The sequence below is a fragment of the Phalacrocorax aristotelis genome, chromosome Z, assembly GCF_949628215.1.
Source record: "Phalacrocorax aristotelis chromosome Z, bGulAri2.1, whole genome shotgun sequence".
NCBI lineage: Eukaryota > Metazoa > Chordata > Aves > Suliformes > Phalacrocoracidae > Phalacrocorax > Phalacrocorax aristotelis.
In genome coordinates this window covers 25427848-25499936 of record NC_134311.1, presented here as the reverse complement: position 1 = coordinate 25499936, position 72089 = coordinate 25427848, and the positions used below count along the sequence as shown (strand labels likewise).

The 72089-nt window shown below is 38.8% G+C and overlaps 1 protein-coding gene across 4 annotated transcripts; it reads right to left on the bottom strand.

Annotated features, from left to right (window-relative positions):
• Positions 1–13440: 13440 nt before the first annotated feature.
• CHD1 (chromodomain helicase DNA binding protein 1) lies at positions 13441–70108 on the bottom strand. 4 transcript variants are annotated; one of them, XM_075078154.1, is made up of 38 exons: positions 69771–70108; positions 68590–68681; positions 67599–67803; positions 50321–50525; positions 49198–49302; positions 47818–47885; positions 45500–45649; positions 44945–45216; positions 43227–43452; positions 42286–42386; positions 41852–42030; positions 40036–40163; positions 39241–39457; positions 38548–38637; positions 37511–37701; positions 36202–36390; positions 35769–35931; positions 34084–34236; positions 33523–33594; positions 31602–31751; positions 30868–31016; positions 30503–30599; positions 30322–30417; positions 29183–29359; positions 28818–28978; positions 27461–27502; positions 26620–26750; positions 26047–26185; positions 25167–25317; positions 24030–24152; positions 23522–23659; positions 21017–21280; positions 20453–20593; positions 18022–18200; positions 16097–16193; positions 15805–15862; positions 14683–14893; positions 13441–14484 (listed from the first exon to the last, which is right to left on the bottom strand). In XM_075078154.1, the coding sequence occupies exons 3-38, from the start codon at positions 67649–67651 to the stop codon at positions 14121–14123; spliced, it is 5430 nt and encodes a 1809-aa protein (XP_074934255.1). In that variant the 5' UTR covers positions 67652–67803; positions 68590–68681; positions 69771–70108; the 3' UTR covers positions 13441–14120. The 4 variants fall into 4 exon arrangements, with proteins under 4 accessions (XP_074934255.1, XP_074934254.1, XP_074934256.1 ...); XM_075078153.1 differs by lacking the exon at positions 68590–68681; XM_075078155.1 differs by lacking the exon at positions 68590–68681 and having other exon boundaries at positions 69944–70108.
• Between the last annotated feature and the right edge of the window lie 1981 nt (positions 70109–72089).

Genomic DNA, 72089 nt, shown 5'->3' with positions numbered 1-72089 from the left:
TAAATAGATTTCTTTTCACCACTTAGGTATTAAATTTTCACAGTCATGCAATCCTAAAGCGGGAACCGTGCTGCACGTTTTCCACGGGAAGCGGCTCACCTGCTGTCGAACATCGCTGGAAGTGCAGCTCCCTCTCGTGGCTCAAACCGCTCCGCTGACTGTCTGGTGAGGGGGTACGTTCCCACCCCACCTCCCAGCTTCTACTCAAGATGAAAAACGGAACCCTGATTACAAAAATGTATCTCCATTATATAAGAATATTGAGTAGCAGAATAAAAGAGAAAAGAAAGTATATCGTGTTGGAAGACTACATCATTTAAAGTGAATTTATGAAACAAAATGAAGCTGAGCTTAGTAAACAAGCATCTTGCGCTTCAAGCTGTGCTTTCTGATTAGCAAATAGTGCAATAATTTCTGCTCACTCATAAAAACTTCGCCATATTTTCACTTTCTAAAATAATCTTAAAAGACAAAACCAAGAGCAGTTAGTGTCTTAAAAATGGTTGTAGAAATAATAAAGCACTTGAGAGATCTAAAACGTACAAGCAAGCATTTACAGTAGCTGCCTCAGGGCTGTTTCTTGGTAACATATATGAAGGGAAGAAATAACAATGAAGAAGAAAGTAGGATAACCCATCAGAACATGTCTTTTCAGGCATCCGTCATTTAATCAACTGCATTCAGTAAGTATGGTAAATTGTTCTGTCTAATCATTTTTACTGAAGTGACAGAACAAAGCAATTATTTTTAAAATAATACAGAATATTTGGTGCAAATGGAGAGTATCTCACTATCTCATTGAAATTCTTAATTAATAGGCTAAAAGCTAACAATGCCTAAAACAATGCCTAAAAATCAGCTGTGGCAGATCTTTGCTAATCTGTACCCCTGTGTGGAAGATCTGGAATAACCATGAAAGCACTGGAATTGGCATGGAAAGGACAGACATGAGATCTCTGCACCTGCTGGGAGGCACCAACCTGATGAGAGCTACCCCGGGGAGGGTGTGCTTTTCTGTTTTTCTGTGCTCATTCGCTGCTTTCCTCGGAGGGAAGGAAAGCTGTGTCTACGTTAGCAAGTCATGCAGTGCAATAGGAGTTGGTTTACAGAGAGAAAAAAACCAAGCTGAGGACCCAACATCCACACCCCCAGATCTTTGAGGGGGAGAGGGTTACATCAGTCGAGCTTTAGTCTGCTTCCATGGCCTGGGTGCTGGGGCGGTATTTTCCCCTTTGGCTTCCTTTGAAATTAACCAGCCCTGTGCAGAGGGCAACTGCTCTACGGTGCAAATCAAAGTGCAGACAGTGAAAGGGATCAGGAAATGCACTTCAAAAATCTACTCCTTATTCAGTCTAAAATCCTGCTGTGGATGCATGGGTGTTTGCCAAGTATTTAATATTTTCTGGAAGCTTTTGTACACCCACAACGATAACATCAGGCACCTGGCCCAAAGAGTCTGAGAAAATGAGGAACTCCAACCTTTTGAAGCCAATGTAATAAAAGTGATAAGCCAGAAGTGACAACAGAGGTTTTGAGACAAGAGGATTGGGGTGGCAGGGGCAGGTAGGGGTGGAATCAAGATATATCATCCTTACTAGGCCCCCCAAAAGAATACTTCCACTAATAATCAGAATTACCTTTTACATATGACTAAATGGATATCCTGTTATCTAAAATCTCAATCCATAGAATCTGAAGCCTTCAAATCTAGGTGGTCAAATGGTTATTAAATAAATAATTATAACTGCTGACTGGTGTGTGGTATAGCTATTTATCCACCTCATAGTAATTATGATTCTTAAAGATGTTGCAGTTGAAGAATCAGTTATGACGGTGTGAATACCTTCCTGTAGCACCCACCAGTCTGCTCTTCAGGTTGCAAGGAAAGGATGTTGGTAGACTATGTTTTATGCTTTCTCTAAATAGCTGTGACCACAGAACTCTGCCTAAATTCCCTGTTTCTCCCATGCTCCCAAGAAGCATGAACAGAGGGGCAGGCCATGACTGCCACAGAGCACACACGAGCTCTTTCATCGGCAGCTGTGTGCTAGCATTCCCATGAATGACTACACAGCAATTTCTTTCACAGCTGGCTGAAATTCAGATTTTTTCACTGTCTTTGTGGAACAGCTATTTCAGGGCCAGTCTTCCAGACCTGGTATCTGTCTTGCAGCTAGGTTCAGCATTTGGCAAACATCAAAAGATTTGATGCCTCACAGATTTACTTTGCTGTCGCACTCCTAAAGTAGATGGAAGATATACTGGAGTAGTCATCCACAGTGTTTGGTGAGACAACTAACTACTCTGAGAAAATGCCTTCCACATGTTATGCCAGCTACATAGCCCAAAGGCTGCTTATTCTGTTATTCTGTGGAATTTTGGCATCTGTGAATAGCAGGGTATTTATATGTGGGACACCAACCATGCCTAATTTGTTTAGTTTTAAGATTACATTCAACTACTTCCCATCTCTACAACAGATGGGAACAGAAAGCCAAGGGAGGGTTGCAGCTGTTCCCCATTTGCTCCCTTGCAGAGGTACAGGCAGGAATCTGAGTCTCACTCATGACCCTGATGGGCATATCTGTTCAAAAAACTCCAGAAGAAGCAATTTTGTCAGAACAACGTTGGTGCACGGGAAGTCTGACGTGGAACTTTAAAATATTCATCCAATTTAGCACTCAAGTTTCAAAGTGTGAAAAAGAGAGAAAGAGCATTTCATATGAGTTCCTGCCATAGAGAAACAGGATCACATCTGTACCCAGTTCATTTCCAACATTTGTGAACCAATGCATAACTTGTAACAGGTCTCCCTCAGTATGCCTGCTTTCCTTCCTCATTTTTTTTCTCACATGTGCTGAGTATTTTGTTTTTAAATCAAGAGCCGATGAAAAGACTTGGTTTAGTAATCAGAATTCCCACATGCTATTTTCCAGACAAGCATATGAGCTTGGCTCATCTCCCAGCTTGCCCCAACAGGAATACCTGGCAGCAGCCACAGTTGCCTTTCTGCTACAATTGGAGATCCTTCCTGGATGGCTCAGGAACAAGCTAGGAGAAAAAAATCCTAGGCCAAGAGATCTGAGTCAATCCTGATGGCTGAAAGAAGATATTAAGGGATAAAGAAACACCAAATAAATTGTTGTATTTGGAAGCATTTAGTGAGGATAAAATAAAAACCTCACATTAAAGTATTTTGGTGTTCAAAAGACATTACTCCTGACTGATGTGTCTCATGTTCCCCTTGTCATGCTGGAATAACATCAATTCATCTCATAAAACATACATTTTACAGTGTTAGTGGCACTAAACTGAGTGCATCACTGTACCTGAGAAGAAATTATTAGTTTTCTATTCCATGATCATACAATGAATAATGAAAGAAATACTGAATTTACTTCACACAGTCTCTGCAGTATACACTCACCATGTATTCTCTGCAGTAGATGAAGTAGCCTGGGGCTCTCATTAAAATTGCATCATAAGAATTGCATAGAGGAGTCTGAATTAAGATTCTGCAAGTAAACTTCATTCTGGAATCTCCTAACTTTTAAGTGGTTTGTTTTGCAATTATGCAAATGTCAAACTTACATTTATGGAAAAAAATTGAAAATAGTGACATCTAAAAATATTCTTGCCTCAGTTTTGAAAATTTACAGTGTATTTACTGAAACCATTCTTTTATAAAGTAATGGTAGGCTGTCAGTCCGTCTGTTTATTATGTATGTTATTATACTACAGACTATATTAAGCCTTTAGGTTATGAATGGAAAAGTGATTCACAGTTAATGCAAGCAAATTTTATAATGACAATGCCTTTTTGTAATAGTAGGAACATAGGTTGTGGTTCTAATAATAAGGTCTGTTTTGGGTTCTATGCTTAAATAACAGTGTTCTCCCTATTAAGAATAATTTTCCACCAAATTACAAGAGTGATCCATAAGTATAGATGCAACATCCACAAATTTAAAAGCAAATTATATCATTTACAAGCAAATTTATAAGACACATCATACTTCCTTGTTTTCAGTACTTTAACTTGAAATAATACAAACTCTTTAAATGTCACATATTCTCCCATCGTGTCTCTACAACAAAGCAGCTAAGGTTGGGGGTTTTTTCCACTTGCAGTCATGATTATAGAGTTTCTCTAGAATTTTAAAACTGCAGGGCGGTCGTGTATGAGTGTCTGAGGCTACATCCCTGAACTTCACAAAGGTAACTCTTTCAAATGATGTACATACATGCAGACTGTAATAATTAGGCATACTGTGGCTTTCAGATACTTTCATATTCATTTGTTCTAAGTATTCTGGCCATATTCTTGGCTGAGAGTAAATGTTATTCATCTTATAATGAATTCACTTAATTAAAACAGAATAGGGAAGGCTGCACTATCCAAGATAACATACCAGATAGAATGGAAGTTTATACTTCGAAAACTTGACCAGAATGTGCTGGAATATGGAGGACCCGTGGGGTGAGCTGTTCTGTTAGCTCATGGACATCTCTTCAGTTACTAGCTAGAGGCTGTCACAGTACAATGCATTTGAAGGGAAAAACACAGTTTTACAGCACCAAACTAGAGAATGCAGTGCTTCATGTGTATTTTCTTTCACATTAAAGATCATAACTCTTTCCCGCATGTTTCCCTCAGCATTAAGGTGAATGAATACCTGGATCCTAACTCATCAGATGTATTTATTTGGAATTTTCCATGACTTAGTGAACCCTTAAGATCCTGGGAAGGTAAGGGTAATTTTCCCACCCTGTTTACTTTCACACCAGGAAAAAAAGACTGGATTAGACCTTACCCTTCTAGATTTGATAGTTTTGATAGACTTCAGTGAGGTAGAATTACAATTTGCTGTTTGAGATGTTTTAAAACTGTTCTCCTGCCTATTCTGTTCTGGATAGAGAACCCATCTACAGATTTCATTCCAGGAAGAATATCATCAACATCACCCCTCCCCCCATTCTAGTTTAGTTAAGAAGTTGAAACAGAAAGCTGTCTCTCATATTAACAACTCCTTTTGCAAACAGTACCAAAAAGAGATGGAGCCGTTGGTCCCACACAAAAGAACTGAAAGGCATTTAAGGCCATGGACTTCCAACAGTTTTATTATGGATGCTCAGTGCCATGGTCGTTGTGTGTGTTGCTCAGTCATTGACTGCATTTCACAATTCCAAGATTCATAAGACATTGCACTTAGTTATGGTACTGATAGGCATAAGTGGTTTCACAGAATATATCCTTAAGCATCTCAAACTTCTAATATAAGACTAAACTAAGCTTCACTTAAGGGAATGATGATTTGATATGCTCACAAAAACGAGAGCTTTGAAGTTCTCTTTGCTCCTCTGTTACTAAAAGGAATGATAAAGAAACATTTGTTAATTTTAATTGGTCTATACACTACAGATAGTCCTTTATCAATGCTAGGATTACTGCAAACCAAATGCAGTAGCTTATTTTAAGTGACAAGCAAGAAGATGATTATTTTCCAAATACTCCAGTTACTTCAGCAAAGACTAAATCTATTCCAATTAAAACTCAGTTGAGGTCTTAGAGTACTGCAGTAATAAATGCTCTCTGATTAATTTCTTACATGTGATCAGTGGTATGTGATTTTCTGACATGATTTCCAGGTATTTATTTTCAGAGAAGACAAACTTAAAACTAAGCTTGCTGAAAAAACCTGTGACAAATAAAATATTTTCTTTTAGCAGATAAAACACAATAATGTACCAGTATGTTCTTTGGGCTTCAGCCTTAATGATGAACTCAATCTATGTCTAAATTTAAGCCTTCTAGCGGGACCAAAAGTTTATGGTTTAAAGCCTCTCAAAGTATCGTATCAGCGATTTCTGTAAGTCTTCAATAATTACGTGCTTTCCAGCTAACTTTCAATAAAGCTCATGAAAGGTACTTTGACAGTAGCTGCTCTTAGGATGACAGCTTTTTGATTGTATTATTTCAGCCACCAGTGAACTACTCTGACGGTCTGCAGAACTGTCAAAAACAGGGCTATCACAACGTTAAGCAGCATCCGTATTAAACCTCCGTGCTCTGGAGCACTCTAGTTTTACCAGTTCTAGCAGTTTTGCCAGCTCCTTCTTAACAGCTTAAGAACAGACTTAGAGCATATCTCACCTTCTTGTTCTCACCTTCATTCGTCTACATGATTTTTAGCCTAGCAGTTACTACAGTAGGCCCCCACCTTAGCTTTATGAACTCAGCTGTATGAACTTCAGTCAGAGATGAACTCTTCATTATGCATTTCCCAAGAACACAACATGCTTCACAGAACCCTAGATATCGAACATCGAATAACTTTTCCCCTGGGATGTCTTCCTTTTCCATTCTCTGAAAACTCTCTCAGTTGATTTTGGGGAAGATCAATCTGCCTGGTTACCAAAATCCTTACCAAAAAGAGAACTCAAGCTTTGATTTTACAAGGACGCACAAGCTTTGCTAACTGCAAAAGCCAGCCAAGAGTAAAGGTGGGTGTTGGCTATAGCAATAGAAGCAGCACACTTAAAAATTCAGCTGTAGAGAGGCTGCAGGCTTTGTGCGTGAGTGCACTGAGTTGGATGCCCTGGAGAAAACAAATTGGTTGGAGGATGCAGTTAATTTAGGACATTGGAAGAAAGCTGGAAGAGGATTGGGAAGATGGATTCAGAAGCAAAGCAATGGTGAGGGGCAGAGGAAGGCTGAGAGAAAGGCTTTCCTTCCTCATGTCTAGGGTAGGTTGACAAAAACACCCACTGAGGAACACTGAGGGTGAAGCTGTGGGGTGGAAATTTGGGCTGGGAAAATCAGGGGCATCAGTACCAGGCTGGGCTTGGATACTTCAGGTTTGAATAGTAGGGGTCAGAGGGACTGGCAGTACCCTGGGACGCTATCTCCCCAATGATCACTGGCCGGCACCCAAGAGATAGACACAAAGTGTTGGAAGTGCACCCCATATACAGTGGTAAAACTGTGTTCCTTCCAGCAATGCCTTCCTTTTCGTTGGTGCCAATATGGTTTGGAGAGCAGCTACCTCACATATAATTCAAACATACTATTGTAGCCCATTACATAGCTACATTTTTCCTTACAGCTAGAATAAAAGTACTGTAATGAATCAAACTTGGACAAAGCAGATTGGATTACAGTTAGATCTCGGGTGTTGACTAAACACAGAACTGTAATTCATTGCTTTGAAGTTTCTTCATAAAATCCAGGTAGCATTTACGTATCTCAGAGGACTGTTGCTCGGTTTACTTCCTGTGAACGATTAAGATTCAGGAAGGTAAGTCATATTACACACGGAAGAAAATATATTTGAAATGTCTTGATAATCCTAAATAAATGCATGCAATTTTTCCCTATTTATCAGTTCATATGAATAATGAAGTTTTGGAGTAAACTGAAAATTAAGCACTTGACCAATATTTACCATTTTTCTGTAAAACACCACCGCTTCGCAGTTTTTTCTAATATATATATTTTACAGAACATGAAAAAATACCTAAGATTTAAAAAAAAATTATTCTGCTGCTATAATATCATTGTATATTACATTACACAGAATCACAGATTGGAAGGGACCTCAGGGATCATCTAGTCCAACCTTTCTAGGAAGAGCACAATCTAGACAAGATGGCCCAGCACCCTGTCCAGATAAATCTTGAAGGTGTCCAACGCGGCTGAGTCAACCACTTCCCTGGGGAGATTATTCCAATGGCTGACTGTTCTCACTGTGAAAAATTTTCCTTTTGTGTCCAATAGGAATCTCCCCAAGAGCAACTTGTGTCCATTCCCCCTTGTCCTCTCCATGGGACTTCTCGTAAAAAGGGAGTCTCCGTCTTCTTGTAGCTGCCCTTTAAGTACTGGTACATGGTGATGAGATCCCCTCTAAGCCTCCTTTTCTCAAGGCTGAACAAACCCAGTTCTCCCACCCTATCCTCATACGGCAGGCTTCCCAGTCCTTTGATCATCTTGGTGGCCCTTCTCTGGACCCCTCCCAGCCTGTCCACATCCTTTTTGTATAGCAGGGACCAGAACTGTACACAGGACTCCAGGTGTGGCCTGACAAGTGCTGAGTAGAGTGGGATAATGACTTCTCTCTGCTGGTGATGCCCTTTTTGACGCAACCCAGCACCCTGTTGGCCTTCTTGGCCGCAGCAGCACACTGTTCGCTCATGTTGAGCTTCCTGTCCACCAGGACCCCCAGGTACCTTTCCACAGAGCTGCTCTCCAGCCAGGCGCATCCCAGCCTGTGCTGCACTCCCGGATTATATTTTCCCAGGTGCATGACCTTACACTTGTCCTTGCTGGACTTCATAAGGTTCCTGTTGGCGCACTCTTCCAGCCTATCCAGATCTCCCTGCAGAGCAGCTCTCCCTTCTGGAGTGCCTACTTCCCCACTCAGTTTGGTGTCATCAGCAAACTTCATCAGGCTACACTTGATGCTGGTATCCAGATCACTTATAAAGATGTTGAATAACATCGGGCACAGTATCGATCCCTGGGGGACCCCACTAGTGACAGGTTGCCACTTGGAAAAGGAGCCATTTATCACCACCCTTTGGGTGCGGCCTGTCAGCCAGTTCCCCACCCACTGCACAGACCACTTGTCTAGGCCATAACGCATTAATTTCTCCAGCAGAAGACTGTGGGGGACTGTATCAAAGGCCTTGAAGAAGTCCAGGTAAACAATGTCCACCACCCACCCCATGTCAACCAGGCAAGTCACTTTGTCATAGAAGGCCACCAGGTTTGTCAAGGACGATCTGCCGTTAGTGAAGCCACGTTGGCTTTTCCCAATCACGTGCTTCATTTGACTTGTGATGGCCCCCAGGAGGATTTGTTCCATAACTTTCCCAGGGATTGAAGTAAGACTGATGGGCCTGTAGTTACCCGGGTCCTCCCTCAAGCCCTTCGTGTAGATAGGGGTAACATTTGCCTTCCTCCAGCCCTCTGGGACATCTCCCGTTCTCCATGACTTCTCAAAGATTATGGAGAGCGGCCTTGCGATGATGTCAGCAAGCTCTCTCAACACCCTCGGGTGGATGGCGTCAGGGCCCATGGATTTCTAGGGGTCAAGCTCCTGTAGTAATTCATGTACTAACTGTTCCTTCACTGATGGTGGGTCTGTGTTTGGATCAACTGGCAATTTTGTTCCCAAAGCCTGGGGCCCAACAGTGCTGGTAAAGACGGAGGCAAAGAAGGTGTTGAGGACCTCTGCCTTTTCTGCATCGTTGGTGATTGACTCTCCTTTTCTGTTTAACAGTGGGCCTAGGTTTTCCTTCTGTTTCTGCTTACGGTTGGCATGTCTGAAGAAACCTTTCTTATTTTTGACATCTACGGCCAGTTTCAATTTGAGTTGGGCTTTTGTTTTTCTAACTGCATCTCTGCACGCTCTGGCAATGCCCTTGTAGCTCTCAGTCCCCCAATTCTCCATCTCTGGTGTGCTTCCCTTTTGGATTTGAGTAGACCCAGGAGGTCATGGTTGAGCCAAGGGGGCCTCTTGCTCCGCTTACTTCCCTTTCCTTTGTAGGTGATAAACTGGCTTTGTGCTTCCAATAGAGAGTTCTTGAAGAACTCCCAGCACTCGCTAGCTCCTTTGTCTTCCATGGAAGCAACCCATGGAACCCCTCCCAAGTGAGCTCTGAGCTGAAGTTGGCTCTTGTAAAATCCAGAATCCTTGTCTTAGAGCTGACCTTCAGCACACTCAGCAGGATCCCGAACTCCACAATATTGTGATCACTGCAGCCGAGGCTATCACTAACCGAGATATTACAAAGCAGGTTTTCTCAATCTGTGAACAGCAAGCCCATCAGCGCCTCATTCCTGGTTGGCACATCTAACATTTTTATGAGGAAGCAGTCCTCTACGCATTCCAGGAACTTGGTGGATGACATGTGAGCTGCCGTGTTGTTCTTCCAGCCGATGTCTGGGTAGTTGAAGTCACCCATCAGGATCAGGATCTGTTGGCCAGAAGCTTGCTTTAGTGCCCCAAGGATCGCTTTGTTGGCTTCGTCATCATGGTTAGGAGGTCGGTAGCAGATGCTCGCTGTGAGGTCCTGCTTGGAGACAACCCCTTTGACTTTATCCCAGAGGCATTTGATAGAGCAGCTGCAATCACCAGAGTTGACTTTGATACATTCAAGGTTTTCCTTAATGTAGAGTGCGACTCCTCCACCTCTTCTACCCCACCTGTCCCGACAAAACAGCCTGTAACTGTCCATTGCGATCCCCCAGTCATTTGAATTGTTCCACCATGTTTCAGTTACCCCCACGATGTCATACCCCTCCAAGTGGGCACGGTCCTCCAGTTCTTCCTGTTTGTTTCTTAAACTGTGTGCATTTGTACACATACACTTGAGGTGATTACTCTTCTGTTTCACCTCTTGGGAGACAGCTGAGGAACATTTGTCACCACACTGCTTGGCCTGACTTACTCCCCTGTTGGACGTGCTGGTATGAGCATTTCTGCAATGGATCCCACCCCCCCAGTCCTTCAGTTCAAAGCCCGCCTCACCAAGTTAGCCAGCCTGCTGCTGAAGATTCCCTTACCCCTTCACTCCTTTTGGACAGGTGGACTCCATCCCTCCCTAACATGTTGTAGTCATTGAAGAACACCCCATTGTCATAAAAGCCAAACCCCTCACCGCAGCACTGGCCACGTAGCCAGGAGTTGATATATATTATGCGCCTCTTTCTGGCTGCCCCCTTCCCTCTAACTGGCAAAATGGAGGAGAAGATAACTTGGGCACCAGTATTCTTCACTTGCTCCCCCAGGGCTCTAAAGCCTTCCTTGATTTTACCCAGGTTACGGCTCTCATTCATTCATGCCTACATGAAACAGTAGCAGTGGATAGTAGTCCCTTCTCTTGCTGAGCTGTGGCACCGCCTCGGCCACGCCTCGAACCTTGGCTCCTGGAAGGCAGCACACCTCTCGTGACTCCCTGTCAGGTGCCTCAGTACCCTTCAACTGAGAGTCACCCACCACGAGCACTCGTTGTTTCTTTTTACGATGTCCACTGTATGTTGCTGGTAGTTTCCCCTTGCAGGGGACTTTGCAGACCTTGCTCATGGGTGTCGTCAGTCATTAAGGCTTCATATCTGTTTCTGATTGTGATGGTGGAGGGAGCAGGCTGATGCAGAGTCCTGCTTCTGTGAGTCACCAGGGTCCATAGTGCCTCACTCTCGGCGGTGTCTGCCGCAGGAACATGATTCTGAAGCCACCTGCCCATCTCTGCCCCAGCTCCTCTAATACTGCGCAGCTGCTTAACCGTTCCCTGCAGCTCTGCCACCTGACGTAACAGGTCATCGACCTGTGCACACCTCGTGCAGGTACTTACCTTTTCCTCAGGAGAGGGGTTTGGGCATTTGCTGCAACCCGCTGCCTGTGCTGGTGTTTCCTTTCTTACCAGACCCGTCCGGGTGGATATCATATCATATTGATATGATACAAATTAAAAGCTTAATGCTGACTCACCTGTACATTGTAAAACAAAGTAAGCAGCTTCTGCAATGTGTTTATGAAGATGCTACAAATAATTTGAAGAAGCAGAATTATTTTCTTTGTATCTTAGGTCTAGAAATAAGTTTTCAACAGGACAACAGAAATACTCAACTTTTTTATGCAAATTAACAACCATGATTAAATGTCATTATTTACTCCAAAGCAATTTTTCTCGTTAAAGATTTTGAAAATAAATAAATAATTATCAATAAATTGATAGGGCTATGGCTAGAAACATGCTTTTTTTAGTATTGGCCATATCCAAAGGAAGACCTTTCACTGACCCCATACAGTGTGAGAGTATAAGGATAGGCGGACCATAATGTTCTCCCCATTACTCTTTTGTTCTCGACTTGTATCTTAAGAAGAATAATTTGACTAGAGAGAAAAAGCGTATAGGATAAGAAACAAATAACCAATTCCATGAACTTCTTTCTGCTCCTAGCAGTGCCTCAAACAATTGTATTTCTTAGCTACTGCTTCTGGAGCATTTCACAAATAAAAGCTTCAGCATAAAGTTTTAAGAACAAAGCTTAAACTTCAGGTGCAACCATAGCAGCTTGTTGCAATCACGAAGATACGCAAGTGACAGCACTACATACCTGCCCCAGCACAGTTGAGTAAAACAAACCTTGATCAGTACAAGTGGACGACTCACACCAGGTTTTACCTATTTTAATAGGCTTTACTATTCTCTAATAGAAGAGATTGTCTACATTTATTTCTATAAAGGTAAAAATGAGAGGACCTCATTTCAGCCATAGTACACAAAAAGAAGCTAGGATTTAATTAATTTGCTGTTCAAATAAAACTTGATCGTGGAGAAGCTTGCAATAAAAGGTCTCATCAGGAAGAAAAGCTCTATCAGGATGACGTCCTTTAGTGTCTTCGGTCTTGCCCACCTTCCCAAATAACGATGAGGTAATCTCCTACCAAAAAATGCTGTTGTCACTGAACAGAACACTAAGCCTAACAGCCTCCAGATCCTGGGAAGATCAGTTAAGAAGTGAAGCAGCATTAGTTAACTGAGTCCCAGCCTACATTAAATAAGCTTAAAACTTGTTGTGCAGCAACTATGCCTACAGTGGTATCCTAACAGACACTCTGTAGACAGATTTTGGTTCTATATTTATGCTTTCATATAAACCTGTTTAACTGGAAAAAATGCTCAACATTGCAAGAGCGGAGTAAAACTGGAGCAACAGATACAGCTCCAACCAGATGCCAGGCTAGGCATCTTCCCTAATTATCACATAGTGTATTAAAATTTAGCACTTAAGAGTTTAATGTTCTTATGGGTAAACCTGAGAAAAATTAACGCTGTAGAGAAAAACACAGCAGAAAACTACAAGAGCCCACATATCCTTTTAGTTTAAATTTAATTTGTCAGATAGAAGTTATCTACGTACAATCAGTGTGCATTGTAACAATTCTGTCAGTAAAGTCATTCAAATCTTCTAATATATTAACTGGCTGCATAGCACATTTGACATTATTGCCCATGTTGAAGAGGGAACACAAATGGATTTACAATAAAATTTTGGCTGATTTGGATTCTGAAGTGTTCAGATATTTAACACTCCATCTTGAAAACAAATGCACCTGAAAAAACTTTCCAGAGCACAGTTTAGCTGGATATTTCTTACCATTTCATTACAAACAATCACAACACTGACAGTTTAATAGTGGAAAAAAAAAAACCAACCCCCAACCAAAAACACCCTCAAAAAACCAAAATGTCTATCTAAACTATCCAATAAAAAAGAACTAAATGGAATAAAATGTTCCCTTTCCCCGTTTTACATTCTGAACAGTGATTTCATCAAGATATTTTATTGAAACGTGTAAGTACACTGATTTTGTTTCATACTTGTGACAAGAAAGCCTGAGTTGGTGGGGAAAGGAACAGTCAGAAAAAGCCTGAGAGGGAAAAAAAGCTTATTTAATTATTTTACAATAATTTACAGCCATTTGTTTGTGTATTTTGCTTTGTTTTTATTTTTTTTTCTTTGCTTTGTGAAAAGGCATTATAACTGATCACAAACAGGAGTAGTCCTGGCTACTTAACAGTTACAGGTACAGAATTTAAATATTCAAGCTTGTGATGAAAAGCGGCAAGGTGGTCGCAGTGTACAATGTAAACAAGTAGCTTTGGAAAGTGAACAAAGTCCTTGAGAGTTCTTTACCAAGAAACAAAAGAAAATAAACTCCTCATTCCTTCCTGAAATGTGAGCACAGGTCAGTGTTTAGAAGTTCATTTACAAACATAATTTAAAACGTGTTCAGCCTAAAACCATTGTGACAAGAAGAGTTTTATAGTAAGATCCAGTCTGAAAGGGGCAGTGTTGAGGTCCCTGTAAAAGTAAACAACATCTATTTCTTAAAAAAGAGTGCCACAACATTTGCAGCACAGTGCAGCATAAACTTTAAATAGAAAAATATTTTTCTTCTGTTGGGATAATAGACCTTGCATCTTGGAAAGAAGTAACAATACTGTTACTGATAGAATATCCAGTCCATATCTTTCAAGTCATGTAAGGCAATTACTGTGTTAGTTTACTCTATATGGCTAAAAGAAGGTCCAGAAAATGTCAGTCTTTGTTATGTCTTCCGGCTACTCCATGTATGTTCAGGTGTACTTTTGTGATCTGATGAGTGTTCAAATGGAGATCTGTGTCCCAGGGGAGATCTTGAACCATAAGGAGACCTCTGATCTAATGGTGACCGTGGGCCACTACCTGAAGCTCTGTGGTCCATTTGCCAGTCTGAGTGGTACCTATAATCTCTAGAAGATTTATGATGGCTGTACTCTGAAGTGGAACGCTGATCTGAATGTATCTTGTGGTCTGAATGGGAACGGTGATCTGAATGAGCCCGGCTGTCTTTTAAACTTCCTTCTAGGTTTGACCTGTGGTCTCTGCTCCTGTAGTCATCTAACTTTCTATGTTTACTGTCACTGTAGTATCTAAAAAATAGAAATTATTTTTATTAGTGTTACTGAACACACATTAAGAGCCACAATTACGTCAAATCATCAGAACTGCATTAGAGGGTTATCTTTGCAATTCTGCATTATTCAAAAAAGATGTTTTGTTGCTAGAAGCATTCTAGAAAAACAGGAAGGAAATTCTGAACAGATTTTAAAATTGCTGAAGACACTCACCTGCTGTCTTGTTTGTAGTGATCCCAGTCTCTGTGATCTTTTCCATTGCTGAAGGCTGAATAGGGCCTTTTCCTAGAGTCATTCTTCTTGTAAGTATCTCCCTGATGCCTGTCTTTATGATGATCGTGGTATTGTAAAGAATGTCTATCAGAAGAATAACTGTCCCTGCTACTGTCATCATGGTTTGTATTCTCCTTTAGTCTGTCCACATCTGTTTAACAAAGCAGAGGTTAAAAGGAAGTCTCATGAAGTCTTGTCTTCACCTAATTCAAACAGCACTTCTACCTGTCACATGTAAAGCAGTATGAAAGTGACGTTATAGTTTTGACAGAAAAAACACCTAAATAGTTGAAAGACAAATGCACTAATGTGAGTGAACTGAAAGAAACCCAGAAGTAAGGGGGAAGCAAGTTAGAATGTATATGTATAGGACTCAGAAACGGAATTTTTCAGCCTCTCCAGTCTGTGAAGCTAAGCACGGTCCAAATGAACAGTGAGTAAGAGTACCTTTAGTAGGGCAATTTTTGACAGAATGGTAGCAACTTCCTCTCTAAGGATGACCTTAGCATGAATAAGAGCTTTAAAGATATGCCTTGTTTATGAAAGACTTTTAGTGGTATTCCTAGAATCCAATTATGTTGATTTTAAGTCCATGAAAATATACTCGAAGTGTTACAGAACACAAGATAAAAGCAAGTACTACAAGAAGGCAGGTGAGGGACCATAGAAAAAAATCAGTGTTATTGTCAACAAGACAGCCCATGTAACTAATTACAAACTATGACTTCAAGGAATAGCTTGCTTTCTTACACAGAAGTGACATTACAACAGCTACAAATAAACACAGAATTTCCAAGAAGCTTACTCTCTCCCTCCCCTAAATTAAACTCAAAAAATTCTTCCAAATCTTTTAAAAGAATGGTCAAATAACTTGCTACTAAAACCATTAAGTACCAACTTCAGTCTGCATTCTGGATTTCATCAGCAAACTAGTAAATTTTTTCTAATCAGCCAATTTCTATGACACTTAACAGTGTGGGAGACAGATCAAGGAGACATGTGAAATGAAAGAAACATGAGAACTATGATATCTAACACAAGAATATACTTAAGGTTTCTTACCTGGATTTCTAATTACATGTGTATTCACATTGCTGCTAATATTCTGGTCATTGTGTTGCTAAAAAAGACAAGTACAAAAACTCATTGCTAAATCCCAAAGTTCATCTGAAATATTTAGAAAAATATCCTAACAAAATATCCTAACAAATCATATTGGAATAATATCCTACTTTACTAAAAACACAAATGCTACTTGAAGTGTACTTCTGTCTTATACTCCTTTAAATCTAATAAAAGTTATGATACTTAAAATACATATTTGTATATTTAGAAAGGGTCTGAAAAACTTTACCTGAGACTCTTGGCGTTTTTTGATTGCATGTTTATACAGTTTGTGCAGCTTCCTGGCATCAAATTCTGTAAACTTAGAGACAAAAATCCACAAATTTCTGAGGAAGAAGAAAAGAGAAGTTACAATTCTTCTAAACATTTGTTTTTCTTGTATTATGCAAAAGAATGTAGTTTTAACTGAAATTATTTGAATAGTACTTCAGCAAACCAGAAACACTATGAAATTTACACAGTATTGCCTAGCTGCACGGCAAGCATTACCTAGCTGTATTTCAAACATTTGAAAGATTAATTCCTTTAAAAATTTGTCACTTTATAATATTTATCGTAAGTACTTCAGACTGCAAAGTGCATGGAAAGTAGGACTAATAACAATTGTGTTAATAGAATGATTTGTGAAACTGCTTAAAAATGTAGCCATCAGTTTATGTATGTCTTCTGAAAGTTTGTTTGAATTTTAAGTATCTATCACTCAGTAAATAAAAATTTAAGCAAAAGTAAGTAAAAACAACCTTGAAATCTCTTACAGTGTAGACATTTGACCTACAAGCCTTATTTCATGAAAATATTAGTGAAAGAATTTTTCCACATAAGCCTGGTCAAAGCTTTTGAAACCAACTGAGAACTGTGAAAGAGGATGGAAGTGGTATGACAATAAATTTGTGCCTAATCTGTGCTCGAAGGAATGAAAGAAGCACAAATCAAGTCCTTTACTGTCAAGATACCAAAACTCTGAAGAAAACATTTGCTTCTATAATCACAGATAACAGATCTTCAGTTTAGAATTCTGTTAGTTAGATTTACAGGTGGCATGCTTAAAAGACACTACAGAATACTACTGTTCTGAAGTATCTGAAGCTTGCAAGCTCAGGAAGCAACAGCCTGCTTCTTCACTGTGATTATTTAAACATTATCATTTTAGTCTAGAGGTTTGCAAAAGGAGACAGTTAGTCAATGGTGTGCCTAATGACACCTGTGTAACTTTATAAACAGTTAACAACACTTCTTCTTATCAAAGATAGATAAAATACATTTTTTAATAATCTCCATATAATATTGTAGCATTATTATAATAGCTCTATTATGAGTTTCCACTTAAAGAAATGTAACATTTAGCAAAATGTGTGACATGGATCTCGGTTTTGTATCTCAAAACACCTTAATATTTTGAAGTAAAGCAAGTGAAAACAGCAGAAGCATTCTATGCTACCATAAATCTTCATGAAAATGACACATGAACAGACTTTTGTATAAGGAAGTGCAGGATGTATTTTTCAACCATTAAAGTGCATATTCTGATAAAGATAACTCAAATTGCATTAGCAACTTAACAATGAAATAGAAGTAGTTACAAACCAACAATTTTTCTTTATTTTTTTTTAAATTGTCACCTTACAAAATGCAAACTCTTCGTTCATTTTTAAAATACATCTAAGTTATGACAAATACTTTTATCAAGTCATAGTTCATACAGAGTTTAATTTTAGAGTGTATTTTTGAAAGAATAAAGAATTGTGCAACTCAGAATCATACAAAGTTTAGAACAAATTTAGAATTACATATTTTTAGCAGGAATTAAAGAAAACTCTCAAAGTTGAAAACAAAAACCACCCCAGATCCTTAAGGGTAAGAATGCTTTTCCACTAAACACCATCTAAGTAACAAGTTACCTAGTACTTGCTTTTGGTTGTAAAATGTGAGATGATGCCACCTACTGGACAAAAATGCATTGCTATGCAGTATGAAAAAGTCAATGCATTAAAAGTCAGAACCATCTATAACCATCTTTCTACAGACTCCTATTTAAAACAGCATAAAGATACAAGAAAGGGTGCATAAGGAACAAGGTAAATAATTAAAAACTATTCTGCTTGGTAAGAGCAATTACAGATTTTCCTTTTTAAAGAAAAAACAATAATAACTTACTTTCTCCATTGTTTAATTTGTTCAGGATTTGTGTACTCCTTTAGACATTCAGTAATGTGATCCCCAATTTTGATTAGACACTGTCTAGTATGTTCCAGCTGCTCTCTTTCAGAAAGGCCCTTCTCTGGTCGATCGAGCTGTTTCAGTGCTGCTTTGACAGGCCTCATTCTTTCTTTGCACTGTAAAATGGAAAAGGAACGTATTAATTCAAAGAAAAAACCCAAGAGTTCTAAAACATGACCTGCCCCTTACTGTGATACATATATATATACACACACACAGAGGCAAAGACAGTATTATTACAAGCCAAATGAAGCACAAGACTTGCTCGCAGCTCTTCAAAATGTTTTCCAGGTTTCCTTTGGAAAAAGTATTTTATTCCCAGTTGGAAATTTACTCCTCTAAGAAAGCATTAGACTGTATAGAATACAGATATCAAGGTTTTCAGAAAGCACTAATTTATTATAAAGGATTTTCTGAGGAAAAAGACTGTTTACAACTGGGTTTTACTATTTAAACTTTCAGCACAAGCATATAGGACAAGACTTATGCTTTTTAGCACCTTGAAAGCTATACAAACTCCAAGTCAAAATTAAATATGAGAGTGTTCAGGACATTTCCAACAGATACCTGCTGCAACAATTAAACCTGGCATTCAGCAGAGGATCAACATTGCTTCTCTGATCAGTTTTTAAACCTTAGTCCTATGCAAATACGAGCAGAACTTGTGCCATCTAGAGTAAAGCTAGTTTGGGTATGCCTAGATTAGTAACAACAGTGATGGCAACACACATACATGTCATCTATGTGTTCTTGAATTTTCACACTTTGATTCAAGTGTTTTAATAATAAACCCAGATAAAACCAGTTAGCACGATGTAAGTTACAGACACTTGCTTAGGAATACCATATCATTGTAGGTGGATGGTAAACAGAAGAAATGCATATTCTACTTGTCACAAAGAGCCAAATTAGTTAAGCCTGAACAATCCATGGTAGTAATTTCCATTTGAAAATGTATTTAAATAGGCTAATCAGACTGCATCTGACCATGGCGTAATGATAAACACACATTCCAGAATAAAAAGTCTGAATTAAAAAAAAAAATTTGTTCTATGCATAGACCCAACCCAGTAAGACCAAAAGGAAGTCTGTAGATCAGGGGGGAGGGGACGGGGGGAAATTGAAAAACCAAATGAATATTTGGAATGGAATATCATGGAAAAATCAGGGAAGCTGTTCCTCACCAGTTCATGCCCCTGTGTAATTAAGCAGCTGCATTATATATTGCACTACCCACAGCTTAAAGTAGCCTTTTAAAAGACAGCTTACAGAGTGAACTGCTTAAGTACAGAAGTGATCAGAGAAGTGTAACTAGACGTGGAAAGCAAGTGATTTTCTGTCACTTAGCCACACAAAGATATCCACCTGAATCACTCGAGCCTGATCCTGGAAATCACAGGTGAGTTACTTGGATGTTTAGAATAAAACCGTACAAAGACCAGTCACTGCCATACTCAAGAGAATCTTACTTGTACATCACAGACAGCACCCACAACAGAACCAATAAAGCTTGGCTGGCAGAAACAAATGACTCTTGAAATCTGAATGATGAAACCTTCACAAGAGAGTAGCTGTTCAAAGTAACTCACTGGTGCCTTTCCAAAGGACCCAAATGATCTATAAAACTTCTCATGAATTGTGTGTACATACCTTTTTTCATCTTATATTGATTCTGTTCTTAGTCAGAAGTAGTTATTAAACTACTATTTAAACTACTATTTAAACTACTATTTAAACTACTATTTAAACTACTATTTAAACTACTATTTAAACTACTATTTAAACTACTATTTAAACTACTATTTAAACTACTATTTAAACTACTATTTAAACTACTATTTAAACTACTATTGGTGTCAGAGAGTTTACTCCAGCAAGGTATTTCTAAGGGCTTTAGTAGACACAGGAAGGAACAAATGCTAATTTAAGTCTGCAATACTTCAGGAGGCGAGTGCTGAAACTTAATTTCTCTTGTTATCTTACAAAGAAGAAAGGCATATATGAATAGGTGAAGACAGGGACTCCAGTAATTGCACCGAAGTTCACTCATGTCTGCTCTTTAAGAAGCAGGATACACAAGTTATTCTTGAGGATATATCTTGAGTCTATATTCTAAATCTATTCAGCAGACAGATCACTGGATAAGTTTTCCTACTATCCTGCATAAATACAGTAAACAGTAAAATAGATCCGCTGGAATGAAGACAAATATTACTTTAGTACAGTGGCAGTAACATTCGTTGATCTGAGACCTTACTAGCAAAAGATGACCTGTGTTACTGTGCCCAATAACAGAATCAAGCACATCAGAAATTGTCCTCATTTAGACTATCAAGTATAAACACTAACTTACCAAAAAGGGACTTACCACACTAAAAGTTTTCTGATCCAGTTCTTCAGATTCTTCGGATATAGGAACTGGTTCACTAGTTGCAGTAATATGAACTGGAGTATCCAACAATGTAATTTTTTTAGTTTTTTCTTTACTTTCAGATTTGATTTCATTTACCTAAGAGCAAGATATAAAAATATTTAAGTAAATTTTATTTTGGCTCTGGAATTATCCTATAATATATGACAATCCCTGTAACTACCTCATTCTCTTCAATAAGATTAAAAACTATGCTGACATTCAATGACAGTACATTTTACTTTCTCTGTGGGATGGAAAAGGAGAATGGAAAAGGAATAGAAGAATTGCTTGCACACACTTGTTCTCTGAGCCCAACTAAGATATGGGTCATAGAAGACAATTTCCCGTTTCATATACCTGTCCTCATGGTTTCAGATAGTATAAATAAAACTTCAAATGATGTAAAAGACTCCAATGAAATGACAATGATCAAATCCAAAATACCTTTTCACTTCAAAATCATTCAGAAAAACCTAGTGGCCTTTTCTAGTGCTATATAAGATAAGTAAACCTGGTTACCTTCTCTTCCTTCACTTCTTTTTCTTTCTGTGTGGATTCTTTTACTTTGTTTTCTCTCTTTTCTTTAATATCTTTTTCTTTTAATTCTTTCTTATCCTCTTTTTCTTTTTTCTCCCTTTTCAAATCCCTCTTATTTTCCTTTTCTTTTGTCTCTCTTTTTTCTTCAGCTTCCTTCTTTATACCAATATCTGGCTCAGGCTTTTCTTCATTTTCCTTCTCTGCTTTAATTTTTTTATGTGGATGTTTCACTGAAATAATCTCATCCTGCAATACGCAAGCATATATGTCACATCAGACTGAGTTCCTATCTATACAAGTTTTGTAACCATCAGATTAAAATATACTTTTTATCTGTGCATTTTCTTCTTTTTGGACAGAGATTTAACATCTATCAAACAGGACTGAACGCAGTTGTGAAGAAAGATGATATCTACTCACTCACTTCCTTGATGTGACAAAGCAAGTACCGATTTGGCAGTCATAGTGAGAAATTACGTCCATTTAACTTAGAAATCTGTCCCTCTAAAAGGTAGTTAGGCACTGAAGAGCTAAAAGGAAGTAAGTCTCGCAAAATCGAGCTGATTCGTCAGGACACTCAAGTGATGGGGATGTTAGAAGTTCTCTGTTCTAGTTTGCTTTGTCCCAGTAACTTTTTACCACCCCATATTAAACTTCCACAGGAGAAGGTAACAAAGTCCGAACTTCCTCTTTTCCAAAGGTGTTCTTTTTATTGGGCTTAAAAAATGTCTTAGTTACAGATTATCTGATATGGACCCATTTAATTATTTGAAGATGAACAAAATACCACTCCACTGGTCTTTATAATATTCACTTAGAAGGTTTGACATGGAAACTCAAATCCTTTCAGACACGGAAAAATACTATAATACGTAACAAAAGTGTTATGTGCATGTGCAAGAATCATTATCTTTGAATTGATCTGAAGTATACCCTGGAAAGGCATAAACAGAATCGATTGCAGAAAAAGAGATGAAAGAATGCCTAATACATGAATCCAAAACAGTTACTTAGATGAGGTACCAAGCAATCGGCCCAGCCAGAACTTCAGTATTTAGGTACTGTGGAAACTTCCCAGCAAAACCCCAATGACTTCAAGAGTTTCCTGAGTGTTCTAGCTGCCATCCTGTTTAACAGCTAAGTAGGTAAAGTCAACCACTTAGGTGGTTAAAGCCCATTTTTGTATATAGTTCAGTTTTCAGAAGTGCAGTTGTTAGTCTGTCTGAAAGTATTACAGGGATGAATAGCATTCTAAGCACTTTTCCAAAACATATCAAATCAGTCAACTGACTGTCAGCGTCTTCTGTTTTGAGTGGAGATGCAGTCTCACACTAATTTTTTAAGTAGTCTGAACACTTAATTTGCTTAGTTTTAGGGTTCAGTTACCCATGCTAATTTACTGGGAACACTTAGACTGAAAACACTTACAGTTCTTAGCCTTAGGTTCAAAAAAAGTTATCTATAAACATAAGCCACTCTGCATTCAAAGTTTTTAAATTTTTTTTCTGGCTTTATATTTCATTCTCCATAGTACAATTTAAATACATACAGGAATGCTTTAGTTAAAAATGACTATTTTTTATAGATGTAACATGATTCTTCTAAGGTTGACTTCATCTTAACTATGTATTGACATAAGTATTTTTTCCTCTAGAGTGAGCTGACAATTAGAATGGTTTTAAATAGTTTAAAACAGTTACATAAGACACTTCAATTTAGTTTATTTTAAGCTAAGTAGTATGTATTTTAATGATATGTATAGATTTCACTGATTTATTTCAGCTATTTTCCAAGTCATAAAATTAGGTGTGACATGACACTAAACTTTACCTAAATTTTTATCTCTGGTGGTTTCTGCTGTGTGATATATGTTAAGAAGTAAAAAGACCCTACAAAAGCAAAGGCCTGAAGGAACACATCAGAAGTGACAGAACACAATGAGGTTAAATAGTCAGTTAAATAGTTTTTTTGGATAATGACAGCCATAGTATATACAGGAGCTTTCACATACAAGTCTTCAAATATCATTTATTCATGCTGCTTATTCTAGATGTGCTTGATGTTTTTTTCCTGCTACTGAATGAAAAACTTTACCTGAAAAATTAGTATCAGTAGCAGTAACACATTAGCCAGAAACATGAGTTTTACAATTGTGTTTTACATTAGGTTTGCATTTCTTGCAGCTAAGATGCTGAAGTCTTTCAGGAATGCTGAAACTGAACAATGCTACTTGTAATTAGACCACAACAGTTTTTACAATAGAATTTGGAAAACTACTCATAATTCCTCAGCTACTGGCTTATCATTAAGTGAAAACAGATACAGTCTTCCATGTCCTTGTACTGATACAACATCAACTGTAGTGGCCACAGGAGAAGGATGATATTCAGGTACTTAAATTTTATTAAGTCAAGCAGAACATAAACTAGAAATTGATACTAACAGGCAGGACTGAATAGCCCTCTTTACCATATGAAAGGTATTTACCTTGTTATCCTCATCATCGTCTTCATCAGATTTTTCTGAGGGTTGTGGTGAAGAATCACTTTTTATTTCTTCTTTTATTTTTGCAGCCTTTATCACCTTGTTCTTCTTAGTTCTTGTTTTCCTCCTCTTTGAATTGCCCTGAATGCAAATTGGTCTCTTTTAATATGTCAATTTACAAGCATCTCTGCACCAGAGTTGCAAAAAAAAAAAAAAAATTTTTTTTGCACATCAAATAGAGGGTTTATTTTATTTATTGCCACTAATGACCACCACTTTCCTCAGGACTGGAGACAGAGAGTAGTGCAACAGTAGAATATACATAAAAATAATAAGAGAATAATACAATATGAAACTCACAATTTCTTGAGTTAGTCTCATGTAATATGATTCACAATACAGTGTAATACTATACAAAGAAAAAGAGCAGAACTAAGTAAGAAAAAGGATCAGCTGACAAGCCTATAAGCATATTGTCTTATCTCACTAATGAATGCTAAATTTTACTTACTGCACCAGCAAGCCTTTGTGCTTCCTTCCTTGCAAGGTCTTTATTCAGTAATTTAATGAGGTAGTCTGCACGGGTCTGTAACTGCTTTGCCTGGGGTTTCTTATCTGGATCATCAGGCAAAATCTGAGGAGAACAATGGTAGTATCACAGCTATGAGTACATGTTATCAGTTTGGAACATGCTAGCCTGGATCACACAAAACAGAAAAAGCTGTGTAAAAAAGGTCAAAACCATCTTCTTCAACTACACGTAGTAAATATGCCAGCATGCTTGAAGCAATAGAAAATTTCTTAAACATTTTCATTTCTCTCCAATCATGCAGCCAATGGAAACTGTCTCAATGCAAACTGCAGTCTTGGAAATTGCCTCACAGTTTAAAGCAAACTCAAGAAACCAGCCCCAGATTTCTGTTTTCACTCTGACCGTTTCTCTAAGGAATTCTCAGCTCTTGCACCAGTCACCCACAGAACTGGCTCTGCCTCATTCATCTTCTAAATGCAGAAGTTGCTACAGGGTAGTGCAGATGCGAAAAATATAAATGGGTTGTTTCGAAAAACAGGCACATTAATGGAAGGCATGAGAAGGAATAATTAAATGAATCTGGACAGAACCCTGGCTCCTCAAATCCCCAAACTACAGGTTGTTGGCACTGTCACAAAGTTTACTTCACCCCACTCTTTCCCTCAATACCTGTTGCTCACTATTGCTAAGGAGCTACTGCACCAATTCTAGTACAGCTATTCTCATGTTGTGAGTGAAAGACAGCTTTAAGTGAAGAACCTGGGGACCCCAAATGAGATCTCTAGAAAAACCTCCCTTCCAAAAGTTGAAGAACACAAAATGGAAAAAAATTGGAACATCTAAAATAGAGAAGCAAAAGACTGAAAAATCAAATGACAGAGGTCCAGCTACATGGAAATACTGCAACATAATTGACTGCAAGAAGGTATACTTCAACCAAATACACAAGACCTTAAAATCTAGTACTATACCACAGGAAGGACATAAAAAGTACAACTGACATATAACATCTCTGCAGTTTGACTTATCATAAAATAAGCTGTTTCAGTAACTGTTCTCAGTAGCATCATTACCTAAACAAAAAGAGTCCTTGATGAAATGTTGTAGATGACATACCTTCTGTGTCAAACTAAGATCAGGATCCATTTTTATCATTTCCCAGCTGCCATATCCATATTCATAGATGCCTATTAACAGATTGGAATCATCTTCCTTACCCCAATCTATATCAAAATGAGCAGCCTTGGTGTGACATGGGATGACATATCTAGCAGAAATAAAATAGAAAGACAAATAAGCTTACTTCTGAAGCTTAGCAAGGGGAAAGGGAACATACTAAAAGTGATGTAACTACATTTATTTTCTCTGCTAAGATGCTGGTATATTTAAGAAATTAATCCAAATATTTATTGTTATTATTTCTTATATCAAGAATATATTTGATATATATAAAGTATTTAGTGAAATCAGCACTGAAGTGTGTTTTAAAGCTGACCAACACTAAAATACGAGGAACAATAGACATCTTTCTGTGGCCACAAGCTGCATCACAGAGTTGGCTAACCATGACTAAAAGCATAAATCATCATCCAAGTGTAACTGCTAAATAAGTGGATAGTTTAGGGGTTGTGATATGCAAGGTGGCAAAGGAAAAAGTTCAGAGGGTAGAACTGCTGTGCTTTGATAGACACTGCTTTCCCCTCAAGCAGAGCTGACACATACAGTAGCTCCCCAGCAAGCCTGAATTTTAGTTCTGGTTATTATTAGTAACTGAACACAGTACCCAGTGAATATAATGGAGAAGCCAAAGCTGGTACTGGCTTCTACGGCAAGGGAAGAAAGAACAGATGTGGAGCAGATTACTACTGCCAGTTCTTACAGGGAATAGAGGGACAATGCTGTCAGAGAGTGATTTGAGTCAAAGTTGTCTGAAAAAAAAAACATTAAAACTTGAAAAATTTTCCACATTACTACTGCCTTAAAAAAAATTCAATACCTTTTTCTTTCTTCTGGATCTGAAGGAATGGATTTGTGCAATGGTGCCAACTCTTCTTCATGAGAGATGACTAGCTTTGCATTCACCTGCACGCCTGAGATTCGGAATGTTGGGCCTTTAACCTTCCCAAGTCTACCTCCTTAAAATAAATGACAAAGCTATTAAAATATTTACCTTTACAAATATTATGCAGAAAAATGTAAAGAAAACAAGTCATATTGATGCTCTAGATGCAAGCTTTCAATTATACCAAGCTTTCAATTATACCAAATGATTTTTTCTTAACCAAATGCTTGAATTAAGCTCTACAATCAAAAGGTCTTACAGATAGTAACAGACTACTTTAAAATTTCACAGTAAAGCAAAACCATACTGCATTCTCCAATGACAATTCAAACACAGAAAGGGAAAACAAGTCATCTTACTATAACCCCTTTTGAAAATCAATCAGCATGCCAACATTTTTGTTTATATTTCCCCCCAGAAGAACTGTTTTCAGTTATGATCAGAGGGCAAGAATCATTCAGACTTCTTGACAATTTTTATTGCCCAAGTCCCCTGAACACATTGTACCTGCTCTTTCTTGTCCAGATGAATTGTCCTTTAAAGCTTTAATGCATCCGTTATGTACAAGCTCTCCCAAACGTCTAAGATCTGTCTCTGATTTATCAACTAGCTCAGCATCTCTAGCTACAGCATCTAATCTGTAATAAAACAAATACACATTTTTACAGCTCTGAAGCTTTACTGTGAATGACTCCTTCAGACTGTGAAACCAGAGAAATGATCACGTAAGTTATCAGTAACCTGCAGTTCCCTTGCTGTGTATAACTTTGATCCAAGAAAAAAAAGTGGTTCAGGTTTCAGAGGACAATACAAGAATTGTAAAGGACCCTAAACCTACAGTTTTCAGTCAAATTACTATACGTCTCTTTAGAAAAAGAAAAGGAACAATCACACGTAATATGTTCATATGGACTATAAATATTTTTACAGACAATATGGGTGGGAAGTTTTTCTTAGAATATAGAATAATAAAGAAAGCTTAAAAATAACTGACAATAAGGAAAACACAAAACTAACTTTGACAATCACAGTGGATAAACTGATAGGCTTTCAACACGCTATCAAACAAGACAACTTAATGATTATCACCAATTAAGATTAAAGAGCAGGTAAAGTATAAAGAGAGAGAGTAAGTAGTCCTGCAAATTGAAAGGCTTGTTGTGTGGCTGTTTGCATATGTACCATATGTGAAGAAAGGGACGATATTACGCTAAATTGATATTATCGTCAAGGCAAAACACTAGACACTGTATTTTCGCTTAAGCCTACGGTTTCTTGGTATATTGTTCTAATTTGTTATGAAAACAAGGTTCCCAGTTGCTACACAAATAATAATCAACAAATTTACCTTTCAAGAGGGCCACCAAATTTCTTGTAACTCTTGATAAACCTAGTAACAAAAAATAATTTTGCCATTTAAATGTATGCTTAACTACTTTCGTTTTAAAATTGTATTAATACAATTATTAATCTTAGTATAATGCTATGGGGACATGGGCAGAAAAAAAAGTAGAGAGAGTAGGGCACCCTAGTATATGCAGATAACCCAAATAAAGTCAGTTTTATTAGTTTAAGAACTGATGTAAATAAAACAATAGAAGTTAAAGTTTATTTCTGAAATTGCTTTATTAATTTCACAAGACAGAAGATTCAGCAGCTGGATGTGTCTAATAAAAATTTAATGAAGATTTACAGTAAGTGGAGGTTTCAGGCATTATGTTTTGCCTTAGTGAGAGGAGCAATCTGCAATAGGTGATTTGAAGATTTCAGAAAATATCACATGAAATATACTCTCTGTAGGAATGTGTAAGTAATGGAAAGAAACTGGAGATAACCAGGATAGAAAGGAAATGAAGAAACAATACAACTAATAAAATAATTAAAAAAAAAAAAGAAAGTAAGAAAGGAAACTTCCTCAATCAAGGCCTCAAATTGTTAGTGCAAGCACAGGAATAGTCTTGAAAAAAGTACCAATTCACTGTGGCATTAGATGAAATGGTAAGGCAAAAGGATCTTTAAACTTATTTCTGTCACCAAAAATCTTCTGAAAGCTTTATAGCATTTTGAAGAAGAATGCATACTTAAATTTCAGAAGCAAAGTATCATTTCACAAACCCAAAAAGATAAAACAAATTAATTCCTCCTCCTTTTACCAGAAAATATTTTAGCACCAAGTATTGAAGGGACCTGCTGTAAAAATTTCAAATAGGATTTATTTTTAGTTTAAAAAAAGCATGATATAACATTAATACAATTACAGTGTCAAGAAGTTTAAGAAAACAAAATCCACTCAAGTTTTTGTAGATGTCACCAAAAGGATTTACATATTCTCTCAGCATTGCAGTTTTAAGATAAAATTATGTGAAGCACATTATTTTGCTTGTGTGTTAAAAGAAAAGCTCAACCATTGTACCAACTGGTTTTTAAAACTACTGTCTTCATGAGTTGCAGGAATTAACAAATTTAATACAATCAAGAATATTTTTCAAACCTAATTTCATCCCTCATTAAAATGGGTCAAATCCTTGCCATGACAGTTCACTATGTCAGCACCACAAAATATACAAGATGAAATATTAAATGCCTAGAATAAAGAAAACTCAAATTCAGTAAAAATAAACTGCCTTCTGTACTTTCAAGCTTACTGCTACTACTGCTATAAATAGTCTTGTCCCTTTAAACATGCATGTCCCCCCATATCTTACCGCCTGATCTCTGCATCACTAAATCCTTTAATATTTTCTCGAGGAATAGTTCGTGGTCTTCCACGTTTTTTTGGCCGTTTTCTTTCTGAGATGGAGTCACTATCAGATCCAGAGTATCTTCTGCTCCTACTGCGCCTGCCTTCACTTCCATTAAAGCTGATCTGGAATTTCAGAGTAAGTAGTTCAAAGCTACGTGATTAACAAATGCAAGTGAAGTTTCACCTAGTCTGTCAAAAACATGTGTTCGGAAAAGGAAAAAGAAAAACCAAACCCAACCCAAAACACCAAACCAAACAAGCACCCCCAAACAACAAACTAAAGCAACAGCAACATAAAAGTGCAAGTCATTCAGAACCAAGAGACACCTGTTTTGCACAGTTTCTCATCCTTGGAAGCATGTATATTTCTTCAAGTTCTTTTTGTCTCTCCTCCTCTTCTATTCTTCGCCGCTGCACTTCTGGAATGATTTCTTCCCAATTTCTTGAATTTCTTTCTGGTTCCAACTCAATATCATCTTCATCCATGTTGGAAAAGTTGGCCACCTTGTATATTAGAATTGATGAAGAGTTTTCATCAAATCAATGCATGACTTCATTTGAAGAAGACTGAGCAACTAGTATTTTAGGAAAATAAAGTTCTAAATGGCATATTTTATGCATTTATATATTGTATGTATTTATATATATGCTATTGTTTTATAATATATATAAAATTTATTCATACAGAACACTTCATGAAACACTTTCTCTAATGAAAGTATTTTTATTCATTCATGAAACAGACAGACAACAGGGCAACATGGGCTAATAGGAGGAAAGATGAAAATCTGCTCTTCTTTTAAAAGTTGACCAATACAGATGCATAATGAAACACCCCCCCACTAGCTGTATGACTGCTGTTTAACTTCCTTCAAAATAGGGCTAACGACACTGCAATGCCTGAGTTAATGTTAAACCAACCAAACATCAATACACTGTAGAAATCAAAATATATTGCAAATGGATGATCAGCAGAACTATTTAATATTCTGCTGATCTAAACAAATACTTCATGCTCTGTGGCTTTTTTTTTTTTGCACCCAAATTATAATACATTTAACTGACAACGTTTCAAATACCTGGCATTCAAGTTTACTTCAGAGCTAAAAGCTATTTCTAGAAGTTATCAAGTAAGAAATGCAAACTTTACATTTTGCATTCAACAATACCAGAGCTGCTAAACAAGAAAGGCAGTAAATAAAACACAAAACTACATAGAATTCTAATCATTAACACATTCACAATATCTCTTATTAGCAAAACACATCATGTATTTTTATATGTTTATAACTGATGGTTGGTATCCTTGTATAGATGAAAAGACATTTAATTAGAAAGAAAGAGTTGACTTACTGAGGCACCTACTTCATAAGAATGGAGAGACGGATAGGTACATAAAAGAAAACTAGTACTGTTTTTATAAAGAAAAGTGTAATTATGTCAGGAGGGAGGGAACATAAAAATACCTTGAACTGTGAAAGCAACTCATCTCCTACAGTTAATGGACCTGGCTCATTTTCTCGAGTTTCAGCCCGCTTCAAGATTTCATCTATATCCATTTCCTAAAAAAGAAGTGACTCTTTACAATTAAATAATTAACGTATATTTTCAGCTGTTCTGTCCATCTAGCACAGAAACACTACGTACCTGGGGCTCCTGTTCTTCCCCTTCAGGTTCTTTAAAAAGTTCCTCAGCACCAAACTTCAAAATTGCTGATAACTCCTCCTTATTAAAAGGTGTTGAGCTGAAATAAAGCATGTTTCAGAAAGACGATTTTATCTTAGTAATTTGAAAAAGTTCTCTATAATCATGAGGCAATTAAGCTTTCTTTTTACTGTTAAACTATATATATAATATAGATTTAATATGCAAATAAAAACCTACAAAGACAACATATTTTGCATCTTTATTTAACTTTTTTTGCCTTTCATTAACCAAGTATAACTTATATTTTTATTTACTTGTCAACTACACTTAAGGCTAAATTGATATGGAAATAAAAACAAATATACCTTGAAGGAGTAGAGCCTGTATGTAGTATGGTTTTCCCTGTAGTGTCCATTCTCTGAATCACTAAATGATCTAACACCATCTTTTTCTTGGCTCTTTCAAGAATATCTTCTTCTACTGATCCTTTTGTGACTAGTCGATAAATATTAACCTATGTTTATTTTTTAAAAAGTAAACAACAACAAGGAGAGATGTCAGTCTTCACTACATACCTTCTGAATTTATCCACTGGTTTCAAGTAAGAAATACGTGTTCAATCATGTTACCACAGTCTTTAAATAAGCATTTAAGAAAAACCACAGAAGTCTTAGACCTGTCTTTTTTAAACTTCAGTGATTTGGCACAAGCATTGCTGCAAGCAAAACTGTCATATTTCCGATTATTACTACATGTCTTCTGCAAGAAAGAAACCTGAAGAGAACTACGAAATATTTAAGCAAGGGCGATGTGCCTGACGTAGCACTTATTTTCTACAATGACGTGATGCCAATGATTGCGGGACAGACAAGCCCACAACTCTTCTTCCTCTCCCATCCACACAGCACAGCTGCCATATTATCTCCTCTTATAGGAAGACTCAAAAAACCCCGAAGTTAAACGAATATTACTAACTTTTTTTGGACATACGCAGCAAGTATTAGTTATTCTTAAAAATACATGAATGGTGCAGAGAGACTGGACAGCTACTGTATGAAACCCTCCTTCAAGTTTGGAGCTTAAAGCTGAACATGCATACCTGCTTCTTCTGTCCGATTCTATGTGCTCTAGCCTGTGCTTGCAGATCATTCTGTGGATTCCAGTCAGAATCAAATATAACTACAGTGTCAGCAGATGCCAAGTTGATTCCTAATCCTCCAGCTCTGGTAGACAGTAAAAAGCAGAAGTCCTGAAATCACAAAATAAGAAATAGTTTTATATATAATAGTTGTAATATTTTTAAAGGAACCAATATGACACTTGTTTATGCAGTCTGCAGTGCAGACTACAAAATCATATACTATCAAGTCCGTAACTGTTTTATAGTTAAAGTTCTTCAAGTATGAAGCAAACAATGTTATCCATTTCTTTCATAAAGTTACTGACTTTTGGACAGTTTAAAGGAAGCAGCATTCTAGAAGATGATTACCAACAAAAAAATCCCAACCAAACAAAAGACTGTCCAAAAAGTACAAAACCCTAGTGTGAAAGGCTCGTATGTTACAACGTCCCTCTCCAACATCCCCTGCCCCAAGCCCTGGAAGACTAAGCAGCCATGTCAGAACAGGAAGACACTTGAGTCTACAGGTAACTGGTTAAGAGATGGGAAGCAAAAGGCTTCTGCCCAGCTCAATGCTGTTCAACATATTAATGAACAATACGAAAATGGAATAAGCAACGAGGAGAAAAAGCCTGTAGATCATATAGAACTACTAATTCAGAAACATCTATGAAGGACTGCAGAAGGATCTTGAGACATGCAATAAAGCAACATATGAAATTCAAGATAAAGTAAAACAGGTTAAAAAACCCCCTTTTTTCTGTACAGTTAAAGGAAATAAAGAACCCTTACACTTAGGAATGAGTCCTGAGAATTGTGTTAGAAATTTCCATGCTGACCATAGCTTAGTAATGGCCAAAAACCATATAGATTGTTCTGATTTTTTAGGAAAGAAATAAAAAGAACTGAGAACATAATTTTGTTGCTGCACAAATGCAGTTTGCCTCCATTTTTGAAATGTATTTAGTCTGAATACCTCTTCATCTCAAAAAACATACAGTGTATCTGCAAAGACTTCAGAAAAAGGCAACGTCTATGCTAGAAATTTGAAACTGAATTAGCTTCTGTATTTACCAAATAACTCTATAATGTAAACTTCAGGCAAGTCCTCCTTCCATCATAGTAAAAACAAGCTCAGCAGCAACTGACCGATGTTATCCTTCAATTATTGATTCAAAAAACCACCACCAACAAAAACCAAACCCAAAACCACAACCTCCCCTCCCCCAAATCTGACAGTGTAGGACAAAAGATTGAAGCTGATCAAATGCATGGAATGGCTTGCTTATTAGGAATGCTAAGTAAGCTACAAATTTTCCAACTCAGGAAAGAAAGAATCTGTCACAGACACCTATATATTCACAGGTTGCTCACAACGAATGGCTAGAAATCAGTTCTTCGTTATTTCTTCCAGGGGAAGCAAGTAGCTGGCAACAAATGAATGTAACAGAAGCCAGATTTGAAACAATTAAAGATGGCTGTTCATGAAAGGATATGCAAGTTAGCTCTGCCCATTACCAGGATGTTTTTGATGGTAACGGTGTAAGCTCAATGCTCTTGTGAACGTTGTTGGGTTAAGTTCTACACAGCAACAAGGCTGAGGTTAAATTTCTGCAGCACTTACATAATATTTAAAATTACTTTGATAAAAAGCATTAGAGGAAAAATTATAGCTACACAAATGATTAAATAACATTTTCATAAGTTATGTGTTTTCCACTTACCTCTTCTTAAAGAAAAAAAAAATAGCCAACGTAAACCTTATCATCTAGGCAATAACAATGAATTTTCAACCTTACTGATATATTCAGTGCTTTACTCAGCCCTCATTTTTTGTGCAATGTTTTTTGTATTTCTTGGGAAAAACTCAAACTGATTCCTTAGGAAAAAAATACCATACCTCTGATCCTTCTGCATTAAAATGATCCAGTGCTTGTTTCCTCAATTCCCCTTTTATTGATCCATCAAGTCTCTAAAAAGATTGAATACTACAGTTAAAAAGTAATTCTTATACTATATTCAAAGTCAGAGCACCTTGAATTCTCAACTGCCAAAACTGTTATGTGAAGGGGAAAAAAGTAATGCAACGCTTCATTTTTTAATTCATTTGTTAAATTTCAAAATACTATTTAGCATATAGCAATTGCCAGCCTTTCTAGAAAAAACACACTTTTTCTTAAGACTTTTCTTAAGCAAAGTGGTAAAGATCACATGATGACAAAACAGTTGAGGTTGGAAGGGACCTCTGGAGATCACCTTGTCTAACTCCCCTACTCAGGCAGGGACAGATAAAGCAGGTTACCTAAGGTCTTGTCCAGGTGGCTTTTGAATGTCACAGAGGATGGAGATTCCATAACCTCTGGACAGCTTTTTGCAGTGCTCTGTCACTCTCAGGGTAAAGAAAAGATTTTTCTTAGATTCAGGATCAAAACTTCTTTGCTACTACCTCCAAGATTCTTACCTGAAAGGGAAACTGACGGTACTTGAGATATTCTGCTAGGATGTCCAGCATCCTCACCATCTGTGAGAAAATCAAAACTCTGTTGCCACGTTCTCGCAGACGAATCAGTAGCTTGTCAAGAAGGATTAGTTTCCCGCTGCTACGTATTAAATGCTACAAGAGACAAGAAATATATATTACAAACTAAGTTCATCTCAACACTAATAAACACTGCAGTTGGTTAGGCATTCATTGGAGGTTCTGACATTCCTTAAGAATTTTATAGCTCAAAAGGTGCACACAACATATAGTCCTGCTAGAATGAAAGAAAAAAAAAAACGCCATCAAGTTCATGTGAGCATAAGACAACACTGCTATATAAACTTACTAGCTTGCAGCATTAACTGAAGACAAATATTTACTCTGATTTTAGTTTAGTTGATTCTAACTGAAATCAACAGAACTACTAACTCAAATATTTTTTAAAGGAAATGCATTATTCAGTTCCCTCTTTTAAAGTCGTATCTTAACATCTCATCAAAACATTTAAGCAGTTATAATGTAGGCCCAAGTTCTTTTCTGTCAAGTAAAAAATAAAATTTGGTAACCAATAAAATACAAGACTGAGGAAAAACTATCGTAGTACTACTTTCTTGGAAATAAGTACTGCTGCTTAACCCTCTAAGAATTTTTAAACAAAGCCTACCAGTCAAGTTTCTCAGGCAAGATAAAGTGAGAGGAATCTTGTCTGTGGTGCCTAATACTGTAACCCACCTAAAGCCTGTAAGCCTTCTCAGCTCCATTGGGAATAACTGGAACAGAAACTCAAGGAAGTGTGAAATTTGATGTTGAAACCACTTCAGGTGAAGACGTTTGGGATAGAATTTTATGGAAAGCTGAATTTTCAGTTAGGTGCTTTTATTCTTTATGCCACAAAGGAGGAGGATATCTGTCACTGCACAAACTAGTAGTTTTGGGAAGGTATTTAAATTATGAAGTGAAAGCTTACAGAAAAAAAAATCATCCTTAGAGACATTTATGTTGGTATAAACTGCATCAACAACAGTCTTATCTGTTGCTGTGCTTCTCAACAGTTTTGGTACAAATATTAAGTTAACCTTACGGAAAAAAAAAGAAAAGAAACAACAGATGACATGATGATTGTTTTCATCTGTTACAAAACCAACAAAATCAGACTAAGCGTTGGATGCCTGTTACTTTCATTTCCTTTCATTTTGGTTGTTTGCAGGCATACAGAGAACACTATTTGGTTATTAAAAAAGGCATAAAAGCATCCTGCAGACCACTTTCTGCTCTGACATAGACTGCTGGTGTACCACTGCCAGTCACATGCGTTTCCACTCACACTGCATTTACCTGCTTAGCTGCTTTATTTTACTTAGGTTTAAAATAGGTCTCGATCATTTTGCATGAAAACACACAGCCTGTTTCAAACTATTTCCTTTTCACTTTGATTGTAATTAAAATCAGAGATATTTTTAGTCAATTATCTGTCAATTATTCAGTTCCAATTAAGAAACAGAAATCAATTCACTTACCTGTAAAGAACCAAGATGCACATTTTCCAGAGAACCTGTTTTTTCTTAATATACTTCAATAAGAATTAATAAGCTGCCAGAGTACTATAAAATTTTGTGAATATTAGTAAAACAGAACTTTTTTTTTAATCAAAAAGTGAAAATTACCTGCAAGGCCTCCTGCTTATTATAGAATTCATTATCATCTGGTGGTTTAATGAGGTAGCAATGGTTACAGCACTTCTTGAGTTCCATCATGATGTTCAAAAAGCCTGAGGTACTGCCTTTTGAACCTTTACTGAGGGCTTTATAATTCCTGGTTAAAATCCACCTATGATATAAGATGTACAATATTAAGTAATTTTTAACCATATGTAGAAGCAAGACACACGTAAGCTCTCAAAATATAAACAAGCTAAATTAAAAAAGCAGCTCCCAAAAGAATGTGCTACCATGCCAAAAAAAAGAAGCTCCAGTTCAGGCTAGAAGCCTCAAGTTCAGGCTAGAAGCTCAAACTGCATTATAAAAACTATTATATTTTAGTAAATTGTATACAGACATATTACTAAAACACTACAATTTAAAAAGTGTTGCTCCTTACTTGTAATATTGCTTCTGCAATGCACTCATTTCCATCCTCAGAATTTGCTCAACTTTAGCAGGTAAAGACTTTTCTACATCTTTTTTAACTCTTCTCAGCAGAAATGGTTCAAGTTCTTTGTGAAGACTTGCATAACCATACTCTCTCCCTTTGCCATGCTCCTCTTCAAAATCTTCCCAGGAGGCAAACCTTCAACATAACAGAGAATGAGTGCAAAATAGTGACATACTGTGAATGACCTGAAGAAGCAAAATTCAGTAAGAAAGGTAACACAAACACAGGAAGTATATAAATATACCACAACAGCACACACATTTGGATTTCTTCCCCACTCCTCTATCCAGTTTCTGAATTTTCATCTCACAACAAATTCCAAATACTTTAAATAGAAGAATAGAATTTTCCTAAAACACAGAATGAAAACTACTGAATTTTAACTTCCTCAGTGGAAGGACAACATTTTTATTTTTCTGCAAGGATACTCATCTAGATGGTTACAGGAATTACATTATTACATTTAACGAGAGCAGCATGAAAAGCCAGCTGTATGGCTGGAAGGTGTGCAAGAGAACAAGAGACTACTTAAGGTACTTTTTCCAGCTTGTATTGTCTAGCTGAAGCATAACAGACAAGGAGAAGAGACACTATGATAAAATGAAGCAGGGGTACCAGACCATAGGGGCTTTGCTTATAAGATTCTGAAAAAATCAGCAAAATCCATAGCTCAAACTAAACAGAGCTATAGTACTTGCGTTTACAAGGTGTCTGACAGAAACGTGTGCTCTCATACTCTACTACATACTCTCATACTCATGCTCTAATCTATTGTAGGTATAAACAGAGGTCAGTACAAAATAAGGTCAATACAGTAAGCTTACTGTATGCAAACCGCATGGGAGAACTAGCTATCTGACTGAACTACAAGATACTGGGCATCTTGGTAACAAATTTGTTTTCATTAATAGAACTAACAGAGAAAAGATTCCATTCTATTTCCCCTGACTAAACCCATACGATTTTCTTCTTAGGCTAAGATGAAGCCTTTTTTCCAGGTTCTGACCCAGACATCAAACCATCATTTTTGTGGGCTGCTAAAATGGAAGAAGGTGGCAACTGCTACCAACATTTCTTATCAGGAGCAGCATTAAAAATCTATGCGTCTTAAAGTAGACAGAACAGTAGATAGAATATTTAGATTACCTATCAGTATGATTCTCTACCTCTGTTGGTTTTCAAATCACTGCACTACTTCACAATAAGAAACTTGACCAAAAAATATTAGAAATAATTACGTAAAACTCTTCCTTACTTTTCTGGCATGATGAAGTGCAACAAAGACCACAGCTCTTTGAGGGAGTTTTGCAGAGGCGTTCCAGTAATAAGAAGACGATGGTTAGACTTAAAGTCTATTAAAGTTTTGTATAGAAGAGAGTCGTCATTTTTTAAACGATGAGCTTCGTCAACTCCTATGAACGCCCAATTCAGACCACCAAGGAATGACTTGAAATGTAGAAGGGGGGAACATTATATGAATAAACACATTGCATAATTCACCACATTTTATAATCAAGGTATAAACACCATCACTTTTTGGTTTATTTTAATAAAATATGTACAGTTATATATTTTTAGTACTATGGCTTTTACATTTGCCAGATTCAATGAAAGGCCGTGTAAGCATCCCAAGAAAGTATAAATTAAGTTTAAAAGGAAAAAAATGGCCAAAAGTCTGACCCACATTAGTTTTTAAATGACAGGAAAAAAAAAATCAGTATTGACCTCTTCTTCCCAGCATGTGTAAACGAAGTAAAAATGTTCTGCTTCTTGACTACCTATAAAAATTTCTATATATTCTTAGAAGGATTAACAACAGGTCTGTGTGTTACCACTACAGAGACAGTAATTATTAATACATGTACACATACTACTGTCTGCACAATAACAAATAAAAACTATATGGGATTTCAGAGTTCTGCATCATGTGTGGGGCTATGGGTTGGGTTCTTTTTCAATTCCTTGATGGATGTCTGCAAAGAAATAAAGCTCTTGAAGATGGGAAGAGATTATTAAAGTACTGAGAATCCCAAGCAAACTGGAGAAAGAGAAGTGTTACCCTCTTAACGAAATGCAAAAAGGCTGGAAGCCTCACCACACATACAGAAAATCTAAAAGTGCTTAAAAAACTACACAGATACACACTCAAAAGAAGAACAGAACCCAAGCCATGCACTGTCATACTTCCAACAGCAAAAGCTATCACACTCTCCATAAATGTAATGGCCCACAACCCAAATACATGCAAGTCTAAAGAGAAATTATTTTTATCTCCCTGAGAAGAGTGATTACCTTATCCTTCAGCAAAATCTCATATGTTGTTAGAAGTATGTTAAATTTTAACCGTTTGGTCTGTGGATGCATCCATTCATGAGTTCTAATCTACAAAAAAGAATCAAGTGAACTACAAACTAGTGAAAAATGGTCTTGCTGATCAATTTAAGTACTGCAGCAATGTAAAGGTTTAATGACATACAATTATAAAATCACAAAACAGAAGCACAAATATTAACATACACAAGATTGAACTTCCAACCTAAGCACTCCAAAACCATTTTGTTTAAACTTCTGAATAAACACCAAAGAACTTCTACAAAACATTTTTTACTTCAATGGATAAGACTACTAACATTCAGAAAACACGTTAAGAAAACAAACCAACAACCTTTCAGGAAATAAATTAAGACCATGGTTGGCTTGCTGATCTATTTATTTTTACTATATTCACCTAAAAATATAATATGGCAGAAGATTTTTCAAATGCAAGACTATATTATTATTCCTGTTCACTTTTAAGCAGGAAAGAAATCTTCCATGCACATTTATATTAGATGAAAATCTAAGCTTTCAATTTTCATTAAACACATAGCGTTTCAATAAGTATTTGCTCAGTCCTAACCAAAATATTGGATATTAGCAGAAGACAAGAACATGGAGTGACTTGTTTATCTACAAGGCTTTCCGATGAAAAAGAAAAATACTCACCATATTTCTGCTAGTTATATCTCCTAAGTAAACCACAGCATTCATCTGAGAAGCCCAAGTTTGAATTTCTCTTTGCCAAGATGTCAAGGTAGAAAGTGGCACTACCAGCAAGAAAGGCCCATACAATTGATGTTCATGAAACAGGTAGTTCAGAAAAGAAATTGTTTGTATTGTTTTACCCAGACCCATTTCATCCGCAAGAATACAGCTATTCCCTCTAGAAAAGGAAAATTGGGGGGGGGGGGAGTGTAGAGACAGGAGAGATTGGACAAGAAGAAATTATTATCTTTTGAACACAAAAGCCACTCATAGACGTTTGCAAGACTTTGCAACTATCCATCTTCAAGTTTATTTCCATTGTTTTTCCATAAAACTGACTTCCAACCGCCTCACACTTAACACTTGAATTAAATGAACAAAATCAACAAAAAGCTTGCAAGTATTCCTCATAAGTCTAATTTTAAAAGTATAACACTAATATTGACATTTTGGACAAGTTTGCTTTGGGTTTTCTGGTTTAACTGTTTTAGGTTTGTTTTGTTTTTAAAAAATATGACTTTCTCCCATGTGACATTAAAAGCGAAGCAACAACAAAGCTTAGCTATTTTTTTGAGAACAGCCATGGAATGATAAGCTTTGGTACTACTTAGAGCAACGCCACTCCCCTCAGATCTCTACTTTGAGCTTACTGTATGAAACTCTCCACCTTCAAAAAAAAAATACAGAAAAATCAATTTCAAAGTTTTGCAAATGCTCACAATTTACAAACAAAAACTCATTTCAGACTATACTTACTTGCACCATGAGTGAGCAAGCCAATTCAATCCATTTAACTGATAATCTCTCAACTCTAAGCCTTCATGTCCTCCAATGTAAGATGGTTGCTTCTTTAGCGCAACAAACCTTGGCCTCTGTTTTAGAACCTGTCAAAAGCAAATTGATCAACAGTCCTACTACTGATTGAAGTTACCAAATTGTTTTCCTATAGGGAAAATAGCAGTAGGCATCTATTGGGTCACCAAGTCTAGTCTTTATCCATCGATGAAAACTAGACCATATAAAAACACCAAGAAATTTGCAAGTTGAAATTAATTTGATTGCTAACCTAAACTTCACAACAGGAGTGACACTAACTCACTCAAAGTTTACTTTTAAAATAAACTACAGTACTGAACAAGCCAGTAAAAATGCAGGGGACTGGTACCTACAAAAAAACTTACTCTTAGTAGTGCTATTTTCCATATGTATTACTAAATATCATCATTACTATTTTGAATAACCTTCAAAAAATATTTCGTATGTGTCCTACCTCTAGAGTCATAGAATATTTCCACATTTTTACTATCACAACTGATGTGGTGGCTTGAACCTGACCGACCGCTAAGCCATGACCCAGTTGCTTACTCACTCCCCACCCCAGCAGGACAGGAGAGAGAACTGAAAAAGTGAAAGTGAGAAAAAATTGTGGGTCAAAATAAAGAGTTTCTTGGTTGAAGGGAAAAACCTAACCAACCTAAAAAAACCCCACAACCAGAAAACCCCCCACAAGTGCCCCACAGCCCGAACCTCATTTTATTTATTTATATAACTCTATGTATTTCTGTACATTCATTTATGTTCCGCATTATACATTATACGAAGTTCTAGAAATCCATTTAATGTATGTTCTTCACACATCAAAGTCTATCTGGGCATAAACCACCTCATCCTGTCACAGTCTCCACAGGATAATGTAATGCTTGATGAGCAAGTTCCTTTAAGTCTTGACTCAAACTTATTTCAAGATATGACAGCGCTTGAGAACATATTCTGAATGGTAGCTGCACATACTTTTCAATCCTTTCTTGAAGTGCTAACTCTCGAGGCATCAAATCACCTATTTAATCTCATCTTGCTCAACCCTGTTGACAGTACATTTTGAAGAAGTTTAATGGCTTATTGTGCACAAAACATTACACTACTAGCCTCAGGATCATTCATTCCCCCTACACCCCTAAAATGACTTGCACTTTTGTGCCTCTGGTTCCCATTTCAGGGCTATAAACTTGATCCATTCCCCTTTTTCTCACTTTTCACAAAGTCATCTGGTAGATTATTTATCACCATTCCCTCGCCCTCAAGAATTGATTAAGGAGATGGTTGACGTGTATGGGGAATCATTCTGACACTGATGCACTTTGTCTTCCATTTGGCTATGGACAGAAAGGGAGTCACACATTAACTCACCAGCAGACTGATGACCAGCAAGTCTACGAGGAACAGCCACCTCTGAATCCCCTACTCAGCGCACCCAGTTTTATTGCTGAGCATGACACTAAATGGCATAGAATATCTCTTTGGTCAGTGGGGTCAGCAATACTGACTGTGTTCCCTCCCAGCCCCTTGCCCACCCTGAGTCTACTTGTGGTGAGGAGGGCACAGCAAGAAACAGAGAAGGCCTTGACACTGTGCAAGCGCTGTTCAGCAACAGCCAAAATGCTATTGTTTAACAACACTGTTTAGGTCACAAATCTAAACCACGGGTCATACAGGGTGCTGTGGGGAAAATTAACCCCATTGTAGCCAGACCCAGTACAACTCGTTATAAATCCGTTGTAAATTACAAACCCACCTTACAGTCCTTAAAGGGAGTGGTCTTGGATTGATTTCTGCTGAAGTACTCATCAATGCGTGCCTGAAACTTTTTGGCAATGAGAGCACCATCTTCCCAGCTACATTCTGAATAAGGCAGACCCTGCCATTTGCAATAGTAGTCTGGATAACCAGCCGCTGATTTCTGATTTGAATGAGCTGCAGAAATATACCAGAGATATCTGATCAGGATTTTACCTGCCTCTCCTACGAAAACACTCATTTTAGAAAATAAGACATCATAAGCTAGCTTCATAGCACAGGCAGTACGACAACCTTTCTCTTTACCCAGAGTTTTGGTTTGGATTAAAAAGTTATATTATTATTCTAAATTTCTTAACTACAAATGCAACATATAAGCAGTGAACATACAGAATTCTCAACACCGTTTTTGTCTACAAGTTTGCAACATACCGATTATTCTTTCCACTATCTGATATTGTTTATGTAGATCATCTGTAAGCTCCTGCTGGCAGTTGTAATACTCCACATCTTCTGGAGAAGCATTTTTCAGCCTGTAATGGGAATTCATTTACAACACTTATTACATTGCATAGTTCTAAAACTAAGAAAATTTGGCAACTCTAACGCTCTGAATGTAAGCATCACAGGAATGTTGCTTAGGGAGCTTCTTTGAAGGGACAACTTAGTAATTCCTACTACAAAATTGTTGCATCTGGCCTACTAGGTGCTTCATCATTATAAGAACGCTTATCAAGAGACACTACTACAGCTACACGTGGTACTAGCCATGCAGCTAATTCAGAATACCTATTCTCAACAATAAGTAGTGTACTTTACAGAGTATTTTCATGGAACTGTATTCAGGGTGGGTCACTCTATAAGAATCCATCTTATGATTAAGTTGTTAAAAATCCCACCAGTATTCATTGATTATATTAAACATACTAATAAAACTGAACACCAAAAGGTGATGTTATAGATTAGTTCAGGTTTTTGTTTCCAGGCTTGAACCTCAGGTTTGAGCCAAGAAAACTGAATTCTTTGAAGTAATCTGAAATGGTTAATACACCAAGAAAACATCCCGCAGTAATTCATGAAGAACTCTGATCAAAGTGCAATGATAAAATTCATAAAGTTAAAATTTATTATTTATTTTTAGTCAATACCCATCTTCTTAAAACTTCATATATAACACACACCCACTAAAATCAGGTTCAGAAGATTATCCCTACAGGCACATGTTAAGGAGGCTTCAACTTTTAAAGTTTTTGTCTTCCTGTTGTATAGACACTTGAAGTTATGCACTTAAGAGGTAATAAGTCTCAGAAACACAAAAGAACATCTACAGTATTACAAAATCAGGATCGTGAAGTCTACATAAAAATATTCACCATCGTTTTGTTTCCTGATCCTTTTTCTTATAGTTGTCCAGCTTCTTCATTCCTTTAACATTTTGTTGCTTCAGTGTTTCTTCAGTTTCCCAAGTGTTATGGATGTGTGACCAACCTTTCCATTTAATAAGATACTGTATTTCTCCTGGCTCCTTTGACTTCTCAAACCCAGCATTTGGGTCACCATCTGCCTCAACTGCATAGATGGTGGTTGCAGCACCTGTGGCTGAGGAAGAAACCACATCATAAGCCTTAAGTGTGTATTGCCACAGGTTAACCAGTAAGAAATGTGGTGTAGAAAGCAATTAGTGATACCTTTAGATGGCCATATACTTGACTAGTATCTACAGCTCTCATGTCATTACTCTTAACATATCTCTGTCATACTTGTTCAAATAACACATGCACAAGTAGTCAAAAGAGAATCAAAAAGGGGACCAAAACTTCTTATCTTTTCTTACAAGAATTTTCTTTGCATTCCTAGTTTTTACAGTGATAATCGGGGAATACTCCACTAACGCTGCCTGTTGTCTTCTCTGTTGTATTACTCTCATCTCTGAGCACACAAAAGACATCTGATGTTATGCTTGGTCAGCCTTGAGACATCAATAATGTACTACTAGGGTTACCATATATCTACTTCTTCCTAGACAGTTTTTACTACTTCTTCTGCCTTTGTTATCTTACCTGGGAAAATTTGTAATTAAGTACAGTCTGTATCACAGCTGAAGGATACTAGCAGCAGGAAAGGGGCTCATTTCTGTGAGTATAGTCAGGTAAAGAAATAAGCCCAGCAAGCTGCAAGGGCCAGATAAAGCAACAGAGAATGCCAACAGCAAAAGACAGCACAAGCATCAACAACACCTCGGCAGGAACAATATAAGAGCTTAGTTCCAAAGGCTTTGACCACAGCAACTGGCACTACACACTGGAGCAGGATACGCTATAATTTGGGACAGCACGAGAGAAGAAAGTTGAGAGGAAGAAGAGTGCAGGTTCTGAGGTGGGTCAGAAACTTGGGTATAACAGAGAAAGGCAGCTCTGAAGTGCAAGGGGCCCAGGGTTTGACACTGGGGTGTGCGTGTGTGTGTGTTAATGTTTTCTTTTTATAATTAGAATCCTAATTTGCAGACTAAAGCACGGAAGCAGAACTGCTATATACTGCATCCCATTAATCCTGGAAATATGACATGCCTACCACTATTCACAAAATAAGAGTTCACATGCAAGTGCAACACTGAAATTTTAGATGCATTTCGTAGTCATTCTACACACTGCACAGTATTCAGACAATTTGTACAGCGGTTACTGAAATAACAACTTCAGTGGTTCAGCCTTGCAAACCCCATCTTTCAGGCTCTCCTATCTCTATGCCACTGTATATAATCTCCACTGATAAAGTATCACTAAACTGTGCAAACAGTAGTGTAACAATATGGCATGCAGTTAGGCAATACAGAGCTATCTTCCACTTCATTTTTATTTTCTACTTAGGTATGCAATTCTTCTACATTTTACTTTGCAACACTTAGAAGGGACTTTAAAAAGGAACATCCTTGTGAATATGACATACAAAACAACATGACTTTTTGGTAACTTTAAAATTATTGCTGTTTAAAAACCTCGCAGGTGACCTACAGCTGAGAATATTTGCTGAAGTTGCACCACAATGCACTCCAGGACGTTAAGAACGTGGACAACAACAAAACCAAAAATACCTCCTTTTCGGCCAACTCTACTATCCATGAACTTCTCTATAGTTTCAAATTCATCTTCTTCAGTCTGTGGGACATCTTCTCCACAAACTTCCAGCAAATCATCAGAATCTGTCTTGGTTTCTTCAGCTTCTTTGTAACTAACATTGACTGTTGCCTGGCGACGAGATCCTCTTTTATCATAATCATCATCATCTTCTTCCTCCTCGTCCTCTGATGAATCAAGTTGCCTCTTTTTCGGTCCTGCACTCTTTTTTCCACTTTTTGGCTTAATTCTTGAAGACAATAAGATATGACACAACAATGATGTTTCAACAGGGACAACTATAAATCCTCTGTATTGCTTTCTGTGTACATGTATTTTATGAATGCTAAGTTACATCAGACAGGAAAAGGTATTCACCAGAAAGCATTAGTATATTTAGATCCTGTGTAGCTTTAAAAACACTTCACTGTTTTTAATAGGCATTAATGTTTTCATTCACATGTGCAGTAGCAGTAAACACTCAGTTGCTTATTAGAAATAGTACCAGAGTATCCAAATACATGACTTCTTACCTGCTTGGAGGTTTCCGGCTTTTGACCTTGTTTTTTGGCTCATAGTCAGACTCACTCTCTTCACAACTGCTTTTCTCCCTATCTTCTTCTGATTCCGAATCAGAACCAGTTCCTGATACTGACCCTGATCCCGACATTTGCCAGTCTTCACTGTACATATTGAAAGACAAAAGAGTAGCTTACATTGTTGGGTTGTTTTGTTTTTTAAATCAGGTATTCATCCACAGGGTATCTGCAGTAATTTCAATATTCTTCACAGAAATAAAAATCTCCTAACCGTTATTTCAGCTGATGAGACAGAAAATTGTCATAAGTCACAGATAAGTAAAAATGCCCAATGGCTGCAAAGGGAGTTGGACTACGTTTTCTGTTATCAAGATGTAGATTTAAAATCCAAAATAAAACAAAGATTTTGATTTCTATATAAATTTCAGCATGAAAAAACGAGTTAACATGACATTAAGAAGCCAAAGCACTTAGTAAGTCTAACTGGAAAGGTACATATTTATCAGAATTTACACATGCTCAGACCATAAAGCCCTGGTACGCTATATTCTGGCACATCCCATATTGTCTAATGCTTATGGTGCCTGTGGCCCATGTGAAGAATTAGCAACTTTGGCACAGGAATCAAAAAATAATAGGGGCAGATCTGAGAAACACCCAGAAAAAATGAATTGCAGTAACCTGCGAGTGGCACTGCTTCCCCAAAGCTCCCACTGAGCTCCTAGATGAGTGCTTCACAACCAGGCAAGATACTATCAGTAAGACACTTGTGACTGAGCAGCAGGATCTCCTTGTTCCTGCTTAACTGAGATCATCTACTTTGCAACAAGAAAGATGTAGCCACTGATGAACAGCATCTTGCTTCAAACTCTGACTTTATACAGGAAATTTTAATTTTAATAACTTCATGAAATAAAAAGAAGAAAAACAAGTCTGGTATGCATTATTGAAATATTGCTAAATCTTTATACTATCATCAGGTTTAGGTTTACTTGACCAAGGTGTCAAATGTTCATCAAAGCTGGAATATTACCAAGAAATCTCTTCCTTAAATTTCCAATCAGGAAGCCTAGGTATTAGTGCTTTGACCCCTCTCTTCTCTCTTTCCTGTCTTCCCAGACATTGGGTCCTGGAGAAAATTACATTCCCATTGTTCCAGTCATCCAAGAGAAATACATGTGTCTATTGTACAGATGGCATATGGCCAATGGTACAGAATGTCTTATTAAAATACCTTTTCCACAAGCAATAAATTAAAAAATAGTAACAACAAATCCATGACCTGTATTTATTTGGAACAGAAAAATATTTGGAAAATAGAAATACACAGAAACAGATATAAAGCACCATCCTCTAAGGCTTGATCATGTACCAAGTTACACATGAGATATCTCTGATCTGCATGTCAGGTAAAAACTTCAGACATACTTGTTCAGAGAGTGACAGGACAAAAATTCAAGCATTGGATATATGAAGTGATTTGGTTATGGGTTCCTAAACTTAAATATCCTTCCTGTAACAGCGTATGCTATTAGATGAAATCAAATCCTTAACTAACAAAAGACTGCGAATAACAGCTCATTGCTAAGAAAGTACCATTTTGCACAGTTGGTGCTTTTTCTTTGTGCCTTTTTTTTTTCCCCAACTACCATTTTTTTAAGATATTATACTGGCAACCCTGGACACTGAGGTGATTCACTAATTGGGAGAGGTGGAATGACAGAACAGTTCAATTTCTATACACCATTCATAAAGAACACACATCACTGCCTCTCACTGCCACAGTAACAAGGTACAATCCTTTTCACAAACTTTTTGAGGTATCACTTGGAGCTTATTTTCAGTTAAAATCCTTTGCTAGTCAATAATTAATTACTGTCAGAACTACAGTGGCTTTCAAACATGTCAGAGGGGAAAAAACAAAAAAAAACACCACAAAACCAAAAAGAAACTAAGGGATTCTAACTTGAATTTGTTGTGAGACAACCTACTTAAATAGCTTTCCATTTCTACAAAAATCTTTAGGGAGAGCCTTCTGCTCCATAATAAACTGCAACAAAGCATTTTAAAAATAAAAGCACTTCTGAATGTTTTTGAACAATACTGCAGACTCTCTACCCAGAAATTATTCTGATATAGACGTCCCTGTGAAAGTTTATTTTAAATATTCCAGAATGTTTATCAAAACTGGAAACACAATATCAAGATGACTTAAAAAGAGAACTTAAGCATTTCCAGTGTGGAGAAATGAAACATGAATTATGAGCATATGTCACTATAACAAATTATGTGATATTATGAAAATATCTTACTCTCTATGTTTTTTCTTCTTGGTTTCACTGGATGAGTCATCTGCAGAATCTTCAGTACTTGATGAGTCCTGCAGGTGAAGAAAAAAAAAATCAATTCATTATCACAAAAAGAATGAAGTACTTCTAACATTAAAAAGATAAATCAACTCCCACTTTCAAACCAGAGGCCTATTATTCATGTTTTACCCTCTTCATCCCCGCAGTGTAGCTGTTAATACAGAACAAGGTAAGGACTGCTATCGTCTTTGTATTTATCCATCTACCAATACATTTTCCCAGCACAACTCTAGAGAACATCACAAAAAAACTGTCTTAAAAAAATAACCATTGTGCCTACATAAAAACAGTCATGGTTTAAGCTGCCCCAAATTAATCAAGATGATGGTTCTATTAAAATCCTAATTAAAATCTCCTACCCTCAGGCACTTTTTCACTTTCCATATTCGTTCACATTTAAACACCAGTTTAAGAAAGTTTTGAGAATAGCATGTTTCTTCTTTCTCTATGCTTGAAGAAAAAAAAAGAACCCTCTTAAAATTAGATTTTCCTAAAATCAATCTCATCAATATTAAATTCGGATTTAGATTAAGTTTTATCCTGAAAAACATCTTTCAGAAAAACAGTACTTAACAACAGCTGTAAATTAATGTGTCAACGACAGTTGGTAAGTTCTGTGTTTAAGTTTTAATGATGAGCTGCTAAACCAAACAAAAACTAAAATCCGTACACAGGAGTGTGACTACACTGCACAGTTTTTGAAATGAAGGAAAGTCTGCTTTATAAATAGATTCTATTTCATAGTAACTGGTGCCTTTAGAAGATGTTCTTACACACAGTCAACACAAAGTCAACTTTCTGTAGCCTACGATTTAGGTTTTAAAATGCCAAGAATACAGGTGTCACTTTTAAAATTAGAGAATTCTTTTTTAGTAACTGTTACAAAATTTGCAGAAATAGGGTTTTCTAATCCATACAGAATTACTGAAAACCACAGCAGCTACTTTACACAGAAACAAGTTGAAAAACTATTTCAGCATTTTTAACTGTCTATACAAAACTTGAGACGACAAAAATACAATGCAAGTCAGTATGGTGTGGCTTGAAAGTTCTGTCCATACATCAAAGAGTATCTAGCTAAAAATACCACAGAATCGAGGCTGCTATAATTCTGGAATATCTCACTTGAAAACAAGTTAACTAGACATATTTTTAGTTTTCTTTATAAAAATGTCAGTTATTTGAACGTTGCTTTTATAGACTAAACCCAGACTTTTATGTACACTTTGAGTGCATAACTTGGCTCTACATAATTTTATTCTAACATATTAGAAAACGAGATGGACATGTTTGTATTTTAAAAATATAAATTATGTTATTCACCTCTTCTGAACCACTGTCTGATGAGGCTGCCTTTTGTTGTTGCTGTTGCTTCTTGAGCACTGCTGATCTTTGCACAGCAAATATACTTGGACTAGACTTCCAAAACTGAACAAAAATGTAAATGAAAGAGTCAGTTAAACATACTGAAAGTCTCCAGTTTACCACATATTTACTTTTCCTGAGTAGCATCACTATTAAGACTAGCCTTAAATTCTATCAATTAAAAAAATTCACTACAAAATACTGCATATACTAATAACATCAGATAGCTTTTTAAAGTAGTAAGATTTCTGCAGAACAGAACATTATGTAAGAATTGTCAGGACAATTCCTGCAGCATGGTTAACAGTAGTTGTGTAGGTATGGTGAAGGTAAAGCATTTATGAAGTACATTTTTTAACTGATGCAGATAAATCCTTTCTGACCACTTAGCTGATATGTTTTTCTTTCATAGAGCAATACTGAAGAACTTGAGCAGAAACATAACAGAGAATCCTTAAGTCTTCAATTCTTGTGGAAGCTAATATATGACTACCTTTCATATATATGGTCTACCACTTCAATTAAGTCCCTGTAACACAGGAAAGTGCAGGTAATTTTGGCTCACTGGATTTAAGAGACTTCTAAACACTGGTTTTTCCTGAATTTAGCTGACTTATTGGTAAAAGAGCCAACTGTACGTAAGCTTGAATTTTTTTTTTTTTTTACACAATCATTTATTAATACAAGGAAACTAAGCATTAGAGAAACAGTGTAAAAAATAGATTTTCAGAAATAACATTATGTGTGCTTTTGTCTTCCATAAATTCCAGTAAATTAGTGCATGCTTCTGCATTATGAAATTTAAGTAAGCATTTAAGTCAAAATACTTACAAATGTGAGAAGTTTCAAAGTGTCTACTCAAGTGCTTTTTAATGAGAAACTCAGCCCAATGTTTAAGACAGACAAGCACATGTATTCACTAACCCAACCAAGTTAAAATCTAATTAAAACCACTTCATTACCTCTTTTTGGGTTTTTTATTTTAAATAAAAACTGCTCTTGAAACTAAGTGCACAGAATGATTTTTTAAAGATTTTTTCCCCCACAAAGGATTCATTTATATGTGTTCTTTTTTTTTTACCTCAGATCCATCAACTTTCGGCAGTTTAGCTTGACTTTGTTTCTTCTCTCTAGATGTGTCAGACTCTGATTCTGACTGACTGCCTGAGTCTGAACCAGAGTCAGAGTCACTGCTGCCTGACTGGCTGCTGCTTCCGTCACTACTGCTTCCAGAGCTTGAACCAGATCCAGAACCCGACGCTGACCCAGAATCATCATCTGATCGGCTGCAATGAGAATTTAGTAGGATATTACACACTTGCCAAGGCAACAGGATTAAAGTAAAAATATCGCCTTAGTTTCACCTATAAATCAATTGTTAGGTTCGAACAGACAAATGGGTAGCACACAAATGGATGCAGTTGATTAAATAAAGTTAAAAATAAATAAGAAATGAGAATTGAGAGTGTAATCAGATACTTTTTGTGAAGCCTAAAAAAAGCAAGCTAAAGCAAGAATTTTCAAATTAATATCGAAGAGTCAAGCAAAGGAAATAAAAGTTGTAGAAATGTTTCTTACCCATGCACACTTTCCATCCCCATCCCCTCCAAAATACTTGTTTAGCTCCAACAAACGCCACATATACATACACACCTCTTAACTGTTAAGTCTATTCCACAAAGACCTGTCCAACTAAAATATAAAAGACTGTTTTCAGTGTTTATAGATCAGTAGTACTCCTTAAAAAAAAAAATATGTAGAAGTACATCTCTAAAAAAAGCTACACAGACCATGTTTTTCTGTTAAAATAACAGCAGTAAAATTCCCCATGCAGACAACCCTGAATTTGTTACTGATGGTATGACTTGTCCAAGCCTCTTCCTTGGCACATGCTTGAGCTACCAGATAATTCCACCTGTACATCCATTTTATACCAGATTTAACATACAGAGAAAGCACAATACTTAAAGATAAATATTTATTTTAGGACCATTCAAAAACTTAGAAACATTTCGTTTTCTAAAAAAACTTCACGAAGTAGCCAAGTTAAAACTTTAATAAGATTCCTCATCAGGTTAATACTACCATATTTCAAAGATAACATGAGTAAAAACATTGCATTCACACCACCACAGAGCAAAATAATTTCAAATTTTGTACACAGTGGCTGCAAATCCTTAAAAAACAGAGCAAACATGAAGCCAGAATCGATAGTGATAAAGCCAAAACCTGGTATCAAAACCTAGCCTATCTCTGCCAGCGCAATCCATCTGGCTGACAGTCAGCTAGAGGTAGGGAGTGGGGGAGAGGGCAGCTTGATCATCCTCTGCCCTAAACATACGAAACTGACATTTTAAAACCACAAAACAAAGCAAAATCGCTCCTCTTTCTGCTTTTGCTAACACCAACAAAACTGTACCAGTAAACAAGAAATGAAGCTATTCAGAGACAGACTCCTGTAGACTGCACCTCAATCAGCCATCTGCATCTGTTGACTTTGAAAGAAAGAGACAGGAACAGACCATGGTAAAGCTTCCTTGTTCTGAAGGGGGAGATATCGAGAAACACACTGCTGCTAGCTTTCCCTGCACATGCTGAGAGGAAAACTGGGATGTAACAAGGCTGCTCCCAAACTTCGTATTTCTGTCATCAAAGGCTTACTTCAGGCATGGTACTACTACACTAATCTCACTCACCAAAAAAGCAGGGCACTAGCTACAGAATATGACCAGAGTTTAAACTGTTTACCAGAAATTAACAGCACTCCATCACAATATTCCAAATACATTTTAATTCTGATAGCTGTCTTGTACACAAATGTTACCTTACTTTTAATGCTGGGTAAATCAGACCATTATAAAACAACTGAATTTCTCAGCATAGGAGAGTGCCATAAGTAAGTGTCAGGAGAACTATGGAAGTCAACACTAACCATAAATGAAGAGAAAGAGAAGAAAATTCAGCATGGAGAAACCTTGAGCCACAAGTAAATACCAGCGAGGCAAGTCCCAGTGACAAAAAGCCACAGAAAATGTCTAAATCCTACCTAACCTTGGAGGAGGGAAACAGAATCAAATACTTCCACGCAGGACAAGGCTTGCTCAAAGAGGGCAATAATGTGGATTACCAAATCTAAAACAGATGCAAAATACTAAGCCATAAGGATGGTAATTAAGTTAGTTTTCCATATAGCAGTAAAATATTTCATACACACTAATATAGTGCTAACCATAACTTCAAATGTATATAGAGGTAGAAGCAACCAAAACAAAGTACCTCTTTTCTAAGTTAGCATGGGGAAACTGACACTCGAATAAGCCATCTTGGTCAAATGACTTGCCAACATTGTAAGAAACATGTAAACCAGCTAGAGGAGAGAATGGTGGAGACACCAATGGGAAAAAAAAAAAAAAGGAAAAAAACTCCAGTTTACTAAGATAAGTAAGCAAAAGTCACAACTGTCAGATTTAGAATTAATGGGAAATTGTAAGCAGCCTGATGTTCTTCAACAGAGGAATTAAGTGGTAAGTTCATATACAAAGTCATTGAGATACAAAAAAAACCCCTAGTAGATAATGCTAGTTGCTCTGCGGTTGGATGCAAAAACCCAACTATTTCCAATTCTTTTCCTTTATTAAGAGATCAGCTAGCTATCATCTAAGGTCTCCGTTAAGTAATACCAACATAAAATATTCTTTAGTCAGACAGAACACACAGAGTCCTTACCTTGCCAACTAGCTCTCAACAAAGCTGGGAGTCTGGGAATGAACTCCCATTAGGCTTATGAGCAGGACTAGCAGAGTAACAGCTATTTCATAAACCCTGCTTCTCACACTAAATTGGCCTGATTTCGGCAAGAGCAGACTAATACAACCCAACTACATATCATCTAACAGTATGTGCTGGTTTTGACTGGGAAAGAGGTAATTTTCTTTATAGTAGCTTCTATAGGACTATGTTTTGAATTTGTGCTGGAAACAGTGTTGATAGAGATATTTTTGTTATTGCTGAGTAGTGCTTACAGAGTCAAGGCCTTTTCTGCTTCTCACCCCACCCCACCAGCGAGTAGGCTGGGGGTGCACAAGAAACTGGGAGAGGACACAGGACAGCTGACCATAGGTATATTCCATACCATATGACACCACGCTCAGCATATAAAGCTGGGGGAAGAATAAGGAAGGGGGGACATTCGGTGTTAAGGCAATTGTCTTCCCAAGTAACTGTTAAGCATGATGGAGCCTTGTTTTCCTGAACACGGCTGAACACTTGCTTGCTGATGGGAAGCAGTGAATGTTTTGCTTTGCTTGTGTGGGGCTTTTGCTTTACCTATTAAAGAGTTTTCTCACTTTTACCCTTCTGAATCCCCCATCCCGCTGGGTGGGAGTGAGCAAGGGGCTGTGTGGTGCTTAGTTACTGGCTAGGTTACATGACTAACATCTGAAAGAGTAAAAATGTTAAAGTCAATATTCAACCATGTTACTAATAAATACAGGACTGCAGAACAAATCTGCAGGTAGAAGTAAAAGGGATGGGGAGAGAAAGAAAGGAAATTACAAGAAAGAACAACAAACAAATAATTATGTACACAACAACTGGTTTAGGGCTGCCTTAAGATGGTATGTATGAAGGACAATGCAGGACCACTACTGTAGACTAACAGCTAACTGGTACATAGGAAAAAAAACAGAAAAATAAAATTTAAATGCCATAGCATCAATAACATCTTTATTATTCCACAGTGTTAAATCAGCACAAGGAAATGGAAAAAGACAAACTGAGTAGCACCAAGTAATTTTAAATCTAGGGGAACGGCAAGGAGTGTAGCTTGTAGGTTGCAGCGAGTGCCCAGACCCTTCTCCTAGTGTAAAGGTAAGTACCTGCATAAGGTGTGCACAGGTTGATGATCTGTTGCATCTGATGGCCAAGTCGCAGGAAACGGTGTGCAGTATTAGCAGAACCAAGGTGGAGATAGATAAGTGGTTTCAGAACCACATGCCTGTAGCAGACATCACTGAGAAGGAGGCACCTTGGACCCTGGTAACCCACCAAAGTAGGACTCTGCTTCAGTCTCCACCCTCCACCATCACTACCAACAACAGATAGGAAGCTTTAACAGCTGTGGACGCCCACAAGCAAGATCTGCAATGTGCAACTGTAGCAGCAGCACAGAGTGGATTCCATAAGAAGAGATGAGTGCCCATAGTGAGTGGGTGACTCTCTGTTAAAAGGCACTGAGATGCCCATCTGCCAACCTGACAGGGAATCATGAAAGGTTTGCCCCCTTCCAGGCGCTAAGATCCGAGACACCACTGAGATGGTGCCACAGCTTGTCAAGAGCACAGGTTACTATCCACTGCTACTCTTCCATGTGGGCACACATGATGCTGAAAGCCAGAGCCTGTGCAGAACCAAGGAAGACTATAAATCTCTGGGGGAGCAAGTGAAAAATATTGGTGCCCAAGTCATCTTCTCTATTTTAATAGCTGGAGAAAAATGGGCAGACAATAACAGGCGAGTAATGCAGATCAACTCCTGGTTACGTAGCTGGTGTCAAAGTGAAGCTTTTGGCTTTTGTGACAACAGGACGTTCTTCACAACCATAGGCTGCTATGGAGGGGTGGAATCCACCTGCCTAGAAGGGGCAAGGGAATATTTGGCAGCAGGCTGGCCAACTTGGCTTTAAACTGAAGGACTCATGGGGGAGGGGGCAGTAGTCCACAGTGGCAATGCTAGTGCCATCACATCCAATGGGGGAATAAGCCAGGCCAATCAGAGCAGTGACAAAGGTGCCTTAGCTGCCTCATGAGATGATAGTCAGAAGACCAACCACATCAAGGGTGTGCATGGCTAGAGTGGGTCCTTGTGCACCCCTCCAGGGAAACGAGTGTGCTCAATTACCTCTCTGAAATGCCTGTACACCAATGCAGGAGGAACTAGAGATGCGTATGCAGTCACAGGGCCACAATCTGATCACAATTACAGAGACACGGTGGGATAGCTTGCATGACTGGAATGCCGTCACGGATGGCTACATACTTTTTAGGAAAGACAGGCCTGCAAGGCAAGGTGTGGGAGTCGCTGCAATGTATCAAGCTCTGCCTAGGGGTGGAGGAATAACAAGTCAAGAGCTCATGGGTAAAAACTAAGGGACAGGCAAACATGGGTAACACTGTTGTGGGTGTTTGCTACAGGCCATCTGATCAGGAAGAGGAAGGCCACAAGGCCCTCTACAGACAGCTGGAAGCAGGCTCACAATTACAGGCCCTGGTTCTTGTGGGGACTTCAACCACCCTGGTATTTGCTGGAAAAGAAACATAGAAAGACACGCACAATCCAGGAGGTTCCTGCAGAGCATCAAGGATAGCTGTTTCGCACAGGTGGTGGAAGAGCCAATGAGGCAAGATGTGCTGCTGGACCTTATCCTAACAAACAAGGAAGGGCTGGTTGAGGATGTGAGGGTTTGGGGGTAGCCTTGGCTGCAGTGACCATGAGATGGTGGAGTTTAGGATCCTGAGTAGTAGAAGCAGGGTGACAAGTAGGATTACAACCCTGGACTTCAAGAGAGCCTCGTCAAAGACCTGCTAGGAGGAATCCCATGGGCTAGGGCTCTGGAAGGCAGAGCGGTCCAAGAGAGCTGGTCAGTATTCAAGCACCACTTCCTCCAAGCTCAAGATCAGTGCATCTCTAGGAGGAAGAAGTCAAGCAAAGGAGCCAGGAGCCCTGCATGGATGAGCAAAGAGTTTCTAGAGAAACTCAAATTGAAGAAGGACGTTCACAGTATGTGGAAAAAAGGGACTGGCCACTTGGGAGGAATATAGGAATGTTGTCAGGGTATGCAGAGATGCAGTGAGGAAGGCCAAGGCTCAGCTGGAACTCAGTTTGGCAAGGGATGTCAAGGATAACAAGGTCTTCAAATACATCAGTAGTAAAAGAAAGACTGGGGAAAACACAGGCCTCCTGCCAAACGAGGTGGGTGCCCTGGTGACACAGGATGCCCCCAGAAGAGAGACAAAAAATCTGGAGAAAGGAGGACTTCCCCTTGGTTGAAGAGGATTGGGTCAGAGATCACTTAGGCAAACTGGATCCTCACAAATCCATGGGCCCCGATGGGAAGCACCCATGAGTGCTGAAGGAGCTGGCAGATGTTCCTGATGAGCTACTGTCCATCACCTTTGAAAGGACACAGAGGGCAGAAGAGGTGCTCGAGGACTGGAGGGTAGCCAGTGTCACTCCAGTCTTCAGAAAGGGCAAGAAGGAGGACTCGAGAAACTATACGCCAGTCAGCCTCACCTCCATCCCCACAAAGGTGATGGAACAGTTCATTCTGGAGGTCATCTCCAGGCATGTAGAGGACAAGAAGGTTATCAGAAGTAGTCAACATAGATTCACCAAGGGGAGATCATGCTTGACCAACCTGGTAGCCTTCTATGATGGCGTGACTGGCTGTGTAGATGAAAGGAGAGCAGTTGATATTTTTTACCTCAACTTCGGTATCAAAAGCCGTGCTATCGTCCATAACGTTTTCATAGGTAAGCTTAGGAAGTGCAGGTTAGGTGAGTGGACAATGAGGTGGACTGAGAGCTGGCTGAACAGCAGCGCTCAGAGGGTTGTGATCAGTGGTGCAGAGTCTTGTTGGAGACCTGTAACCGGCAGTGCTCCCCAGGGGTCTGTGCTGGGTCCAGTCCTGTTCAATATATTCATCAATGACCTCGATGAAGGGACAGAGTACAGCCTCAGCAAGTTTGCTGATGATACCAAGCTGGGAGGAGCAGCTGACACACCAGAAGGCTGTGCTGCTGTTCAGTGAGACCTGCACCAAGGGCAACCTAATCAAATTCAACAAAAGCAAGTGTAAGGTCCTGCACCTGGGGAGGAACACCACCATGTACCAGTACCAGTACACGTTGGAGGTTGACCTGCTGGAAAGCAGCTCTGCTGAGAAGGACCTGGAAGCGCTGGCAGACAGCAAGCTGACCATGAGCCAGCACTGTGCCCTTGAGGCCAAGAAGGCCAATGGTATCCTGGGATGCATTAAAAGGAGTGTGGCCAGTAAGTCAAGGGTGGTTTTCCTTCCCTTCTACTCTACCCTAGTGAGGCCACATCTGGAGTACTGCATCCAGTTCTGGGCTCCCCAGCTCAAGAAAGACAGGGAACTACTGCAGAGAGTTTAGTGGAGAGCTATGAAGACAATCAGGGGACTGGAGCATCCCTCTTATGAAGACAGGCTGAGAGAACTGGGTTTGTTCAGCCTGGAGAAGAGAAGACTATGGGGGGATCTTATCAATGCTTACAAATATCTAAAGGGTGGGTGTCAATAGGGTGGGACTAAACTCTTTTCAGTGGTGCCCAATGACAGGACAAGGGTCAATGGGCACAAGTTGGAACACAGGAAGTTCCACCTCAATATGAGAAAAAAGTCTTTCCTGTGAGGGTGACAGAGCAGTGGAACAGGCTGCCCAGGGAGGCTGTGGAGTCTCCTTCCCTGGAGACATTCAAACCACACCTGGACGTGGTCCTGTGCCCCCCCTGCTCTAGGTGTGCCTGCTCAAGCAGAGGGCTTAGACAAGATGATCTCCAGTGGTCCCTTCCAACCCATACCGTTCTGTGACTTGCTAAAACATTTACCAGATCTTAAGATGCTATGGCATTATTCATACATGCCTAAAAAGAATTTGAAATTAACTAGTAAAAAGCACTACAGGAGTTCAAGCATAGAAGACTAGTCTATGTTGGGTACAGCCTACTTCAACTCTAATAATCTAAATTAATACAGATGTATGAAACTACACCAGAGTTTCTGCCTGTATACCTCCTCATGTACCACATACTCCCAGAGGTCTTGATGCAACTACAACACATAAAAAAGATAGGTAAGATTAACAGATGTGGCAATTTCTACTGAGTTGTGAAGAACTTTTCCTGTTCACTGGCCACAGGAGAAGTAACTGATAGGCTGTGATGACTACCAACGCATATTTATTTCATTGTCTCCTTGCACACTATATTTCAACCTGAACTTTGTAAGAACATTGACTTGGAGGCATAACCTCTAAAAAGACAATACTATAACCCAGAAACCTGAAGTTCTTATTTGCAAAGGAGGTAAGAAACGGGGTAATACATAAGTTCTGCATAAACGTATGCAATGAAGACATACTGCAGATCACTGAGACAGTACTAAGCAGGACTGTGTTACATGTAATACCTATAAATCCCTAACAGCTGCAGCAGTCAATACATCAAAGGACTTTCCTCTGAGAGTTTTAAAGGATTTGAATCAACAGTAACAGTGATGGAGAACCTGAGGCAAAACACACACCATCCAATAAGAGTTACAGGTTATGTGCTCAGTTTTCAGCATAAAAAATAATTTCAAAATTAGAGGCAAAATTGGTATTTTTCTTTTGTCACTTCAGTCACTGTAGTCAAAGATCCAAAAGAGAACACAATCCGTGTTCATTCAATGTTCTCAGAAAACATCCAGAGATTTATGTCAGGATCAAAATATCACACACTTCTGCATGCAGATTGTGTCCTTGCTTTGCCTGTACTAAAAAAAAAGTTTGGTCTTCTAAAGATAATCTTTCACAATGTGTATCATCAATTCGAACTACAATACTGATTTTTATTATTTGAAAGAAAAACTTACTACAAGCTAATTCCAAGTCATTTTACACTAACACAGGTGTCAGCATGACACGGCTAAAGAACAAGTTACTTCGTTCAGCCATTCCCTCTATCAAAGAGACTGCCTCTGCTCTCACAGGGATTTTTTCTTAAATGGGGGAGGGAGAATAAAAAAAACTGAAAACTCATTCCCTAGCCAAACTAGGGGGAAATGCCAGCAGACAAAAGAAAACCTTTTTGTATCAACACCACCAAAAAACCCCTCTACTGCCTAAGAGGACTAGCTACCTATTCAAACAGAAACTGAATGGAAATTTTAAGCCTAAGACTTATTTCTTAATTATCTCTAAAGGTAAGTATCTACAAGGCAGAGAGAAAGAAAGAATAGACTTGACTACTAACTGGGTTTTTTCTTGGTTTTATTTCTCTCTCATGGGAAACAGCTGTAGACCAGCATCACACCAGGCTACCAACTTGCCAGACTACCTACCAACTTCTGATACAGAGCACCTTATTTGTTTTTTAAATAATATTTGTAAGAAAGCAGCAGCAATAAAATAAAAACATAGACCTATCTAACTTTCTAAAAATCAAGAAAGCCAACACAATATGCAAAGACTTGCTTGGAATACAGGAAGAAGTGTTACATAAAGAGGAGAATAAAGAACTACCTTTTCCCTCACAACAAGGGGGCACAGCTAAGAGAGAGGATTCAAACTGACCAAAGGGATATTTCATACCATGTGACATCATGCCCAGTATGTTAACTGGGGGGAGCTGGCCGGGGAGAGAGGAGGGAAGCAATTGCAGCTCGGGGACGGGCAGTGTCGGATGGTAGGTGGTGAGTGGTTGTATCGCTTGTGTTTCTGGTTTTTTCCCTTTTTGATTTTATTATATTATCATCATAATCATTTTAATTATAATTATTATTTTATTGTAATTATTAAACTGTGCTTATCTCAACCCACAAGTTATTTTGCTCTTCCGATTCTCTCCCCCATCCCACAGGGGTAGGGGGGAGTGAGCGAGCAGCTGCATGGTGTTTAGTTGCCAACTGAGGCTGAACCACGACAGGATTGATACTGGTAATCTTACTCAGTATGAGGGTCTTGTGTCACATATGGTAGGTGAGGTGTCCTTGGGGAAGCGTGTGCTCCACAACACAGAAGAGCAACAGTGGTGCAATCTCTCCTTCATTCCTTTTCTGTGCACTGCAACATACTGCAGTTTGCCTCTGCCTGATTAAGTAAATTTATGGATTATATTACTTAGTTTCATTAAAACTAACCCTCACAAAATGAAGAAGTGGTTTAAAAAGATTCCTGCAAAGAAACAGTGGACTGCGGATAACACTAATACTGTGAGCCTAAGCAAACAACAAGAAAATAACAGAGCCGACATTTCTCCTACTCTTAGTACAAGCTCCTCATCAGCCACATTGCAAGGTAAGAAACAACGACAATCTAATTGCATCTGACAAGACACTGGACCAAAAAAGTGGGAATTATCAAGACTATCTGAAATATGTATTTATCCACTATTAACAACAATAAATCTCACCCTAAGCGTATACTGTGCCTTGAGATATTAGCTAATGACAGTATAAAGCCATTCCAGTCAGCAAGACACCTGAGAACTTAACCATCCAGAACACAAAAAGAAACAGGGTTTTTTTCCAGAAATGTTTCAAGTCATGCCATACTCAATTCTGTACTTTACAAAATTTCACTGAATCTAATGATAAAAGTTTAGAAGCTTCGAGTGTCTTCTACCTGATATCTTGAAGAAAATTGAATTTTCCTCTAAGCCGTAACAATGAACTATGTAAGCTCGGCAAAACAGAACCTGGTGGCCCAAGAAGGGAACTGGGAGGTAGGGAAGCACTTGTTTTGCAACTATATCCTTGAGGAGAGCTGAGAGACTGATCAAAGCAAACACCCTGTGTCAGAAGATGCTGACAACATGTACAGTCAAGAACAACTACTAATCGGGATGTTGAGAAGAACTAAAACTAAGTGTCCTTCAGCTGAACTATCTTCATTTTAATACTAAAATCATGCCTATAGGCCAGGAACATACACAGCCCCCTCTCTAATAAGCCCCCTACTCTCTGAACATGCATGGTAAATTAAAAGTGATCTGTACCTTCAAGTTGAAGTGAGAAAGAAATTAACAAATTATTAGCTGAGGGGTGTGAATATTAGCTGTGACTAACACATTTGACTGTATAAATGCCTTGTAGTTTCTCAGTGCTGTGTGCTAGCTTTGTGAGTTCCACCTAGCACCAATCTTTGCGCAAAAATGGATTAAATACCTCCGCTCTGTGTGATATATGACGTTTTGCACACCAGTCCTCACCAATACAGTCAGCTGTTGGTGAGGGTTCTACAAGAGTAACTTTTTCTGACATTGTTACAGCTACCCTCTCCAATCCCCCCTGTGGTGCCAGTACAGTCCAAAGGAGGAACAGGTTCAATCTCTAAAACAGCCTGTTTTCATAAATATGGTGAAGGGCTGATGAAGAGGTGGAACAAACAAGCAGGAGTAAACAGGCAGCATTTCTTGAGACTGTTGCCCTGAAACTTAAATATAAAACAGTGCAAATCAATACAGAATTTAGAAGAAACAAAATAGATTTCAAATGAAAAAAGGGTGTTTTGGTAGTTTTAAATTGTAGTACATACACATTCTACTCTGCACCATGACATACTGCAAGTCATCTTTCCAAGTGCTTAAAGTGCTAGGAGGTGCAATGCCTTCTCCCCTTTCCCAAAGAGCATGACATCGCTGAAGTGGCTAAGAAGCAGCACAACAGCATGCAGAACTCCGTAGACACTGCAGTGCCTATCAGCATCATTAGAAATCCAGAGCTTGTTTGCCAGAGTTTTTAAAGCGTAATTGTTTAAGTTCAGAGGAAAAGACATACAGGATACGGAAGTTTTACACATATTTCTAGTAGTTGGTATTTTCTTGATCTTCTGAAATGGATACGCTAACAGCCAGCTACAACAAGGCCAAAACAATCATGATCAGCTTGAGAGAAGTCTGCAAGCTTTTCAGAGCTTGAATACAAGTAATGTCTTCTTTTAACAACTTGTATCAGCAGAATTCCAGAAATGGTTTAAACTTCCTTGAAGTGGAAAAGGAAAGGAGATACAACCTAAGAAGAAAGCATGTGTATTTTCTATAAATAATCAGTGGAAGCTACCATGGCAAACCAAATGATAAGTGATCACATTTCACACTGTATTAAAATTTCACCTTTGAAGTAGTTCCTGCGTTAAAAAAAGACAAGAAAACCCTGTTTGATAGCAAAATAGTTTATTTGCATTAAAGAAGCAGAACATAAGTTCTATAAGAAAGATATTAAAACCTAAATTAACGGAGATAATAGCTGTGAGGTAGTCATACCACCCTTGGTCACTTCTCCTTTGATTATGGGCTTCTTTAATCTTCCCTGCATTTTCTCAGGCATATTCTATAAGCAATGCCTTCTCTAGCTAAAGAGCTTTAAGTATTGTCTGATGTAGTCTACCTAGGGTCCGCAATTTGACTGACTTTTCTAGCACTGAGTAATGCCCATTAGTGCATAGTAGTACCACTGATCTCTACAAAATTAATCACCTGAACTAGCACTACTAATTACTGAGATTCTGGTAGCAAATTAAGCTACAAAATACAGGTGTTGTTAACATAATATATATAGAAATACAACATATGCTAACATTAACTGTTGAAGACCATTTGTGCTCTTTTAGGCACTTCATTACTCAAAATGGAATTTCTGTTTCTAGGTCCCTCTTCTAAGAATGTGTCACATAAGCCTTCTTCCCTCCTCCAGCTCCAAGCAGATTATATATATTGTTTATTAAAAGAAGAAAATCAGTAAAATGAAAACAGTATTATGTGTTTGAAGGTGTTCCTGAATAAGAAACCTTACACTATAGGTACTGAACTTTGTTCAGCTGGCAAAACAAAAACAAAACAACAACAAAACCACAAAAAAACCCACACAACAACAACAAAAACCCTAAACAAGGACAGCAATATGCACAACTGTACAAAACAGTAAGCATCTATGGAAATAGAAACAAACATGAATGATAAAACAGTAACCTCTTACTCTTGAGTAAGAGATGATCTCTTCAGTACTGTTGGAGTGAGAGTATTTCTCTACCATGCAAACAAACCACAGCAGTGATGACAAAGTTAACTGTCAATAATAACTTGCAGTAAGCGGGCATGCAACAGTATATACTGAAAATGAGTAGCGTGTCCTCAGGATAGGAATCCTACATGAAAAAGTATAGTTTCATGCATGTTGACAAACTGAGGTGAATATAAAGACCACTTTCCAGGATATATAGTCAAGAAACATCTGCTACCCCCAGCCCTTGAGTCAGGTACATTTGTACAGCAGCACATGTCAAATCTGATTTGGTACTTAAGTTTGATACACTGAAGTAATTTGTCTGGTTTTTTTTCATAAGCACTTTCTCTGGATACCCTCTATATATTCAAGAGGAATTTATACCTGAACACAGTATTTGTTTACAAGCTATTTTGCAAGAAAAGCAGCACAGCTCAGCAGGAGTTGCAAAGCCAAACTAGAGACAATATACCCAATGAAAGCCGTACCATGAATTTATAATTTCTTCAAGTTGGAAAAGTTTCTAGACAAAAACACTCAGGTTTTGATAGAATATTCTATCTGAACTCTTTCAAAAAGAAGCGAAAAGTTGTTTTTAACCTGCATCAGAACACCTCATCATGCTTTAGTATGCATAACTCTGTAAGAGATCATTCCTGATAAAATAGCAAGTTACTAACCAAAGAGAAGATTACTGCTAACAAAAGTAAAGAGCTTGCTTTATCGCCTAGTTGTTCACAGTAAGACCTATCAACAACTTCCTTTACAGTTCAGGTAGTTTTGTTGATCTGAGAATTCCTGTGCACTAACATACAAGCACGCATCTACATATGTAGAGTTTTATGTATATGATCTCTCTTGCTATATACACACTTTTTAATAAAGATTATCCATTAAACTTCTACCAAAGAGAAGCCAGTGCATGGGACTAATTCTGTAAATATGCTTGGGAAATCTCTCTCTTAACTCCCACTTAGATTTCTTGGAAGCGAGAATGTGAGGTCGTGGCTTCCAATTAAACTTTTTTACCTCCTTGAGAAGGTATGAATTAAGATAGGATATTGAAGCCTACTGACAAACTCTTCAGTCTTTAGTTAACCATCTTTTGTGGTCCACAGACTATTCAACCCACAAACACACTGAAAATATCAGCTTTCAAGTGTGTAAAGAATGGTAAAAGTCTTTGGTGTAAGTAGCTGCTTTCTGCTTACTGCAAAAATGGGAGTGCAGTACATTCCAGCCAGTTACTTTCCAGTAAAGCTGCACTGACCACATCGCTTTTTACCTACATAGAAGGAAGGTTTGCCCAAGTCCTCTATACCTTTTTCTACAGGAAAGATAGGAAAAACAAAGAGATGGGAAATCAGATTGCTATTTAATTAGCACCAATGTTTCACTTCTGCAATCCCTGTTCTACCTGGAGCTTGTCTTGCATTTCAGGTATAACTGCCCTTCCTTGCTGATTAAACTTTCTTATTACTATCTAACTAGACTGTATTTACTCATATTCAAGTTTACAGAATAATTTCAAGAACAATACACAAAGATGCTTTGCTTAAGAGTCAGCTTCTCAGAGTACTAATATCAAGTTTTAGTGTCTACACTCACTTGCTGTCCAGATGAACAGCATCTGTGATATTTTACCTTGAGCTACTTAAAAATATCCCGGAGTAGTGATTCAAACAAACAAGAAACTGGACAGTAGACTCCACTGTAATTATTACACAGAAATCAGAATATCAAGCAAAAAGATCAGGTAATAGTGTTGATGCTAGTCTACAATTTCCATCATGCTTGGTTCTAGTACTGATTTATAGCTTCACAGGTCGCCGACATAGGCAAGGAAAGTCCAAACAGTACAGCCGGCAATTCAGCTGTGAAAATACAAGAGATACCCTTTTCCACTCGCAGCAAAACAGAACTTCAGGCTCAACTGCTGCAGCAAGGGAAAGTTTGCTCATCTACCAGACCGATAAATAGATGTAATGCCGGAAAGGAGTGCAGGAGCATGGCAAATTGGCCACTTCTTTCACACACTTAAGAAATAATTCACCTTCAAAGCCAGTCACAGGGAGTAAAGGACAGCTACAGTTCCTTACCACAATGCTGACCAGTGGATGAAATGGAAGGTTTATGATCAGTCCCTTCTCCAGCCCTCCTACTGCTGATAACACTAAAGGCTTTCCACAACTTTTGCAAGTCACGGTGTTTCCATAAAACAATACAATGCAGTACCCATGAGGCTTGTGTATTCTTATAAATCCAGCCCAGATCCACTGCTTCTCTTAGCTTTCTAAAGTAATGACGGCAACTCCCCTACATCAGGCTGTATTTATTTGTTATCAAGACTGTCACTCCAGAATAACAGCCATGGCAGTTTACACAAAGGGAAGTGATTGGCTTTACTGCACTTGTAAAGTGACAAAAATTTTCAAAGATTTGTTGTAGTTATCACCAATGCTGCTGCTTAGATTATCACTGTATTTGCCTTTGTCTCTTCTTCTTTTCTACCAATTATTAGGAGTTTGACCTTCTTTGCAATTTGTTCCCAGCAGCAATTCTCCATTGCTTTCTTCACTTGTTCCACTTCCCTCTCTAGCACTCTGAATGGAATGGAACCACAAGCAGCTTCGTAAACATGTTTTGTTACTGATCTCTAATTCCATTCCGTAAAATTCACATTTCCAGATTTGAAGGCTAAATAACAGCAACACATCCCAGGTTACAGTTATCTACCAGTCTGCAGCTGCAGCTTGCTAAGGGAAATCTGCCCCCGCCATGGAGTAAAAACCATTCAGAGTTCTGGAAAATTCTTCTTACAAAGAATTACAAAAAAAAAAACAACCACCCACCACCCTAAACAACAGGGGCAAATCATATAAAGATATTCTGTAAGTGTCACAGTCCTTTCAAAATTATTATTTTAATAATGGAACTAGGACAGACAGAAAAGGGTTCCATCACTTAAAATTGAAAGCTTTCACCATTCATTTACAAACGTAGTTTCCTGATAATGCATGACAAACATGAAAATAAGCTTGCCTGTGAATTAAGCTATGACGTTAATGATTGATACAAGCCTAGGAAAAAAGTTTGTAGTGTTTTAAAACTTTAAGATATGCTCAGTAGGATATTTAAGCTGAAGAACAGCCTTGCTTCACCAGCAAGTATCAAGTTTTGAGTACCATGCATCCTGATTCTCACTTTTAACGAAGTTGCTGGGAACTTTACCATGTTTAGCTAGTTTAGTCTTAAAAATTTCTACAGATTTTAAATAACTTTGATATACTGGTATTTATGGGCAGTCACAGTTCAATATGAAGTAGTTTTCCCACATAATCTTTAGCAACGCGGTTTGTTTCTAGTAAGAAAATTCACACACAAAATAATCAGCTTTGGCCTTGGTAAATTCATGTTTACTTCAGAAGATTTATGAACAAATAAAGTGTTGTTAGCATTTCTCTTATCACCTGACAAACTTTTTTTTTTTTTAAAGTAACTGGGAATATTTTGCCCCTTTCTAGAAGAAATTCCACATTTGTTTATTAACTGGAACAGTATCCACTTTATTGGAACAGAAATCTTGAAAAGTTGAAAGCTCTAATACATAATAAGTTATTCACATGATATAGTTAATACTTGAATTTTTTAAATTTAATCTAAAAAAAGTTTACTGTCTTTCTAGGACATTCCTTTGTATACAGGAAGCTTGACACAAAAATACACAAAAGTTTCTTTAGTTTTACTGTTCATAGATTTCCTTGTGATTTGCACTTAAAGACACCTAGATATTTCTCTTCCCCTTCTTCCCACTCCATCATACACTGTGCTATGTGCAAGCTTAATGACCAGCATGTGCTGACTGATCAGCTGGCAATTATATTCTTCTTTCATTTCTTCACTTGAGGCAATGATTTAGATCTCTCTCTACCCAACGGGAAGTTTCCATAAAGTCCACAAAACATGGATATAGGGATGTTCTAATCAGGCTCTTCTAAATATATGAACAATCTGCACATGCTATAGAAGACTAACATTCAACATTAGAGGACAGATTTTTATTTTTTAATTTAAAATAGCTGGAAAACTTACTTCAGAAAACAAATACAAATTTACACTTTCAGTTACACTGCTCTGACAGCTCTAGAGAGCGAAGAAACATGAAGTACTCTACATTAAAAACCTAAAATGAACAGCCTACTGCTTCACCTTTAAAGATTACACGTGTCTTGCACTTATAAACAATGGCTTTAACATTCTAATCCAATGTTTCAGCTTTTGACACTTCAGACATTTTTTTCCCCAAAAGAGTAACACCATTCTGTTGGATGCTGAAGCAGTTTATATACTATTTAAGCTTTATCATGTAAGGAGTATACAAGATCACTACAATTCTTAGCTGAAATGATGTGAATGTAACATGCAGATTAAACACCTGTAAGTAAGCACGTCCAGTCCTCCTAACTATGGTCCGCTTGCTAACCAGGAAGCTTTGGCACCAAGTTCAAATGCAAACCAGTTTTAATAAACAAAATATAGGAGAACATATAGCCGAGAATAACTGAAGTGAGCAAGTACTTACCTTGACTCTCCAGTACTGTTTCTTACACTTTCTTCATCACTGTGCCCATTCATTGTAAATATTAGTAAGTTTAAGAGATAAATAGAAGTCTAGTCAGGTTACAAGGTGGATATCAAGAAACCACTTCTTGGTACTCTGTAAGTTTTCCAGGTGATGTGTCTGCTCTAGTGTTCTCTGCAAGTAATCAAGATTTCTCCCAGAACACCTAAAAAAACAAAGGAAAACATTGACACAATTTGAAAGTATGTATACAACTAAAAAGATACTAAAACTAAACTGTTTTTTTCACTAACACTGAAAGGGGGCATCACACTTGCTGTTTTTCAGTTAAAAACATGGCGTCTTTTTGTGTGTTACTTGTTCCTGGTTGATCATTTTATCACAATTTTCTTGCCCCCCACCCCCCAAAAATTAAAGTCTTTCCTGATGTCTGTAAAAAAAACAAACAAAAAAAAATCTTCAAGATAAAAAGGGGACTTTTCATTACACTTAAAAAATTGAAAAAACTGAATGAAATACACAAATGCATAAAAGGAAAGACCTGTCTAGCTTTTTGTTCAACTGCAGTTGGGTCCCAGCATACAGATCATGATGCTTCTTTACACAATTTTTCATTGATGGTGCTATAAAGATGACAATTTCTGCTGAACGACTGGCTGCAGAATAGTAAATGTTATAGAATTACATTTTCTTTAGCATTTTAGGGTGAGAAGAACAGCTTACTGCAGGTCTGCACTACACCTCCCGGCTTAACTTTTGCCATAGTAATGACTTCGGGACAAAGTAGATCTAAATTTTGAAGAAAAACTGCCTACCTGAACACATAGGTAAAAAACATAGATATTAATGTTCTGCTAACATCTGTTCAGTAAAACTTATTTCCTTCACAAAACATGATGGAAGCATTTCCAGACACACACATAATGCTTACATCCAGTTGTGGGTAGAAGCAGAAAGTTAAAGACCGTCCCGTTTAAAACAATTGTCTCACCTAAATCAAACCAGCAAGGTCCCACAGATGGAACGATCATTATTTCACAAGCAAGAGCATCTGAAACCAGATCCCTTCAGTATCCGATGCAGCTAGAGAAAGTTTAGGCTTAGGGTAAACGGACTGCAAGTATAAACTCACTTATAATCAGATAAAGAGCAGCCCTTTTCACAGACTTAGTGGTGTGAAAGCGATTAGGGGCTCGCCTGCTGGTTGCCTGCCCTGAGGTGCTCTCCTCTAACACGCAACTGCCCATCCCAGTGCTCATCGCGGGGTGGGGGGGCGCGGAAAATGTCCTGCGCTCAGGCACCACCACCGACACCCGGGCCGCCCCGGCCAGCAGACAAAGGCGATGAGGGATGGGGGAGTGATACGAAGAAGTCCTGCAACCCCGGAGGGGCCGCGGACCCCAGGACGACGGAGTCGAGGCGGACGGCTCCCCGCGGCCCGGCCGCTCTGCCCAGCGAGGCCGCGCTCTGCGCCGCCGGGCAACGGGTTCCCCGCCGCCGGCCCTCCCGCGCCAGCAGCCGGCAAACACCCCTCGCCTCCGGGCCCGGCACCCTCTGCACCCGGGAAAACACCTTGAGCAGCGGCAAAACTTGCTCCCTGCCGCCCGCTTCCTGCTCTGCGGCGATCCTCCCCCGAGCCCGGCCACCCGTTCCGCGCTCCCGCCGCCTCCCCCGGCCGCTTTCCCTCCACCCGCCCGCAGGGAGCTCCCGCGGGAACCCGGGCCAGGGCTGCCTCCCGCCCCCGGGGACGGCCCTCCGCTGGCGGCGCGGCCTGCACAGGCGGCGCTCCCAGCCCAGGCTCCCTGGCAGCGTCTCTAAGGCCGCCGCTGTCCTCCATGCTCGCTTCCCCCGGCGCCCCCCATGGCCAGAGGAGAGCCACGGCCGCTCTCCAGCCTCCCGGGCGGCTCGACACTGGCTCCCCCCGCAGGAGCCAACAAGAGCGCCTCAAACCCTCTGCCCGCCTCGACTCTCACAGCTCGCTCCCTCCCGCCGCGGAGAACAGCACAGAGGGCCTAAGAACCCAGCCCCGCGCCGGGGATCCAGCCACCCCCGGCCGAGAGCGGGCCCCTGGCCCCGTATCCTTAGCACTGCCTGCTCCCCGCTTCCATCTTCGGAAGCCGCACAACTCCCGACCGGCGAAAGGGAAAGAAGCCATGGCGGGCCTCTGCCTACCTGCGTGCGCTCGGCCCAGCCTTCCCAGGGCCGCCCCGGACTGCGCTACGCCCCGCTGGGAGGTTCGTGCTGCAACCCAGGGTCGGGGGCTGCTCCCGCGGCCGCAGCGGGGCCTGGGCCGCCGCTTCTCCCGCTGGCCGCCGGCTCCTGGCAACCCCGCGCGGTGGGCTTACCCGCCACCCTCGCCGGCTCGAACAATGGGGCCCCGAACTGGGCAGGGAGGGGCAGAGGGAGAACCGGGGCGGGCGCTGCGCTGCTCTGCTCCGCCACCGCTTCTTAAGTCCTCCCGACCGCCGCCATCACGCTGCCGCTCCGCTCAGCCTCCTCCTCCCTCGGTCGGATGGAAACCCCGGGCGTGATGTCAGCCCTGCGCCCTGGGACGGAGCGGCAGGAGAGGGAGGAGCCACGGCCGGGGGCGACGGGCAGCGCCGCCGGGCCGCTCAGCGGGGGGGGGCGGCGGAGGCGGGGCGGGCCGCTCGGCACGCCGGGGCCGGCGGCAGCGCCGCTCCCGGTCCCTGCCCGCCGCACGGAGGTGGCGCGGGGGTCGGCGCGAAAGCAGCTGCCATCCCCGAGTGAGGGCGTAGGGCGTGGCCCGGTCCGGAGGGGCGCCATGAGCGGAGCGGCGCGCCCGCAAACCCGGCGCGCGCCGCTCGTTACCGTTCTGCGCGGCGCGGGTTTTGTGTTTGCTCTGGGATTTTCGGTGTAAAATCACAGCCCGGCGACAAACGCGATCGCATTTCTTAGTCTAACTACGCAGTGAGAAGTGCTACCGGGGCGTGTGTAGAAAGGCTCGACGCGCTGCTGGGAGGACGCTTGTCTGCGTGAGGGCTATCCCCTGGCTGCGGGCTGGTCTCACTCCTTCCAGAACCTAACGCCCGCTCTTTTTGAAGTGATAAACGTGAGACGTTTGTTTAACGTGTCTCGTGTTCCTTATTCGGGGGGGGGGCGGGGCACAAACGAAAAAAATAAACGTGCCCCAAAAAAAAGTCTTGTAAGTTTTGTGTCCAAATGTTCCCAGAGTGGCAAAGGAAAGTAGTGGTAGTTGAGTGAAATAGTGTGCTGTAAACAGCAGAACACCACAGCCAAACACTTGAAAAGAGGCAGCAGTTTACCTGCCCTCTCCCCTTTGGAGGTACACATACAAGTTACACTCTGTCACTCTGAAGGAGGATTGTGGGATCATTACTGACTGACATCTGGCACCAGACCTTTGGACGTTTATTTGTTTAACACCCTACAAGAGTGAAAGAGGTCAAGATAAGCATGAAAACACAGTTTGCTCATCGAGGAAGGGAAGCTTGAAGGAAGCAACTCACTGTGTGGGTATACTAGAGGAAGGTGGTTTCAGTAGCTGTCAAATCAATTCAAGCTTGAAGAGTTGTGTTGGCCAGGAGCCAATGTCAGAGCCACAGTCAGTCAAGTGGAGACCTCTCAGGCCCGTAGCTTACCTCATGGTTGCTCTTCTGGGGTGAGCAAAGATGGCTGCCCCAGTGCTCAGTGGAGGAGGGTGGGCAGCCCATGTACCCACCACTCTTCAGCTGGGTTGCTGGGGTTTCCTGGAGCTGAGCCCTCAGCCCACCAAGCGGATTGTGGGATCAGCTGCCATACACAGCAGCTCATTGTCTGAGGAGCAGCAGAGGCTAGACAAGGTATATGCACTAGCCCAGCTCTCAAGCATCATATAACAGAGCACCCCAAAATCTCAGTGCTTGACAGCAGATAATTTTGCCCCCTAAAGTTAAAAAAATGCACCAGGAATTGCCAAGATGAGAAAACAGCCTCAAAGTTTACAAGAAGGCTATATTACACTATGTTCCTTACTGAAGCACATGAGTTTGCCTGGATCATCTTAAGGGCAGATGTTTTATTGTGATAGACAAGAATGTTGCAAGATCAATGGACTGAAGTTTAAATTCAAGAGGGTCAAAAGGAAAGTAACTCTTAAATTAAGGTAATTAATACAAAAACATTCTACTAAGGATAGTTCAGACCCTAACGGAAGGATTTTTATTCCTGTTAGGGATTTGTTAATTTTAAGGAAAGGAACAGTAGAAAGCCACTGGCTTGTTCAGCCAGAAGCAATAGGCTTTATGCAGAAAATGTGTACTACAGTACTTACCTACAGCAAGGAGGTGGTAAAGCCAGCTTGGTAAGAATTCAGGTACATGCTAAGTGTTAGGTGTACAAATGATGTGACTTACATAGATGAATAATTTGAGTTACATAGATAAATAACAAAACCATTTTCAGTGGGTTTTTGAGCTGGTTGTAAAACTCCTGTAGGCCAATATGGATATGTAAATATGTAATTTACACCTT

What these genes read in the sequence shown, in the direction of transcription:
- CHD1 (XM_075078154.1), bottom strand. Translation starts at nt 67,651, where the DNA reads ATGAATGGGCACAGTGATGAAGAAAGTGTAAGAAACAGTACTGGAGAG. An exon ending in ATCAGAAAACTTTTAGTGTG is followed by an intron (nt 18,201 to 20,452) that starts GTAAGTCCCTTT and finishes TCCATTTTACAG; the next exon opens with TGCAAAGAAAGAATGAGGCC. An exon ending in CACTACAAACAAGACAGCAG is followed by an intron (nt 14,485 to 14,682) that starts GTGAGTGTCTTC and finishes TCTATTTTTTAG; the next exon opens with ATACTACAGTGACAGTAAAC.